Here is a 72,089-nt window from a genome sequence, read left to right on the forward strand (position 1 = left end):
CATGAAATGTATGTTTAATTGTAAAATTGAACATGAAATTTTGTGCAGGGAGATGCCAGCAGCATTTGTACAATAAAGTCAAACATTAGTTAGAATAAAATGAGAAATAAAATAATAATAAAATAAATATTCACCAATAAAAAAATAAATCCCTACTATATTACAGCTCACCATTTTCAGTGGAAAATAAATGAAAATACACTCTGGATTCTTTTACACTAAGAACTAAGTAAGACTTACCAACTTCAAGTAGTTTTTAAAAAACAAATCAAGTGTAGGGAGCTGCCTGCAGCATTTTTTAAAAAGTAAAATCAAACATAAAGTAGGCTATCACTCCCTATTATGTAACAACATAACAAGTAACCATCTACATTCTAATGCTTTTAATGCCCAAGCCTAATATTCCCAATTTAGGAGGATTATATTGTAGTGAAGGAAGCATTACATGTAGTTTCAGCGAGACTAGTTGGTTGTAGGCTAATTCAAGTGCTTCCTTCCATAAGCTAAGTTTGCCTGGCTACACAGATGCAAATGGACAATTTTAACGAGTAGTAGATGAAGAATGTAAACATATAATGATGTTGTGCTTTTGCAACTTGTGTGTTTGTGACTTATTGCGGCAAAAGCAGCATGTCCTTACCGTGAAGTGGGATCTGCTTCTGCCCGAGTGCCCATACGGCCGCCTTGAAACAGTTCACAGTGGTTAGCTACGCGTGTTGATTGGCTGTATCCCTTGTGCCGCTTCTGCCCGAGTGCCCGTACAGCCGCCTTGAAACAGTTCATAGCGTTTAGCTACGCGTGTTGATTGGCTGTATCCCTTGTGCCGCTTCTGCCAGAGTGCCCGTACGGCCGCCTTGAAACAGTTCACAGCGTTTAGCTACACATGTCGATTGGCTATATCTCTTGTGCCAAACAAATCAGATGTTGTGGTGGGCGGGACCGTGTTCTTGAACTCAGAGAGGCAAGTGCAGGAAAGGACGTGCAGTGACAGTCGCGTTAGGAACAAAATGGCTGCAAAAAGGCATGTTATCGGCATATCGGTGGAAATTATGGCCAATACCGATAACCCTAAAAATGCAGAATATCGGCCCGATATATCGGCCAGGCCGATTATCGGTCGACCCCTAATTGCAGTTGCACAATGGTTGGAGCCAGGTAGCCAAGAAAGACGTTCTTCTCTGCTTGGAGGATGTTTAGTGCAAGTGCAAAAGGCCTCATCACATCCACAAACTTGTGTATGAAGTTGCTGCTGTCATTTGTTTTTGCCTCCATGCTTCGCATTTTGATGACGCATGCAGCGGTGCGACTCTGTGGTGGCTGGTGTTGCCAGATTGGGTGTTTTTTCTGCTACAGATTAAGGCCTGTTTACAGTGTGTTTTGGCAAGGGTATGGAAATCTGGCACTCTCTTGAACGAAGTTAAACTGTGAGAGAGCGCCATTTACAAACGCCAGAATGAATGCGTTCACAATAACGTTCATCAAGCGGAAATACAGTACGTTCAGTTCACGTTCGCCCAAAATATGAACGAGTTCATGAACAATCATTCATTGTGCGTTCAGGCACAACACTGCTGTCAGCCACTGGGCTTGAACCCAGAACCTTCTTACTGTGAGGCAACTGTGCTAACCACTACACCACCATGCTGCCCATGGTGAATTACGTGACCAATCAATACTGTTCAGACATGACTGTGAGAATGAAGTGAAAATGGCAAATAACATGAGAATTTTTTTCCATTTTATTTATTTATTACTTTATTCATTTATTTATTATATGGCACACTGTTACTGGATCCTAGCCGTGTTGTGTGACCCCCCACCATTTTATATATATATATATATATATACACACACACTGTATATATCCATTCATTGTCTGTAGCCGCTTATCCTGTCCTATAGGGTCGCAAGCAAGCTGGAACCTATCCCAGTTGACTATCACCAGATCATCGCAGGGCTGAAACACAAAGACAAACAACCATTCACACTCACGGTCAATTTAGAGCCACCAATTAGCCTAACCTGCATGTCTTTGGACTGTGGGGGAAACCGGAGCAGCCCTACGCGGACACGGGAAGAACATGCAAACTCCGCACAGAAAGGCCCTCGTCAGCTGCTGGGCTCGAACCCAGGACCTTCTTGCTGTGAGGCGACAGTGCTAACCACTACACCACCGTGCCACCCCATATATAGATATATATGATTTTAATACTTTTTTTCATGTGTTTATTTATTGTATCTGAGGTGGAAGCTTAATAAAATAAAAAATAAAAATAAATAAAATAATCCTGTTTCAACAACTGTCCTAAACAGAAAGGAAGTACTGTACAGTCTTTGTGTTGGTATAATAATAAATCAATAAATAAATATAGAGAGAAAGGAAGGAAGCGAGGGCGGCACGGTGGTGTAGTGGTTAGCGCTGTCGCCTCACAGCAAGAAGGTCCTGGGTTCGAGCCCCGGGGCCGGCGAGGGCCCTTCTGTGCGGAGTTTGCATGTTCTCCTCGTGTCCGCGTGGGTTTCCTCCGGGTGCTCCGGTTTCCCCCACAGTCCAAAGACATGCAGGTTAGGTTAACTGGTGACTCTAAATTGACCGTAGATGTGAGTGTGAATGGGTGTCTATGTGTCAGCCCTGTGATGACCTGGCGACTTGTCCAGGGTGTACCCTGCCTTTCGCCTGTAGTCAGCTGGGATAGGCTCTAGCTTGCCTGCGACCCTGTAGAACAGGATAAAGCGGCTAGAGATAATAAGATGAGATGAGATTTGTCTAGTTGGGATTATTATCCCTTTTTGATTCTAATATTCAAAATTTAATACTTCTCTATGTATATTTTGTACTATCACGTGATATCTTGAACACGTGACCATCTATTTGGGCTGAACGTGTATGATGTCTTGTAAATGTGTGCGGGGAATTTTGAACCAATCAAATCGGGCCTGTATACTCGTAACCGATCGCCCGACACACGAAGCCCCGGTGAACTCGGGAAGGTGTGCACTGGGCTTTAGGTTAATATGGGACGGCCTTGGGCTGAGGTGCCCTTGAACGAGGCACCTAACTCCCAACTGCTCCCCAGGGGCTGTAGCATAGCTGCCCACTGCTCTGGGTATGGGTGTGTGCTCATATGTGTGTGTTCACTGGGTTAAATGCAGAGAGGAATTTCACACATTTCGACGGTTTAACACACAAACCAAATACACACGGTGAGAGTGGTAAGATGGCGGCCAGATGGGGTCACTCTGACGAGCCAATTTGCTCTTCAGATTTTGTACCCAGCTCAGAGGTCAAACCATCATGGCGGCGTCCTGTACCTTGTCATGAAGTCACGTTTTTTTTTTTTTTGCTTCCGGAAAAGATTTTTATTTCACAAGTGTGTGATGAATAAAGTTGTGCTTTCTTATCTTTCGACAGTTTAACACGCAAACCAAATACACACGGTGAGAGTGGTAAGATGGCGGCCAGAGGGCGTCACTCTGACGAACCAATGAGCTCTTCAGATTTTGTACACAGCTCAGTCAAACCATCATGGCGGCGTCCTGTACCTTGTCATGAAGTCACGTCTTTTGCTTCCAGAAGAGATTTTTATTTCACAAGTGTGTGATGAATAAAGTTGTGCTTTCTTAGCTTTCGACGGTTGAGAGTGGTAAGATGGCGGCCAGATGGCGTCACTCTGACGAGCCAATAAGCGCTTCAGATTTTGTATCCAGCTCAGTGGTCAAACCATCATGGCGGCGTCCTGTACCTTGTCATGAAGTCACGTTTTTTTTCTTTTGCTTCCAGAAGAGATTTTTATTTCACAAGTGCGTGATGAATAAAGTTGTGCTTTCTTATCTTTCGACGGTTTAACACACAAACCAAATACACACGGTGAGAGTGGTAAGATGGCGGCCAGATGGCGTCACTCTGACGAGCCAATGAGCTCTTCAGATTTTATAAACAGCTCAGAGGTCAAACCATCATGGCGGCGTCCTGTACCTTGTCCCGAAGTCACGTTTTTTGCTTTCAGAAGAGATTTTTATTTCACAAGTGTCTGATGAATAAAGTTGTGCTTTCTTATCTTTCGACAAACACACGAACCAAATACACACGGTGAGAGTGGTAAGATGGCGGCCAGATGGCGTCACTCAGACGAGCCAATGAGCTCTTCAGATTTTGTACACAGCTCAGAGGTCAAACCATCATGGCGGCGTCCTGTACCTTGTCATATAGTCAATTTTTTTTTGCTTCCAGAAGAGATTTTTATTTCACAAGTGTGTGATGAATAAAGTTGTGCTTTCTTAGCTTTCGACGGTTGAGAGTGGTAAGATGGCGGCCAGATGGCGTCACTCTGACGAGCCAATGAACTCTTCAGATTTTATAAACAGCTCAGTGATCAAACCATCATGGCGGCGTCCTGTACCTCATGAAGTCACGTTTTTTGCTTCCAGAAGAGATTTTTATTTCACAAGTGTGTGATGAATAAAGTTGTGCTTTTTTTTTAAAAAAAAATTATCTTTCGACGGTTTAACACACAAACCAAATACACACGGTGAGAGTGGTAAGATGGCGGCCAGATGGCGTCACTCTGACGAGCCAATGAGCTCTTCAGATTTTGTACACAGCTCAGAGGTCAAACCATCATGGCGGCGTCCTGTACCTTGTCATGAAGTCACGTTTTTTTTTGCTTTCAGAAGAGATTTTTTATTTTTGAATGTGAGGCAGGTGTAAGTGTGTGAATAATGCCTCGTTACGAGTTGTCTGTGGTGCTGAAGGCCATGCAGAGGCCGGAGACCGTGGCCGTGTTGAGGCGCACGGTGGAGACCTTGCTGGAGCGCGGTGCTGTGGTCAGAGATGTGGAGAACCTCGGCCACAGAAGGCTCCCGTACAAGATCAGCAAACACAGCCAGCGGCACACGCACGCGTCTTACTTCCTCATCGACTTTCACGCCTCGCCGTCGATTCTGACTCCTCTCCTGAACCACCTGGAGAGAGATGTGGACGTGGTGCGGCAGACGGTGTTAAAGAAAGACACCGAGCTCCTGAAAGCCCCCTGCTGCGGTTCCTCACCTTCTCAGACAAACAGCATGACTTCTCCATGAACCTCAGGGTAAATGGAACAAACGTAGATCTTGAAAGCCAGAAATCAGGAGAAAAGAGTGTCGTTGAGTTGTTGATGAGTTTTCTATAAGAGCAGACCTGACAGTAGTTTCAGCTCCTCAGACTTGTCAACTTTTCAAAATTCTCCTGGGGGAGAAAAGTGCGTGAAGGACATTTTCAATTGGACGAGGGTATGATGCTCGGTTGAAACGATAAAAACGGTGGATCCCAATTAATTGCAAACCATTTGAAATTTATACAACCCCAATACCAAAAAAGTTGGGATGCTGTGTAAACTGTAAATAAAAACAGATTGTGATCATCTGCAAATCTCAGAAACCCTATATTTCATTGACAATAGTACAAAGACAACATATCAAATGTTGAAACTGAGATACTTTATTGTTCTTTGAAAATATATGCTTATTACCTCCGCCAAGGAGGTTATGTTTTCGGTAGCGTTGGTTGGTTGGTTGGTTTGTCTGTTAGCAACATTACGGAAAAGTTGTGAACGGATTGCTCTGAAATTTTTCCCGGAGGTGTGAGTGGGCACAAGTAACAATCCATTAAATTTTGGCGGCGATCCGGATCACCTCCTGGATCCCAGATTTTTTTAAAGGATTCTTGGCGGAGGTCTGCGCTCTCCGAGTGCTTTTCTAGTTTTGAATTTGATGTCAGTAACATGTTTCAAAAAAGTTGGGACAGGGGCATGTTTACCACTGTGTTGCATCACCTCTACTATTAACAACACTCTGTGTAAACGTCTGTGAACTGAGGAGACCAATTGCTGTAGTTTGGAAAGAGAAATGTCCCATTCTTGCCTGATATGCAATTTCAATTGCTCAACAGTTCGGGGTCTCCTTTGCTGTATTTTGCGCTTCATAATGCGCCAAATGTTTTAAATGGGAGACAGGTCTGGACTGCAAGCAGGCCAGTTTAGCACCTGGACTCTTTTATTACAGCGCCATGCAGTTTTAATACGTGCAGAAAGCGGTTTGGCATTGTTTTGCTGAAAGAAGGAAGGCCTTCCCTGAAAAATATTTTGTCTGGATGGCAACATATTGCTCTGAAACGTGTATATATCATTCAGCATTAATGATGCCTTCCCAGATGTACAAGCTACCCATGTCATGTGCACTAATGCGCACACATACCATCACAGATGCTGGCTTTTGAACTGTGCACTGATAACAAGTCAGATGGTTCCTCTCCTCTTTAGCCTGGAGGAGGTGATGTCCATGATTTCTAAAAATAATTTCTACTTTTGATTCATCAGACCTCGGGGACAATTTTCCACTTCACCTCAGTCCATCGTAAAAGAGCTCAGGCCCAGGGAAGGTGGCGGTGTTTCTGGATGTTGTTTATATCTGGTTTTAACTTGCATTTGTGGATGCAGAATGAATTGTTTTCACAGACGATGGTTTTCTGAAGTGTTTTCTGAATCTTTTAATGATATTATGTGCCATAGATGATGTGATCCCCAAATTCTTTGCAGTTTTACATTGAGGAATGTTATTCTTAAATTGTTGCACTGTTTGTCCACGCAGTCCAGGGGCTTCAAAGTTTGGGAGAATAGCAGGGTACAAATAATTTACAGCAGGGTGCAAAATTGTAAAATGTCTGCCAGCGGAGACATAATGCACGCAAAGCGTGCAGGGGGGGTTTCAAAGGGGGTGTGCCCCCCTTTGGGCACGGAAAATTTTATGAAATGCACTGAGAAATGGGTCATTCCATGTCAATTCACACAAATGCCCAAAACCTCCCCAGTGACACCTCTTCAATTTGCCTTATTTTAATTTTCTTAGTGCCTTATGATGTCAAATGAAAGAATCCAAAATTTTAGCTTCCTAGCTCGAACGTTTTTTGAGTTATGGCCCTTCAAAGTTTGGGTGCCACGCCCACTTTTGGGGTCCGGGAATTGTACACTTAATTTGCAAGCATTTTTGGAGGCCCATATCTTTTGTTCTAAGGGGAATATAGACCTGTAAATTGCTATATCTGTGTATTCTGGCCCTGTCTATCTGATTCTGCACCTAAAAATAGCACAAGTTTACTAACTTTAGAGAGATTAACCCCTTAAAAGTGGATTTTTTTAATGACAATTTTTTTTTTTGACATTTCAGGGGTCCATATCTTGGAAAGTTTTTGTGTTGATAGGGTTTAAACTGATTTATCATCATATTTGGGAACTCTACTGTGTACTTAGAGAGTTTCAGGGCACTCAGAGGTTTGGTGGGGGTACAGGAGGGCCCCAAATATGGCTTCGGGACAAAATTACCATTTGGTACGTCCTACTTCAGGCCATTAGTTGGCCATGTGGGCACATGATGACTGGAATGAGCCTTTAACCCTATCAACAGACACCTTTTATCAAACTTTTAAGCCAATAAAACTTTGATTATCCAACTCCTTCAATATAAACTAAGCATTTGTATATGGTACTATTTTTGCATATTTTCTGAAAAATCCTAAGTCGGGAAAGTAGGTCAACTGTTGTTTTGACTGCCTGTTCATGTTTAAGGTAGTAAAAGCACACCCATATAGTGATTTTAATCTATGGGAAGATTATTTATACCCAATACCCCATTAGTTATATTGACAATTACAAGGGATAAACCCTTTCCCGGCTGTTTCACGATGCCGTTTTTTTTTTTACATTTGACACCTTTCCCTGTATCCAACCAAACTCTGGCCACTATACACTTAATAGTTAAATGCATCTTTCAAACAGGAAAGGGAAAGATGCAAACAAGGGGATGATCCCAAGAAAAACATCCTGGTTGCTTTACTACATTTGTTCTGACATCCGATCTGGAAGTTAAACCTAGACTCATCAGGTTTTTTTTTTTTTTTCAAGAAAAGGGGAAGGGGCCCCTAGCCACTCATGTGGGGAAAATTAGCATATCAATTAGTAAAAAAGGGAAATACTAATTGATATGCTAATGTTCCCCACATGAGTGGCTAGGGGCCCCTTCCCCTTTTCTTGGAAAAAAAAAAAAAACCTGATGAGTCTAGGTTTAACTTCCAGATCGGATGTCAGAACAAATGTAGTAAAGCAACCAGGATGTTTTTCTTGGGATCATCCCCTTGTTTGCATCTTTCCCTTTCCTGTTTGAAAGATGCATTTAACTATTAAGTGTATAGTGGTCAGAGTTTGGTTGGATACAGGGAAAGGTGTCAAATGTAAAAAAAAACAGCATCGTGAAACAGCCAGGAAAGGGTTTATCCCTTGTAATTGTCAATATAACTAATGGGGTATTGGGTATAAATAATCTTCCCATAGATTAAAATCACTATATGGGTGTGCTTTTACTACCTTAAACATGAACAGGCAGTCAAAACAACAGTTGACCTACTTTCCCGACTTAGGATTTTTCAGAAAATATGCAAAAATAGTACCATATATAAATGCTTATTTTATATTGAAGGAGTTGGATAATCAAAGTTTTTATTGGCTTAAAAGTTTGATAAAAGGTGTCTGTTGATAGGGTTAAAGGCTCATTCCAGTCATCATGTGCCCACATGGCCAACTAATGGCCTGAAGTAGGACGCACCAAACGGTAATTTTGTCCCGAAGCCATATTTGGGGCCCTCCTGTACCCCCACCAAACCTCTGAGTGCCCTGAAACTCTCTAAGTACACAGTAGAGTTCCCAAATATGATGATAAATCAGTTTAAACCCTATCAACACAAAAACTTTCCAAGATATGGACCCCTGAAATGTCAAAAAAAAAATTGTCATTAAAAAAATCCACTTTTAAGGGGTTAATATCTCTAAAGTTAGTAAACTTGTGCTATTTTTAGGTGCAGAATCAGATAGACAGGGCCAGAATACACAGATATAGCAATTTACAGGTCTATATTCCCCTTAGAACAAAAGATATGGGCCTCCAAAAATGCTTGCAAATTAAGTGTACAATTCCCGGACCCCAAAAGTGGGCGTGGCACCCAAACTTTGAAGGGCCATAACTCAAAAAACGTTCGAGCTAGGAAGCTAAAATTTTGGATTCTTTCTTTTGACATCATAAGACACTAATAAAATAAATATCAGGCAAATTGAAGAGGTATCACTGGGGAGGGTGTGTGAATTGACATGGAATGACCCAAATGGTGGCCTCTGGTAACTTTTAACAGTGAAAATAAAGGGTAATCAATACTATTTGGAAACTTGAAATATGAAACCATACCTGTCATTTTATCAAATTTCAGAAATATTTGCAAACAAACACATAAAAAGTAGTCCGATTGAAATCCACATATGGATGATATAATAATTTTGTGCACTTTGACTAAGCTAAGGTGACAAGTTTCTCCAGATTCTAATACTATTGAAGAATATGGTGAAATCTTGAATACAGATGAAGAACAAAACAACTTCAATTATAATCAAAATGTTTATTTTTTGGCAGTCAGTAAACTGTTACATAAAATGCAGCTACATGTACTTCATCAGCTGACTTCATTGTTATTAAAAAACAGCAGCTAGCAGCACTCATTGACAGTCTCAGCATTTCTATTGAAAATCACTTTTATCCAAATCTCATCAACCTAATCATGTAGGGGCCTACTGCATAGAAATTATATAAATCTAGTTATTTAGTGCGGGTTAGGCACAACAAATATTATATATATATCTCACACACACACATCACATTATCTCTAGCCGCTTTATCCTGTTCTACAGGGTCGCAGGCAAGCTGGAGCCTATCCCAGCTGACTACGGGCGAAAGGCGGGGTACACCCTGGACAAGTCGCCAGGTCATCACAGGGCTGACACATAGACACAGACAACCATTCACACTCACATTCACACCTACGGTCAATTTAGAGTCACCAGTTAACCTAACCTGCATGTCTTTGGACTGTGGGGGAAACCGGAGCACCCGGAGGAAACCCACGCGGACACGGGGAGAACATGCAAACTCCGCACAGAAAGGCCCTCGCCGGCCACGGGGCTCGAACCCGGACCTTCTTGCTGTGAGGCGACAGCGCTAACCACTACACCATCGTGCCGCCCTTTCACCTAAAACTTTCAAACAAATTCAAAACAGCACTGAGACACGACCACACTATTCAAATACACTCACCAAACACATTCTCTGTCATGCAAAATTTCACGAAACACTTTAGAAGTTGTACAGTTTGTTTCTGAAATGGTATGGAAGACTAGTTTAATTTCACACTCAAATGTCCATTATTTTCTGATTTAAGGTATTTTTACCTTAAAATGTGTAACTGGCTGGTCGAACATTTGCTTATCCATGGAAATTCATTCTCCCATGGAACCTGGTGTTTGGTATTGGGTTTAGTGGCCATGATGAATGACTGCTTGTAAAAAATGTCGGACAGCCTGGGTGAATCCTACATTACGGAAGTGACTGTCGTTCTGTTCGTTGATTGGTTAAAAATCAGTTGACGTCAGCAGTGTTTCTCATACGATTCTGATTGGACATAATCGGGAGTATTTTTAACTTGGCGGTAGCGATTTCCCAAAACCGGGAGATTATCCAGTTTTTAACAAATACGATTGGAAGGCGGGAGACAGAGGCTAAAATTGGGAGCCTCTCGCTGAAATCGGGAGGGTTGGCAAGTATGGCTCCAAGGCAAATCAGAGCTTTACATTCATGCACCTGTCGTGTTGTTTCTATAGTAATGGTTCATTTGTATTCCTCTTATTGCAGACACACATCCATTTAAAATGTCCAGGTGTAGTGGGTCGTCTTACCACCTTGCCGCTTGCATGGGTCAAATAAATGGTTAGAGAAACAGCTTTGGGAACAAAAGGTCGCTGGTTCGATTCCCTTGAGCAAGCAACCTAACCCCCAACTGCTGTGGCGCACCTTGTGTCTGATCATCCATCCATCCGTTATCTGTAGCCGCTTATCCTGTCCTACAGGGTCACAGGCAAGCTGGAACCTATCCCAGCTGACTATGGGTGAGAGGCGGGGTACACCCCGGACAAGTTGCCAGGTCATCACAGGCCTGACACACAGACAACCATTCACACTCACGGTCAATTTAGAGCCACTAATTAGCCTAACCTGCATGCCTTTGGACTGTGGGGTTAACCGGAGCAAACACAGGGAGAACATGCAAACTCTACACAGAAAGGCCCTCGCCGGCTGCTGGGCTCAAACCCAGGACCTTCTTGCTGTGCGGCGACAGTGCTAACCACTACACCACCATGCTGCCCTCTTGTGTCTGATTAGCCAGAGAAAAACTAATGGTGTGATTATCAGTTCAGGCAAGAACCCGGCCATAACTAAAACTAACTTGTGTGGGTTTATGTTGTCCAGTTTCCTCCCACTTAAAAAAAAAAAGCATGTAGATAGATTTACTGCAGTAAATTGCTTGTGTGTGCAAGGTACCCTGTGATGGATTTCTAGGAGAAGGCTTTATTTGTCTTATGCACACTTAAGCACAGTGAAATTCCTCCTCTGCATTTAACCCATCTGAACGCATGCGCGTGTACACACACCCAGATATGCTACAGCGCTCAGGTTAGGTGCCTTATTTTTTCAAGGGCACTTCAGCTATGTTACAGAGGGAGGGGAAAGTGCTGTTCATTCTGGGAATTGAACTGGCAACCATCTGGGCCCAAGGCTGCTTTCACTAGCCTTCAAGCCATGGCTGTGCCCATTCTATTTCCAGTGATTTACTCCCAGTATAAATTGGATTCACTGCATCACACTTGCTTTCTGTCTCTTTAGAGAAAGTCTGCAGATCCTGTAGCTCGATGTTTACCTTTTTTGAAGGTTGAGGCTGTGTTGCTGCATTGTTAAACACTGCTTTACCAATTAAAAGTGAAAATATTTATTGAGGGTGTGAGAAAATGCCAGGTGCCAAGTACTCGGCTCTTCTTAATTGAATTGATCTGGAAATGAATAACATTGTGATGATAAATCATTTGGTTTGGCTGCAAAATTGGTTTGTAGTCAGTTGGGCAGATTTTAAACTGTTGGATTGGATTGAAAAGTTAATTCAGTCTCCCAACCCTGATCTACTTGGACATCTCCTCCGCAAGTGAGTCAGGTTGCTGGGAACCACATGCTCAGTGAAATTGTGTCGTCATGTGTTGCCCACAATTCAAACTGAACAATGACCTATTAATTCTGGGAAGGTCAAAGCCACCCTTGGCCACCTCTTGGCTCCACCACTGAGCATCAGACATGGCAGTGTTATTTGGCATTTTTAAACAGCTCACTATTACTAAGAATAAGAATAGAAATAAAAGATTGATTAAGGGCTTGTTAGCGTATAGTTAAAGACTATAACCTACACTACCGTTCAAAAGTTTGGGGTCACTTTGAAATGTCCTTATTTTTGAAAGAAAAGCACTGTTCTTTTCAATGAAGATCACTTTAAACTAATCAGAAATCCACTCTATACATTGCTAATGTGGTAAACGACTATTCTAGCTGCAAATGTCTGGTTTTTGGTGCAATATCTCCATAGGTGTATAGAGGCCCATTTCCAGCAACTCTCACTCCAGTGTTCTAATGGTACAATGTGTTTGCTCATTGCCTCAGAAGGCTAATGGATGATTAGAAAACCCTTGTACAATCATGTTAGCACAGCTGAAAACAGTTGAGCTCTTTAGAGAAGCTATAAAACTGACCTTCCTTTGAGCAGATTGAGTTTCTGGAGCATCACATTTGTGGGGTCGATTAAACGCTCAAAATGGCCAGAAAAATGTCTTGACTATATTTTCTATTCATTTTACAACTTATGGTGGGAAATAAAAGTGTGACACTTCATGGAAAACACAAAATTGTCTGGGTGACCCCAAACTTTTGAACGGTAGTGTATAAACAGTTTTAATCAACTAACCCTTGATCAGTGCTGGTGAGTAAATGAAGAAGAAAAAAATCAGGTGACTGATTTACGCTTTTGACCCTAAATCTGTACCTTTATCACATTCATGTCTACAAACTAGATATGCTAAATGACTGACAAAGCAATATCAGTGATTCTCTGCTGTCTCAGGGATTGAGTTACCCATGATACATTCTGAATGTGTGTGTGTGTGTGTGTGTGTGTGTGTGTGTGTGTGTGTGTGTGTGTGTATATGAGAGAGAGAGATATAGATAGATACATACAGTACTGTGCAAAATTCTTAAGCACATGTAAAGGAATGCTGTAAACCAAAAATGGCTGAAAAATAATGAATTGTTTCAACATTTAAAAAATACTATAAACAGCAGTAAGTCATAATAAATGAAACAAAGTCAATTTGGTGTAAGACGACCCTTTGCTTTAAAAAGAAATAGTAGTCTCCGGTACAATGAGTGCAGCTTTATAAGGAAATGAGCTGTAGGTTTTACTGAGCGTCTTACAGAAGCAGCCACAGTTCTTCTGGACACTTTGTCACACTCGCTTCTTCATTTTGCACCAAAACCCAGCAGCCTTCATTATGTTTTCTTTTTTAATCTGAAAAGTGCTCTCTTATGGAATATGCTGCTCAGGCACAAATTTTTTTTTTTCCTGTAGCGTTTAATTTTGTGCTGGAAAACGAACATTGGGAACTCTAAAATGGTTTTGTACTGACTCGATAATGTAGAAGGCATAAAATAGAAATCTATAACGAAGTTTGTATGAAAAAATAGGGTGCCTAAGACTTTTGTGATACAGTGGTGCTTGAAAGTTTGTGAACCCTTTAGAATTTTCTATATTTCTGCATAAATATGACCTAAAACATCATCAGATTTTCACACAAGTCCTAAAAGTAGATAAAGAGAACCCAGTTAAATAAATGAGACAAAAATATTATACTTGGTCATTTATTTATTGAGGAAAATGATCCAATGTTACATATCTGTGAGTGTCAAAAGTATGTGAACCTCTAGGATTAGCAGTTAATTTGAAGGTGAAATGTGACCACCCCTTGTGCAACAATAACTGCAACTAAACATTTCCTGTAACTGTTGATTAGTCCTGCACACCAGCTTGGAGGTATTTTAGCCCGTTCCTCTGTACAGCACAGCTTCAACTCTGGGATGTTGGTGGGTTTCCTCACATGAACTACTCGCTTCAGGTCCTTCCACAATATTTCGATTGGATTAAGGTCAGGACTTTGATTTGGCCATTCCAAAACATTCACTTTATTCTTCTTTAACCATTCTTTGGTAGAATGACTTGTGTGCTTAGGGTCGTTGTCTTGCTGCATGACCCACCTTCTCTTGAGATTCAGTTCATGGACAGATGTCCTGACATTTTCCTTTAGAATTTGCTGGTATAATTCAGAATTAATTGTTCCATCAATGATGGCAAGCTGTCCTGACCCAGATGCAGCAAAACAGGCCCAAACCATGAAATTACCACCACCACTTTTCACGGATGGGATAAGGTTCTTATGCTGGAATGCAGTGTTTTCCTTTCTCCAAACATAATGCTTCTCATTTAAACCAAAATATTCTATTTTGGTCTCATCCATCCACAAAACATTTTTCCAATAGCCTTCTGGTTTGTCCACATGATCTTTAGCAAACTGCAGACGAGCAGCAATGTTCTTTTTGGAGAGCAGTGGCTTCCTCCTTGCAACCCTGCCATGCACACCGTTGTTGTTCAGTGTTCTGATAGTGGACTCATGAACATTAACATTAGCCAATGTGAGAGAGGCCTTCAGTTGCTTAGAAGTTACCCTGGGGTCCTTTGTGACCTCGCCGACTATTACAAGCTTTGCTCTTGGAGTGATCTTTGTTGGTCGACCACTCCTGGGGAGGGTAACAATGGTCTTCAATTTCCCCCATTTGTACACAATCTGTCTGACTGTGGATTGGTGGAGTCCAAACTCTTTAGAGATGGTTTTGTAACCTTTTCCAGCCTGATGAGCATCAACAACACTTTTTCTGAGGTCCTCAGAAATCTCCTTTGTTCATGCCATGATACACTTCCACAAAAATGTGTTGTGAAGGTCAGACTTTGATAGATCCCTGTTCTTTAAATAAAACAGGGTGCCCACTCACACCTGATTGTCATCCCATTGATTGAAAATACATGACTCTAATTTCACCTTCAAATTAACCGCTAATCCTAGAGGTTCACATACTTTTGCCACTGTCAGAAATGTAACATTGGATCATTTTCCTCAATAAATAAATGACCAAGTATAATATTTTTGTCTCATTTGTTTAACTGTGTTCTCTTTATCTACTTTTAGGACTTGTGTGAAAATCTGATGATGTTTTAGGTCATATTTATGCAGAAATATATAAAAAAATTCTAAAGGGTTCACAAACTTTCAAGCACCACTGTATATGAGGGAGATAGATAGTTTCTTTTCTAGTGGCTCTTTATTATGATGACGTGTCTTTGGTCCCAAGCAAGAAGTTATCTGAAGTCTTGACTGGATTCTCATAAAAATTACTCTGCAGAGAAAATGCCAAGTGTGCTTGCTCAGCTGTAGCAGAGGATCAGCAACAAAACTGAATCAGACATGAGACTTTGCACTCAAAAAGCTTTTTTTTTTTTTAAACACATGATCAACTGCTGGTGCTGGCTACATCTACAGAAAGTGTGTGGGGGGGCATGGTTTAAAACAGAGATTTTAAAGTGCTTTGTACTCTAAAATCTCTATTTTAAGTGGCTCAGCATGCAGCATGACATGAGACTAAGTTTTTTCTCCTGAAACTCCATTCATCTGAATGAGGGAAAAATGAATGGAAGTGAAAGGGATGAAAAGGGATCAGCGAAAAGAAAGGAAGAGTGTGGGTAAGAACCAATAACATGTTATGTGTCGAAGGAGTTGGCCTGAGGTATCACATGAAGTTTGGTGGGTCTCCGATGAAGCGTGTCCGAGCAGGATGATTTGATAGCCCCGTTGATTCTTTATGGGGTAAAAAACGACAAGAACTCTGCGAGCGAGCACACTGACTAAGATAAATTCTAGCATTTTGGTATTAGCTTTACAACATTTGGATTATACTGGACAACTCCAGTGGCAACAAATGACTGCTGACTCAACGGGAATAGCGTTAGTGTATTGTTTCCGACCTTGAAAAGTGAGGAAAACTTATTGCTTCTTTCTCTTTTCCTCCTCAGGTCTATAAGGAAGAAGATGCACTGCTGGGTTTTGCTGAATTTCAACTATGTTCTTGTGAGAGTTTATTATAAGAAATGAATAAAATTTTTAAAATAATCTCTTTAAAACATGTTTGTGTATAATTTGTCTGTCAGCACGTTTTTAAACTCATTCCAGCACAATATATACATGCCCCTGACAAATGAATTGGAAATTCTACACAATAAAACTTAAATGATTTAAAGGAATAAAATAAAAGCCTTTAGGCCCAATGATATATGCAGCTATTTAACTATGCTTGTTGTCATAAAAAGATTCGAGGCACTGAGTTTAATGCGAGTTTAGTGAATGTTTACTGACCCCGGAACGCCATCAACTGTAATCACGGATCTGATTAAATAATATATGCATGTGTTGGAACAGATAAGTCTTCTGTGTGATAAAATAAAAGTGTTTGCTATGACTTGGGATTCTTTCGGATGCTGAAAATAAATCGGCTGTTATTTTATATAACAGCAGCTCTGACAGTAGCTACTCTGGTTGTAATTCAGAACACAAGTTTATCTTCATATGGTTGTTATCATTTCTATAGTAACTCATTCAATGAGACTTGTGTGGTGGACATAAGTTGTTTTTTTTTTCTGTCTTCAGGGGAAGGAACTGCTTTTTAGAGCTACAGAAACACAAGTGATAAGAGGAACTAAATTGTTTCATGAATGTTCCACAACATTAAACACAACTAAATGGCTCAAAAGCATTATAAAATCCAAGTCTTTCCCACGCCATGTGGCGGCACCGATCTCCGTAGCCCTTGGCCTTTTGCCTATTACATAGCTAGGGTTACAGTGGGGGGCTAGTTCTCTGGTAACCACGAGAGTTTGACTCCCCACTTGCATCTGTATTGCAGCGTGCCTTGCCAGATGGCAGTAGGTACCATTTTTATGATGGTCTTTGGTATGACCCGACCATGAGTAAAACTCATGATCTCCTGATCAAGAGGCAGACACGCTAGCCACTAGCCAGTATCAAAAGCATTATACTGTAAGTTATTTAATGAATTTAGAAAAAATAAATAACTGGGCCCATTTATCAAGCTGGACATGATCAAATTAATTTATAACTCATTTGTATAAGCATTTACACAAGGCATTTGGTATTCAAATGTTGTTATGCTCATGAATAATGTATATTATTTAAGATTTAATCCAAGCAAAATTGCACAGATAAAGTCAAGGCCTTTTTTGGACTTCAGAGGAGCCAAGACAAGAGACTTGTTTAATCATTGACTGAAATATTATTAACTAAATTATAACCTCTTCATCAATTAAAAACATTAATAATAAAACCTCTTAAACTATCAGGGTGCTTTCACAGTCAACACGATCAAACAAACCTTATCTGTGAAACCAATCTGTCTTGATGAAGTTGACTTTGCCGGATGTCCTTGATGACTGTTCTGTGAAACTTGCTGAGACTTGCAGAGGAACATCATTACTCAAATAATACATTCTCGGGGTGCTTTCACACTCAATAAACTGAATGTGATTCAATTAAATCAGTTTGTTCATGAGTGGTACTGTGGGAAACATGCCTAGCTGAAGTTCAGGCTTTTTTTCTAGACCTCAGAGGAGCCAGCAAAGGAGACACCGAGTGGAACATCAGTAACTAAATAAACTCTTTTTTTTTTTTTTTTTTTTGTCTTTGTCCTTATTTGATGACTGCTCTGTGAAACTATCTTGATTAATATTTGTACCACAGAGGAAACACATCCATCCATTATCCGTAACTGCTTATCCTGTGCAGGGTTGCGGGCAAGCTGGAGCCTATCCCAGCTGACTGTGGACGAGAGGCGGGGTACACCCTGGACAAGTCGCCAGGTCATCGCAGGGCTGAGACGTAGAGACAAACAACCATTCACACTCATGGTCAATTTTGAGCCACCAGTTAGCCTAACCTGCATGTCTTTGGACTGTGGGGGAAAATGGAGCACCTGGAGGAAACCCACATAGACATAGGGAAAACATGCAAATTCCACACAGAAAGGCCCTTGTCGGCCACTGGGCTCAAACCCAGAATCTTCCTGCTGTGGGGCGACAGTGCTAACCACTACACCACCGTGCCACCTATAATAAGTTAATCATTCCAAAAGATACTGTATGTTTGGCTCAAAAAAGCACTCCACCAAAGGAACACCATACCCAGGATGAAGCATGGTGGTGGTAGCATCATGCTTTCGGGCTGCTTTTCTTCAGTCAAAATTAGGGCTTTTATCAAGGTGGAGAGAATTCTGGAAAGTTACAAATTCCAGTCAATTTTATAGTGCAAAACAAAAGAATCTCATCTTTCAGCATAACAGTGACCTAAATCATACATTCAAATGAACAAAGGAATTGCTTAAATAAAAGATCATTGTTTTTGCACGGCCTAGCCAGAGCCCAGACCTCAGTCCAACTAAAATCTGTGGTGTGACCTGAGATAGGCTGTGCCTAGGAGTAGCCCTCACAATGTGATGGCTCTAGAATGTTTTTTTTGTTTTTTGGAAGAAAGAGTGGGAAATTATTGCCAAGTGAAGATGTGACCTGCTGATAGATTATTGTCCAAAAAGACTGAGTAGTGTAATATCAAAAGGTGCTTTAATAAAGTATTAGTTTAGTTTAACCACTACACCACCATGCCACCCTCAGAGGAAACACAACAGACATGTTAAACATCCCTGGACAAGTCGCCAGGTTATCGCTGACACAGACACACCTTCGGTCAATTTAGAGACACCAATTAGCCTAACCTGCATGTCTGGACTGAATGGAAACCAGAGCACTCAGAGGAAACCCACACAGGCACAGGGAGAATATACAAACTACACCACCTCATGTTAAACATCCATCCATTAACAGCCACCAATTAACCTAACCTAACCCGGAGAAAACCCACGCAGACAAGGGGAGAGCATGCAAACTCCACACAGAAAGGCCCTTGTCAGCCGCTGGGCTTGAACCGTGAGGCGACAGTACTAACCACTACACCACCGTGCCACCCTCATGTTAAACATCCATCCATCCATCATCTGTAGCCGCTTATCCTGTCCTACAGGTTCGCAGGCAAGCTGGAGCCTATCCCAGCTGACTATGGGCGAGAGGCGGGGTACACCCTGGACAAGTCGTCAGGTCATTGCAGGGCTGACACATAGACACAAACAACCATTCACACTTACAGTCAATTTAGAGCCACCAATTAGCCTAACCTGCATGCCTTTGGACTGTGGGGGAAACGCACGCGGACAGAGCATGCAAACGGAGGGCTCGAACCCAAGACCTTCTTGCTGTGAGGCGACAGTGCTAACCACTACACCACCGTGTCGCCCTCATGTTAAACATCCATCCGTCCATTATCTGTAGCCACTTATCCTGTCGTACAGGTTCGCAGGCAAGCAAGAGAGGCAGGGTACAACCTGGACAAGTCACCAGGTCATCGCAGGGCTGACACAGAGACACAAACAACACTTACAGTCAATTTAGAGCCACAAATTAGCCTAACCTGCATGCCTTTGGACTGTGGGGGAAACCGGAGCACCTGGGGGAATCCATGCGGACACGGGGAGAGCATGCAAACTCCACACAGAAAGGCCCTTGTCGGCCGCTGGGCTTGAACTGTGAGGCGACAGTGCTAACCACTACACCACCATGCTGCCCTCATGTTAAACATCCATCCATCATCTGTAGCCGCTTATCCTGTCCTACAGGTTAGCAGGCAAGCTGGAGCCTATCCCAGCTGACTATGGGCGAGAGGCGGGGTACACCCTGGACAAGTCGCCAGGTCATCACAGGGCTGACACATAGACACAGACAACCATTCACACTCACATTCACACCTACGGTCAATTTAGAGTCACCAGTTAACCTAACCTGTATGCTCTCCCACAGTCCAAAGACATGCAGGTTAGCTTAACTGGTGACTCTAAATTGACCGTAGGTGTGAGTGTGAATGGTTGTCTGTGTCTATGTGTCAGCCCTGTGATGACCTGGCGACTTGTCCAGGGTGTACCCCGCCTTTCGCCCGTAGTCAGCTGGGATAGGCTCCAGCTTGCCTGTGACCCTGTAGAACAGGATAAAGCGGCTACAGATAATGAGATGAGATGAGATGTTTAATATGAGGGCGGCATGGTGGTGTAGTGGTTAGCACTGTCGCCTCACAGCAAGAAGGTCCAGCGTTTGTATGCTCTCCCACAGTCCAAAGACATGCAGGTTAGGTTAACTGGTGACTCTAAATTGACCGTAGGTGTGAATGTGAGTGTGAATGGTTGTCTGAGTCTATGTGTCAGCCCTGTGATGACCTGGCGACTTGTCCAGCCAGGGTGTACCCCACCTTTCGCCCGTAGTCAGCTGGGATAGGCTCCAGCTTGCCTGCGACCCTGTAGAACAGGATAAAGCGGCTACAGATAATGAGATGAGATGTTTAATATGAGGGCGGTACGGTGGTGTAGTGGTTAGCACTGTCGCCTCACAGCAAGAAGGTGCAGCGTTTGCATGTCTTTGGACTGTGGGAGAGCATACAAACGCTGCACCTTCTTGCTGTGAGGCGACAGTGCTAACCACTACACCACCATGCCGCCCTCATATTAAACATCTCATCTCATCTCATCTCATTATCTGTAGCAGCTTTATCCTGTTCTACAGGGTCACAGGCAAGCTGGAGCCTATCCCAGCTGACTACGGGCGAAAGGTGGGGTACACCCTGGACAAGTCGCCAGGTCATCACAGGGCTGACACATAGACACAGACAACCATTCACACTCACACCTACGGTCAATTTAGAGTCACCAGTTAACCTAACCTGCATGTCTTTGGCAGGGCTGCCAACTTTTCGAAATTCCTTGGAGTGAGATTTTTTTTTGGGGGGGGGGTCGATGGCAAAATTTTTCCGCACACCATGCAGTAAGTGGGAATTTTGTATTCAGTTTGATATTCACTTGTCCCCCTGCATTCTGGTGTTTTGTTTGTGGGTCGTCCGGCTGGAGATGGACAATGGGGTGGGGTGGGGGGGTGTTGAGATTTTGGATTTAGTAGATATTCCTGCATTCTGGTGGATTTTTGGAGTGGCCTGCTGTGCCATACCTACATTCTTACACACCCTGACTTGCCAGGCCTTCAGCTTGTGGCCAACAAAAGCACCAAGTTTTGGCTTAAAAGCCCCCACACTAGAAAACTACAGATGACTGCCAATGTTGCTGTAGCCCTATAGACCTGTGTTTCAGATTTAAAGGCAAGTTCATGTTTGAAAATATTTCATCAGCTAAGCCTAAACACCTTCTGAATTGAAACTAAATGTTAAGTTTTTAATAACTGTTACAAAAAATAAGATTGCCCCTCACTGACTATTCATTATGCATTTAAGGGCTTTCCCCACCACTGGGTTCAGCAGAAGATTGGCATGGAGAAAAATATCAACAGCAAAAGAACAAATAAAATGCTTAAACAGTAAGCAAAATGTGCATGTGCTACAAGAAACATTAAAATGATTAAGTTTGAACAGTATTGAAACACAAAAAGCTGAACCTTGGCCATAAGTTGGCTTAAAAATTTTGGTCATACTTAAATAAGCTATATTAATATATTTCTTATTAATTTATTTCTTATCTATGTTTCTTATTAGTAATAGAGCATTCGTCAGGGCCTGTTATCTGACAAATATTCTCTACCCGTCTTGCCCTCTTTGAAACCCTGTTTCCTCAGTATATTGTTCTCTGTCTTTTTTTTTTTTAAATTATTCACAAGTTCAAGTTCTTTGATATTACAGGTGACCATGCTTTATTTACTTTAACTGAGCAATTACATACATCATAAATAATTAAAAATAAATACCCTGTAAATAAACAATAGGTATGGTGGATAATGGCTCTTCTTGCATTTGTAATATTATCTCTTACTTGCTTTATTTTACAACATTTCCTGTATGGCTTCAAATAAAGTCATAAAGTATGATAACATACAGTAAACAAACTAAAAATGTGCCTTAATAAACGTGTGCTAAGGAGGTGCTCTCCCGTGCTGCTTGTTGGGGAAGATAGAGGCTGTGGCATGGCAGTAGGCCTACACTGCAAAAACCCGGCTTACAAAAACAAGAAAAAAAAAAGTAATAAAATTAGGAATATTTTACTTAAAATAAGCAAAATTATCTGCCAACAGAACAAGAAAATTTGACTTGGCAAGATTTTTAAAAACAAGTAAATATATCTAGCTTTAGAAACCCCACAGATGTCTTAAAACTAGTGTATTTATACTAAAAACAAGTAAAGTTGTACTACTCATTTTAACATGCTAGATACTTTGTCCCCCAACCAACAGTTTGACTATTTCATCTGGGCATATTGGTGTGCTCTGTTTAAGTAAGTGTTTATACCAACTGAGACCGCCAAATAAATCAAAATCAAAACAACAAACCAATCCATTTTGTAGCCTATTTTTGTTGCCAGATTGACAATACAATTCATTTAATTTAGTTATCTGTTTTGTGTTAAGAGATTAAAAGAAAGGATAAGATGCTTGAAATAAGAAACTCTGACTTTGACAAACTTGTCATGGTTAATATAACACCGATGAAATTATGGTAATTCTCATTTTAAGACAGAACTTACTCATAACCAGTAATAAAATCTCAATAACAAGTTATAATACCTTATTAAGATAATTGAGGGGGAAAATGCTTAAAGTAAGTGAAATACTCTTACACAAAACCTGCCTGGAAAGGAGAATTATCTTGGCAGACAAATAACAAGCATATTTTGTCTTGATTTAAGATATTTAATCTTGGTTAGATTTTACTTTTTGCAGTGAATGATTTAGCATGCCTAGTACACAGCTCTCGATATGGCATTAAATATTCTCACAACACTTATAGGCTAAAACGATTAAGAAACTTTATATAAGTTCATAATTACGCCAGTAACACCACACATTGGCGTGCATATGTACAAACCTGTCTGAGACACCCATCTTCAACTCAGATACTTTCTTCTCTCTCCTCTTCCTCTAAATTGACGGTAGGCAATTATCCAACTTCCGGCGAGTGCAGCATCATTAGATGCGCCACCTACCATAGGGGAGTGTGTACAGAAGGGAACACCCATAGATATACATAGAAGACTAGATGCCTCGTCCCCGTTGCCCGTCAACGAAGTCGAACGTCCGCACATGGCGGCCATCTTACCTCAGACAGCTGGCTTACCCATTACATTGTGTTGGTAGCAATATGTACTTTTTAGATGACCGTAACTTCCTCAAATTTCAATCGATATTCAAATGGTTTGGTTTGTTATATAAAAAAAAAACGGAAGTATGTATTTATGATATTAATGATGAATAATCATTTTATGTTTAAAAAAAATACATGCTGAAATTCCTATGCTGTGAGAAGCCTAACACTGCATACTTATGGATAACTGCGGCCTTAGGACAAATAACCATACAATTTATTTCCAATTTTTAGTGAAAATATTTTTACATGTGATAGGGCCGTAGGGGAAGCTAAAGTTAAATAAACAGCTTACTCACTTCTGAAACTTCAGAAATACTTCATCCACCTCAAAAACCTAATGCACTCACATCATAGCATAATAACAAATGTAAACTCACATCATCGCATAATAACAAATGCACTGCCCGAGTAAGTATACACTCTCAGAAAATAAAGTACATTACTGTACCTTTAGGAGTATAATGGCTTGTCACTGGGTCAGTACCCTCTAAGGTACTTATTTGTACTCTTTATATACTGCTTGGGAACATATATGTACCTTTTTGGCCCTTTTTGGTTACCTTGAGGTCCAATAATGAGCCCTAGGGGGTACATTAGTATAGACTGTACCTTGAGGGGCAGAAATGGACTCCTATTGTACCTCTGTTTCTGACAGTGAGTATAAAACAGTGACAGCGACTCACGGTAGTTTGTGACAAAAAAAGCCCGGCTGCTCATATCAGGAACTGTATTGGACATTATTTCACTGAGTAAATAAAGCTACCAATTAACCTTAAAAAAATGATGTATTATCTTACTGGTGAAAGGTGATCCCGCGTGCCCTACTTTCCAGACATCGCCGGTTCGAGCAACCGAAAGCCACGCAGAAGTCTGGCATCTCGTCACAGTCAGTAATTTAATTTCCTCTAGAAATCATAATGTAAGTTGTTTTAAATTAACCAACCCGAAAATGAAAACCATGTGCAAGTGCAACTTCAGTTATTGAAAATATTATCTCATGACCTTCCATGTAAAATTACTTGGTGCTACGAGCTAGCCTAGCATGAAACACAACTTTGACAACGCTGCAGTAAGTCGTTTTTGAAGAGAAAAGGTACGATTTTAGCATGTTCAAGCACCCAGAATTACAACCACATTAATAATGTTTTAAGAAATCAAACCATTTGTATATACGTCAAAATTTCAGCGAGATAAGAGTATAAACATTTAAGCATCTCAATGGTCTTACCTCAGTGTACCGCAAATTCTGTGGAAAAGCTTGCCTGTGGTAAGATGGCCGCCCTGTGCGGACGTTCTGGAATACGCGGTGAGGCATCTAGTCTTCTATGTATATCTATGGGAACACCTCTCTGCCTGTTTAGCCGTGCGTAAGGCGTAATTGATCGATCGCGAGTGGTTGGCGCGACGCAATGGGTAGCCTAGATTAGATAGATAAACTAGATTGTTTTCTAGCACGAGAAATTGGAGGTATGGCGTGTGAGCGTGTGAAGACAGTCAAATGCGTGTGTCTCACGCTCATTGCGTGAAAGTTGGCAGCCAGACTAGGTCGATTTTCAGATAATGTGACACCCCCAGGCATTTTTGAGTAAAAGTTGGCAAACAAACTTTTCTAAAAGTATTTTTTGTGCTGAATCCATTTTTGCTGTTTGCCAAGCTGTATCTCTTATGTGGAAGTCTGTAGAGCACAAAATCTAAGACAACCTCTAAAATTTCAGTAAATTCCGTTTTTTTTATTTTACATCATGTACAACAATAATGATCAAGTCTAGGAGGTTTATTTGTAGTGAGAATTATGGTACTTGTATGTGACAAGGACAATTGCACTTTCATTTCTTTAAAGATATTTTTTTTGGCTTTTTTATTGGATAGGACAGTGTAGAGACAGGAAACGAGCGGGAGAGAGAGATCGGGAGGGATCGGGAAATGACCCCGGGCCGGAACCGAACCCGGGTCCCCGGATCCATGGCACGGCGCCCCATCCACCCGAGCCACGACGCGCCCGCACTTTCATTTCTTATTGTTGTCCTGAATATGTCTTCTTTTATCCCTATATTTCAAGCAGACAAATAGAAAATCTTACATTCCTGAGTCATTTCATTGAGGATGCAAGGAAACTGTTGCCATCACATCAGAGTTTGTAAATTAACTTCAAACTTATCCACAAGAACTTCAATTCAAAATAAAATCACTTTTTGCCATCATTTCTATTTCCATACAGTGTTTAAATATTGCTAATCATAGGGCTGGGCAATATATTGATATTTAAGATGTATCGAGATGGACAAGTATCTCGATATGGATTTTGAGATGTCGAATTAATCGAGAAAAAAAATTACTTTTTGGAATTACAGAGGTTTGGTCACCCTATCACTCTGTAACACCTCAAAACACTGTTAGTTGAAAGATAAGTAGCATTTAATATTGTGCAGTAGCATTTACTTGATTGCGTTTTCACATATTTCCACTGCATGTCTTCGGTTGGCTACTCCAGCGACTTCACTCAGACTGCCTGTGCTTCGATTGCCCATGCTGCAGTAGCTTCAAAGAACATCATCACCTCCTCACAGGCATAGGTCGAGGCGAACTGGATGACCAAACTGCAAAAGATGCTGAATTATTTGTGTGTAAGGTGTATCGGGCTCACAATGTAACCAGCGTGAACAAGGCAAGGGAACTCCTATTTGTACAGTCCCAAGCTCCAGAGAGTCTTCCACCAACCAGTGATGCACTGTCATTTCATATCCGTCGGGCACATTACCAATCTGCTTTGTGGCGCCAAGCAAACAAGCCATATCCTGTCCTTCCTCCTCCAGAGAAAATGGGATGGAGACTGGAAGGTTCTACACTAGTGCCCATCTTGATGTCACTTCCTCCAGTCCCAGACTACTGTTTGGAACTGATCAGCTGCAGCTGCACCTCAAGATGTATGAGTGCACGATGTATGTGCAAAAAGTCCCATTTACGTTGCTCTGCTGCATGTAAGTGTAAAACAAGTGATGCAGAATGTAGCAATTGCTGAACTTTAGTTTAGTTAACTTCATTTTAAGATCATTGGCCAGGCATGATATCACAGTCTGTGGTATTTTTGCTGTTTTGTGAAAATTAGTCATATTGGAGAATCTTGTCATGCTGTTGTTTATAGTTTTATGTTAATATATGTTTATATGTTAAACCATCACCCTAGTTACATTACATAGTTACAGATCATTTATGTACATATGAGTTTGATGTTCCTATATGGATGCATTCAAGTAAAAAAAAAAAATCAAAGTTCTGGAGGCGCCGTGGCTTGGTTGGCTGGGATGCCGTAACATAAATCCGGGGACCCAGGTTTGAGTCTGACCCAAGGTCATTTCCCGATCCTTCCCCATCTCTCTCTCCCAATCGTTTCCTCTCGCCCTCTAAATCTCATCTCATTATCTCTAGCCGCTTTATCCTTCTACAGGGTCGCAGGCAAGCTGGAGCCTATCCCAGCTGACTACGGGCGAAAGGCGGGGTACACCCTGGACAAGTCGCCAGGTCATCACAGGGCTGACACATAGACACAGACAACCATTCACACTCACATTCACACCTACGCTCAATTTAGAGTCACCAGTTAACCTAACCTGCATGTCTTTGGACTGTGGGGGAAACCGGAGCACCCGGAGGAAACCCACGCGGACACGGGGAGAACATGCAAACTCCACACAGAAAGGCCCTCGCCGGCCCCGGGGCTCGAACCCAGGACCTTCTTGCTGTGAGGCGACAGCGCTAACCACTACACCACCGTGCCGCCTCGCCCTCTAAATGTCCTACATAAAGGCAAAAAAGACCAAAAAATATATATATATATATTTAAAAAATGGATAAAAAGTTCAGTGTTCACCAAAAATATTCTGAGATAAATATTATGTATTTTAAATATTAGCCTATGTTTGTTTTCTGTACCCAATAAATCTTCTGTCGCAATTTAAGATTTTATTTTTGAGCCAGAGCTGAGAAATTTGTTTATTTTTTTAGCCTATGAGACTGCCACTCTACTGAGTTACAAATAAAAAGACTGCCTAAATGGATTCAGCAGAAAGAATTACCCTTTATATAGTCTATTATATAGTCTATAAACTCAAGACCACGAATTTTATAATTTAACATGGTAATTTGGACCACACACACTACCTAAAGTCTGTTTTTGAGAGTTCCTTTCACCCAATTGAAGCCAAATTTGGTACTTATTTAGCCAAGAGGTATATGCAACTTTCTGCTATTTTACTTTTTTCATACTGTACAACATTGAAGAGTTTTATATTGAAATACTCGAAATATGCAAATTATATGCAAATGTGCCCTCTACTGGGCTCCACGTATGAGATACAGCTTGGCAAACAGCAAAAATGGATTCAGCGCAAAAAATACCTTTAGAAAAGTTTGTTTGCCAACTTTTACTCACAAATGCCTGCAACTCCTTATTTAAGCCCCTTTTTGCAATTCTGACCTAGTCTATTTGGACTGTGGGAGAGCAAAGAAACGCTGGACCTTCTTGCCGTGAGGCGACGGTGCTAACCGCTACACCACCGTGCCGCCCTCATATTAAACATGTTCCAGTTAAAATGTTGTTCCAGTTACTGAGTCAACAGTTTACTCACTGACTGGAACAACATTAATAAAATAATAAACAATTAATAAGGAAAAAAACCCTCTGTTAGTGCTTTGACATTAAACTTTATCAAAACAAATCTATTTGTTCAGCCAATTTGAGCGACTTTTTGTTTTGTCCTTTGTTGCTACTGAGTCAAGCTAGCCATGAGCTCACTGCCTGAGTCTGGGTCACGTGGTTAGGTGAGTCAGCGTCACCTGACTGACTGGTCATATTTTAAGCTGGAGCTGGTCTCAGTGTACCGCAGTGCAGTACCAACACGGATTCGGAGCGAGTTAACCCGTCCTGCGGCCTTGTAAAAACACACAACAGCAGCTCTGCAGTGACTCGAGATGTTTCTGACGCTTCTTTTGATTTCCACTGGTTAGTATTTACGCTGAGTATTTTTTAGATATTTCGCGGAATGGTTGTGTAAACGCAGCTGGTTAGCTGCATGCTAATATGATGGCGGTTCTGAGTGTAAACAGCCTGAGTGACGCCAGAGCCGGTTTCTGTTGTGTAACACTTTTGGGCGGTGGTAGTAGTGAATGTCTTCTTGGATAACGGAGTTCAGTTTAACTTTGTGACGCAGTGTTGGTTCGGCTAGCTTGGCTAGGCCTGTCTAGGCTGTAATGAGCTCTATAAACCCGTCTCTCTTGTTCTAATAAAGCTGAGGGTTGGAGCGGTTCAGCTCGGCGGCCATCTTTATTTATGTGTATATGTGCTTTTAATGTTTTTATTTTTCCAGTATCGGGTTGTGAACCTGAACTCTCCTGTGACTCATATTGTCTCCTGACTGGTCAGCAGGTGTTTGATTTTTAGTTTTTTATATCGCTATTTCTAAGAGTAGTTCCAGCTCGAACTACTCAAATCACTGGCTTGGATCAGTATACCGATTCAGACGTGATATCGTTTCTATAGTAACGCTGCTTGTATAGTGGGCGCCTCTATTATTCCAGTCCAGCAGAAATATTTTTGTAAAATGCGTTTCAGCAATGAATATCATGAATCTGTCTAACACTTTTTTTTTTTTTTTTTGTGAGTTTTCAGGAAGGAGTTCATACTAAACTGTGGTAAGGAATCAGATTCGGAATCAGACCCGGACTTGAGTTTAAGTCTGTTTTCTCACAGGAATTTGCGTTGGTGCTTGAGCAGTTATGCTAGAAGGATTAAATACAAATGTGGTTATATAAATAGAATGAATAAAAAGGGATCTAAAATGTACGCAAATGGTGGTATGGTGATGACTGTAGCACTGTCTCCTCTCCTCACAGCAAGGAGGTTCTGGGTTTGAGCCCAGTGGGCCTTCTGTGTGGTGTCTGCATGTCCCCCTCCTACCACCATGGTTCAGAGACATGCAGATAAAGTAAAAATACCCAGCCACTGGGGTTGCACAAGCCAGTGCATACTTGGTGCTGGTCCCAAAGTTGGGGAGGCCAGAAAAACCGGTTCCAGGCTAGCACCAACTCTCTGCTGGGCCAGAGGAAAGAACCGCTTGTGTCGTGGGGGGGGGCAGAGTTGTTAAGACCAATAACAAGACTCTGAAAGATTGCCATTTTTAAGCGACCAGAAGCAGCAGCTGTACAAACGTGAAGTCACTTGTTGTTGCTGCTTCTTCCCCGTTTTTGCTTCGACATTCGTGCCAAGGTTTATGCAAACGTAGCGACGTAACTGATGTATACAGTGTTGTAATGACGTGGCTTCCCTTAGCATCGCGAGCTATGGAAAAGCAAACTGGTTCTCAGCTGGCTCGCAAGTTGAACGAGTTGTGAGCCAGCACTGGCCCCGAACCAGCTCTAGAACTGATTTGGTGGAAAAGGGGTATCTCTCTCTCGCTCCCCCCCCCCCCCCCCCCCCCCCCAAAAAAAAAAAAAAATCTGTCCCTCTGAGTTACATGTCAGTCCTGGGATCAAGATGCTGACCTCTTCTGCTCCTCGGACCTGCCTGATCCATCCTGGTGCCCTGCGTCTGGTTGGAGTCTCATCGCATCGCTCCTGTGAAGGATGGCCCCACATGGACAGTTGGGGGTCGTGCCTGGAGGACGCTCTGGACTCTTGCAGTGGTGCTTTTGTGGCTGTGGACTGCAGTTGACTTGCTGACTTTGGGACTACGGTTGTAGCAAATGGTTTTGTACTCGGTTTCTGTTGGTGGGGGGTTATAGCATCAATGAAGCTGACTTTGTTAGGACTGTTCATGTTACTCATGTTGTCTGTTGTTGCCCAGATGGGGATGGGTTCCTTTGAGTCTGGTTCCTCTCAAGGTTTCTTCCTCGTCGTCTGAGGGAGTTTTTCCTTGCCACTATCGCCACAGGCATGCTCATTGGGGATAGATTAGGGATAAAATTGGCTCACATTTTAAGTCATTCAAATTCTGTAAAGCTGCTTTGTGCCAACGTTTAAGTGCTATACAAATAAACTTGACATATTTAAGGGGTGTGTGCATGGCTTGTTTTGGAGTTCAAGCTGTACAGTATGTCTTGTAATATGCAAAAATGGGTCACCAGATGAAGCATCATGACATGAATGTGCCATGTGTAATGGGCTAAAGAAATAGCCGAGCTGTTCACAGAATGAAGCTGTATGACATGACCATGAAATGTGCAAAATTGCAGTTCAGAGACAAGGTACATTAATGTCACAGGAAGGCGGAAAAAGAAGTGATTGAGGGTACAACCTCAAACTTTAAGTGCTAATACACCATCTTGTCTCCTGACCATGTTCCACAAGGTTAAATTTAAACTATAAAACGTTAGAGTACAATGTCTCATTAGTCCTACCCCATTATTGATTTTTCATATAATGGGTTATCTTCCTGATTTGGTTTATTTAAAAAGTCGTTAAAAACGGTACAACAACATGGTCGGTCTGTACATAGTCATGTCCATGTTTGGTTTATGGAGGTAAATCTTGAAGTGAGTCGACTTTTTGATTTCATAATCGGTGAAATTTAGTTCCTTCTGAAACTTGGTTTTGTGACCTTGTTTATTTCTGTAATGTATCAGGCCATTCTGTGGCTGGGAAGTTATTTAATTTGAGGGGATTCCCTAGCAAATGATGTCCATGAAATCCCCCACTTTGTGCAGTCAAGCAGGCAGAGTAAGTGTGCGCATGTGCAGGTCTCCTTTGGCCATGCATTGACCATTTTGTCGCTAAACGAATAGCTGATCGCACCAAGATGTTCACTGACTGCCGATATTGATGTTTGGTCCTGCATTTCCTTTCCTTCGCAACATTAATGTTTTCTTCTCACTTTGTTACTGTAGTTGGTCTACCATGTTTCTTTTACACAATGGTGTCTTGCATTTTGTGCTTCAGTTTCAAATTTCTATCCCACAATGCTTTGTGGAAAAAGCCTACCATGTGATGCATGATGGTTTTTTTAAGTGGGTCATGTCGAAGCAGACAGGAATGGCAGAGAATTTAGAGGCACATGCCCTGTTTCATTAATTGTTAAAAGTAATACAGTTGGAGGTATGAGTCAGGTTTAATAGCTTTTGGTCCACTAAACAAAAATAGCTGGGTGTCAAAGGAAAGAGTCTTATGACCTACACTTGAGAAATCTGAAAGGCAGTCTTTAATAGTTTTTGATTTTGGTTTTACAGAACATGAATGGTTCCTCATCCTCTTTTCTGTTCCCTGTTTGTTGTCTACACTCCACCCACAATTTTCACTTCAGCTTTTGGTCATGGGGTTAACTTCACTAGTTGATGGGGGGGAATCATCAGTAACAGCTTTTCTGCCTTGTGACCTATAAAATTGGAAATGTGTAAAAGGCTATCGGTGGCTAATGCATAACCACTGCATGCAGACATTTATTTGCCCTCATTTTTAACTTGACAAACAGGTTTATATTATTTTTTTTGGGGGGGGGGGCTTGTCTTGAAATGTGGTGTATGTGAGAACAGGTTTTCTCTTCCTGTAGTTACAATATGTAGCAGAGCATGACCGACCAGGGTGTGTGGGTCTTTTTTTTTTTTTTTTAATTTAAATGGTCCTGCATGACCTGTTAAAATGGCTCACTTCTTGTTTATTGTAGTTGGGTCTCTTAACCGGGGGAAGAGAAGAATCCCTGACTTCAGGTTTCATGTGTTGGATCAGCTTTTTGTATAAGCTGGTCAATGACAAACGAGTTTTATTGTGCTGTTTGTTCAAGGTCCACAAGGGATTGCTGACAAGCTGGTCATGGATTGTGTGATTGCCCCCCCCCCCCCCCCCCCCCCAATCTTTCTTGATAAACTCCTTTGTCTCATGATTTTGAATTCTACAGCCTTAAAGATTGCTGTAGGGTGTTCTGGTGCAGTCAAAGGCTCTTGCAAGTGATTACGGTCTTCATGGAGTCACTGTCTCTTGCATAAATTTTCATAACTTGCAGTTGTACTGTTCTTGATCTATTGGTGTTCAATAATTTCACAAGTGGTAGAGTGCCTGGGTGAAGTTGGAGGGACGTGCTTGATTACATTGGGCAGAAGGAAAAACATGCCCTAGATGTTCCAATCAGGCAGTAAAGTTGTGGTGGGCAAGTAGGAGGGGAACCAAATATGGCTGATAAATCCCCTTATACAAGTCTTTTTATTATTTAAAAAAAAATCAAATATTGGAATCTATCTGGAGACCTTGATCACTAATGGTCAATCATCAGTAGTTTGAACTTTGACAACTGTTGTCCGAGCAGGGTTGGTGTCTGATCCTGTGCTCATGACTTTAAAATATGTTTGTCAGTTGGCAGTTCAAAAAATGGGGCTTGTTGCAGCCTTGAGTTCTTGGCTTGATTAGTGGCCTACAGCACAAAGCTTTGCTTCTGTTATGAAGCAACAAAGCTTTAGTTGACTGGGAGTACTGCAGCAGGGAGCTAGCATGTGGTTTTTGTGGCTTCCCACCCTGCTGGAGAGACTCAAGAAGTGATGGTCAGTAGATTAGAAGGAAGGTTATTTCAAAATGTTAGTTTGCTATTGCACATCCATCCTGTGTAAGACCCTTGGTCATGCTGTTTGATTTTGCACATGGTGTGACCAGAGTAACTGACCAATGTGATGGTCACTTCAAACTCCGTCAGGTAGTATTTTCAGATGTCTTGAAACTTCCTTAACTGCTCCCTTTTCTGGCGTTTGATTAGGTGAAGTGCTGAGCTGAAAGTCTCAAATAAAATGACTTGTCTGGAAATAACCGGTTGCTTAAAAAGCCCCCTCTTTTTTTTTCCCCTCCTGTTAACCCTATCATGTCGTGTGATGTCCTTAGTCTGCTGATTGTGGCACTGTGGTTTTATTCCTGGATAACTATGCTTGTGGCTTTAAGGAAATTTTAATTGTTGAGTGGTTAAGACTGATTGGCCCTTCATTTGAGCCTTGTATTACTAGGTTGAGTGGGATTTTGAGGTTGTGGTTGCTGCTTTATTCCTTAGAACAGGGGTCACCAAACTCCTCCCCCCCCCCCCCCCCCCCCCCCTCTGGGGGCCACATTGTCATTCCTGACTGTGATGGGGGCCAGGGTCGGGTCAGCTATATCTCACAGAATTGTACCCAGACAAATATGACCACCAGCAGGCCTCATTGTGTAGTAGAGATTACTAGCCTGGCACGGCCATCCCCACTACTATATCCATACTACTATATCAACACTTGATTCCTGGCACATATTTGTTTATCTTTACTAGTGGTTTGCAAAAGTAGTAATCAAGTCTTCACACTTTGTTTTAATTTGAAATACCACTGATATTCCATTTATTTTCTAATAAAAATATCAAAGCTGTCAAGGTAAGAAACATCTGCCTATTTGAGGTGATTGACACTGGCAAAGGTGAGTGGAAAATTATAAATTGTAGGTAGGCCTGTTGATATTAATATAAATAATTGTATGCAGCACTTAAGGTCAAATAGGCCTATAAAATAAATACATTTTTAAAAACAGTGAAATTATAATATGAGCAATAGATCACAGCAGTTGTGCTGTGTCCTGCACGTCATTGCTCTCATCCATGACCAAAGCAAAAAACTCAAATTCTGACGCTTTCTCATTCAGCTGGTCATACATGTCCCCCAAATCTTCGGTTCGCCTGGTCATAGCAGGTGCGGAGAGACTCACTGCATTGAGCGCATCCTTCTTGTCGGGACACACCTCCTCGGCCACAGCAAGCATGCATACTTTAACAAAGTCCCCATCAGTAAACGGCTTTCCATGGGTAGCTAGTAGGTGAGCTACCTTATAGCTAGCTCGGACAGCAGCCTGGTTGATCTGGGTTTGGTGAAGGAATACATTCTGTTGTGCAGCCAGTCCGCATTCCATCCTCCGAATCCTGTCTTCTCTTGTTTGCCCTCGCAAACTAGCATACTCTTTTTGTGGCGGGTTTCGTAGTGACGACACAGATTATATTCTTTGAAAACCGGCACACTTTCTTTACATACAAGACAAACTGCACGGTCCTTACACCGAACGAAAAATAATCGGTGGTCCACTGTTCTTTAAAAACTCTGCACTCTGTCAGCTTTTCGCTTACCGCTAGCCATTTTGCTGTCCTGAACACTGACAGTTCTCTGCGCATGCGCTGCCTGTCACTGCTTGATCGCGAGCATATGACAAACTCGGAAAATATGAATAGTTCATTTTATAACTAAATATCAATTTTAATTGATAAAATCAACAAAATACAAGATGCCGACATGTTGTTATTTGCCAAAAAGCAATTTAAAAAAATAGGCCATGACTACTTTTGGGGATTGCCTCATAGGGCCGGTTCAAGTGGTGGGGGGCAGAGGGGTGGGGTGGCGGGCCGGATCTGGCCCGTGGGCCGTAGTTTGGTGACCCCTGCCTTAGAAGTTCCCACACCCCTTATTGAATGAATCCTTGAAACACAAACTCTGCCTTGTGACAGGATCATCTCTCTGCTTTCAGAAAGACGTACTAAAATTTTGCTCAATCAGAAGTGTTTGCTCAAAGCCATAAGTGCTGGGACAAGGAAGTGGAAGGGTTTGGCATGTGAGCCACTCGATGACTGCTTAGTGTCAGATAACATGACTTCAGGCACTTTTTTTTTTTTCTCTTTCAGCTGTGGCCAGCCCTCTGCTGGGAACTGAGCAGTGTGCTCGTGGACCCCCATACTGGTGCCAAAATGCCAAGACTGCTACCCTTTGTGGTGCGGTCTCCCACTGCCGACAAAACGTCTGGAACCAGCCTCATGTGGTGGGTTTGTAGTGTGGGGTGCCTTAAATTATTATAGGATATAACTTTTTTTTTTTTTAAATGAAGCACCTGACTCTCAATACCTCATCCCCCAGAAATCTGTGCCATGTGACTTATGCAAAGAGCTGTTGACTGTAGTGGACCAACTGCTGAAAAACAACTCAACAGAGGTGAGTTTTGTGTATTGATGAAAGAAGACATGATGGTTTCACTTGGGTGATACTAATGATTTTGTATTTGGACAGTTATTAGCTTGGATACAGTCTGTTTATTTTGACTGTCCACCCTGATAATGCTGTGGTTTAAAAAAAAATAATAATTCAGAGGCCAGCTAACAAATGGCACACAATGGCCATTGCAATGAACCAACATAGTGAAAATGGGTATATTTATAATGGCTTTTTCCCCTCCTTTCTCTGTTCCTATTTTGTGTGTGCAGGCTGAGGTCCTGGACTACCTTGAGAAATTATGCCAGTTGATTCCTGATGAAGGCCTGGCTGCTGAATGCAAGGAAGTTGTGGACGATTACTTCCCGGTCCTTGTTGACATCATTAAAGGAGAGCTGGTAAGTTGGACTAAATGACTGCAAATCCATCAGGGTTTAACTAAATTCCTAGTCTATTCAGCACTTGAGTTGCCATATTGCTTGAACTGCAGGTCTGACTGTGACAGTGTTGTCATTAATATTAATACCAGGTCTTGTGGGTTTGAGATTAAATCCTGCAAGTTACTGTGCTTCCCATCTGTGTGCGTTTCACCTGAGCTGCTTTTAGTTTTGGAGACATCAAAGCTCTTGGATAGGAGGTAGCTATGTGAAAGCGAGGGGAAGAAGCAGCTCCTTGTTGTTCTGATGTAATCAGCCAGTGTGCAGCTTCTGTTCTGTGTGCACTGAATGTCAAATTTGCATTGGAAGTTTTTCAATCCTTTTCTGTGTTTTGTGTTTCAGGATGACCCAGAGGTCCTATGTAGTGCTCTTGGCCTGTGCGTAACCCAACAGGAGGCTCTTGCCAAAGCTCAGCTCATGTCCAATGAGATCCCGAAGATGGATCTGACCCAAAGGGTTAATCCCTTACTCCTGAACATCCCTCAGCTCCTTTACCCTAAGGAGAATGCCAAAAAGGAGGAGACCGCAACAGGGGTGGGTACACTCGGTTTAGCCTGTTGTATGAAGGTGTTGGGTCTTGTATGGCTTACTACAGCTAATCGGGGTGTGTTTCTGCAGGAGAGTGATACTGTGTGCGATGACTGTGTGAAGTTCCTCACTGACGCTCAGGACGAGGCTAGGAAAAATGCCAGCTTTATCAATGCCCTGATTGAGCAGATTGAGACTCAGTGTGACCTGCTGGGTCCTGGCCTTTCTGATCTCGTAAGACTTTTTAACTAATGTAGCAGACTTCACTTACTGCTCATAATTAAGCCTCCATTTTCAAAAGAATCAAGAGTACAATTTAAGCTTGTAGATCCACTGAAAAATGTGTTACTCATCATTTCACAGACAAAATTCCCTTTTGTTTCAATCACGGGTGTCGGAATGGCTCAGTCCAATAGCAGTATCGCTACCATGCTTGTTCAAACTAATCATAACATGCTCCAGTACCCATGTCTGGTACCACCTGACGCTAGATGACCAGATGGTTGATTTCAATCTGGATGTATTTTGCAAGTTATCACGGTAATTGAAGCAAAGCAGACTAAACTGTGCACTCTGAAAATAAAAATGGAGCAACTACACAATCTTCCATCAAGACAATGGTATCTAAACTGATCCTTTAAGAGTGCACAGTAGAGCTGGGTGATTGATTTTATCGATTAATTCGAATTTACAGTTAAGGACGATATGTTAATGAAAATCGGTTTTCTCTCAGTTTAACTTCCGCTACCGACGCTCCCCTCTGTGCATGTGCAGAACGGATTGGGCACTGACACTATAGCCCTCCTCCTGCGCGCTTGCCATAGACGCACCCAAACAACATGGCAGTAATTGAGGGAAAGCCGCAACTTGTGCCCAGGAAAGGAGTAACTTCCTCCGTGATGTGGAATTGGTTTGGTTTTGTGGCGTCGGACGCAGACCAAACAAGTCCTCGTTGTAAGGCGTTTTTGAAAGTGGTTGCTTCCAAAGGAAGCAGCATGACCAATTTATTCCGACACCTTAAACACAAGCATGCAGCAGAGCGGGGAGAAGTGCTGCTCCCAGCGGAATGAAAACAGCTGCAGCACGAACGCACCATCCAAAGTAAAGCAAGCAACCGTGCCTGACGCATTTTCGAAATGTGTGCCTTATAAGAATGGGGCACGGTGGAAGGCAATCACAGATGCTATCGCGATGTTATCTCCTCTACAAACTTGTTTTTTGGCTTGTTTCTGGTTGCACTTTAACCCCAAAGGGCAAATTTAAGTGAAAACACAAAGGTAAAATTTGTTTTGAACCATTTGTCATCTGTAGTTTGATTTTTAGTAGGGGGGGAAAAAATTGATTAAAATCTTTTTTTTTTTTTTTTGTGAAAAAAGCGAAGATTTGGGGTGTTTTTTTTTTTTTTTTTTTTTAAAAGGCCATATTGCCCAGCTCTAGTGCACAGTTACTGAGCAATGCATACAGAGCGTTATTAGTGACCATGGTCATTAAAAAGGAGTGTGGTGCAGAGACTGAGCACACAAGGGTCTGAGTGTGAAGCAGAGAAACTCTTGAGCACTGAGATGGCACCTTGTGCTCACTTGTAATGCCCACGCTTGATGTGCACTTTTTGGTAGTAATATAACCTGCAGCTTAAATGCCCGTTAGCCACACTGTACTGTTTCACTGAAGTCTAAGCCAGTGTTTGTAGATTTGTTAATCTAAATGCTTGTTTTGTAGAAGGTGCATTACAGGCTGCATTTGAACCTGGTTATTTGCATCCAACTGTTGTATCTGTTCCCTAGTGCAAGCAGTACGTCAGCCAGTACGCACCTCTTGTTATTCAGCAGCTCATGTCTATGGTGAGTACCATCTAGTTCATTTTGCCTTTGACATGACCTTTAGGATATCCTTGTTTTCAGTGGGGGATGGATGGATTTGGTCCGGTTTATGTAGAATTTGAGCTGTACACTAAGCCATACTGGCATTGAATCTTTACTCTAAGCCCATGTCCAGTCTTATAGCCACTCAGCCTGTCTGGTCTCATTTTACATTTTTCTAATCACTTTCCTCTATTTTATTTCTCATTCATTTGCCTTCCTTCCTTCTCTCACCCTGTTCTGTTTGCGTTCTTTGATCTACAGGAAAAGGTAGGTCTCTGCATTTCTGCTAGTTTCACATGAGAATTTGTGGCGTTACTGGCCTGTGGCTTAACTTCCTAACCTGTACTGTTTGTAGATGGATTACTTGCAATATGAACTAACTGGATTTTTGTAGTCCCTTTTGACTGGTGCAGTCTTGTTTCAGAAGATATTTAACATGCCACTAAACTGTTTGCATGCATCGGTTGGTCTTAATGGGTGCTTTTTTTTTTTTTTTTTTTTAAACAAACAGGTAGCTCAACTCAAGTTTTGGTTGGTTTGTGGGTGGGTTTCCCCCTTTCCCTCTCTCCAGATTTGGGGTTTTGTGCCAAATGAGACTTACAAAATTGACATTTTGGCAGCAGTATGCCACTTTAGTGTTTTTAAAATTCCCCAAGCATGAATGCTAATATTGAAGGCAATTAACTGTGGCTCTGAGACTGGAGTTGGGCTTCCTTTATTTATTTTTCCCCATCCCATTACATATCTTCCACATAACTTATTAGAAATGTTAGCTTGGCGGCTGTAAACAATGCTGCATGAGCTAGCTTAGAATGTGCATGACTGCATCCGAACTTTTTTTTTTTTTTTTTTTTAAAAAGCAGGTTGGAAATGGGTCTTGATGCAATTGTAACAGGGCTAAGCTACTTATGGTGGTTGTGTATGCACAAAGGCATTGACATATCTGGTGAACCATTTGAGGTTGCAGTATTCAGATATGTAGCTTATGTCTGTGTGTTTTATCAGTTCATTACATGCTTCAGTTGGAGTGACTGTTTTTAAGGAAATATAAAAAGCTCATCCATGCTCTCTGCTTCTCTTGTAGCAACCCAAAGACATCTGTTGCCGTGCTGGGTTCTGTGACTCCATCCCTAAATCTGTCCCCATGCTGAATCTGGTTCCTGCTAAATCTATTGCTGCAGTAAAAACCATCCCTGCCATTAAATTGGTGAAGGCGTCCTCCGTCAAACCTACCAAGGTAATATCGTCTGTCTTCCATGACGGCTGGTCCAAAAGTGAAATAATGTTAGGCCTTTGGAATGTGACGTCCCTGTAATGTTTAACTGGTAGGGCATGTTAAAGCAACAGGCCAACCTGCAGGGTATAGCAACATCCAGAAAGAAGCTACGTTTCTAGATGATATTGAAAGGTCAGAGTTTGCTTCCCCGATCTTTGATCTTTAAACCTTTTTAATCACACAGGTTTTGCCTGCTCACCGTTTTTCTGAAGGCTGCCCCCTGCACATTTAAGAAGTATTGATCTGTTAAAATGCAAGCGAAATGCATAGCGGCTCAATCTTGCAATGCAGTTCCTGTGCGGAGTTTCCCAAAAGCATTGTGGCACAAAGATCATTGGTAAATGGTAGAGGGAGTAGCATGATGAACTCTCTCTCCTAGTTAAGATGCTCTTAATGTTAAAAGGCTTTTGGGGAAACCCACCACTGTTGGGTTAGTTTTAAAGGAGGGCTTTTTTTTTTTTTTCCCCTCCCCTGCTCACTAATTGACACTTGTCTTTGTGGTGCTTTGGTCAAAATGCCACAAGGCATAATTTAAATTTATATAGCGCCTTTCAAGAAACCCAAGGACGCTTTACAATTATAGACAAGGAAAAAAGTTAATTAAAAAAATAAGTAAAAAGTCCACCAAGTAGGGGTCAGGATGTAATTCCAGTGGTGTAGCAGCCACAGTCCCACCAAAAGGTGCACGAAAACGAGTCCCACATCTCCAGCAGTGACGCCGTCAGCAACATCGCTCAAACACCACGCCATGGATCCACAAAGCGAGCAGAGAAGCTCCGCCATGCAAAGCACTGGTATGCAGGGGTGATAGCGTTCCGGCACCGCGCCGGATTTCCGGCGTACCGCGGCGCCGGGGGGGGGAAAAAAAAAAACCTCTAGTTCGCCCATTATCCTGTGTCATTCTGAGATGCGCAGATAGACAGTAAAGGGAATTCCCTTTACTGTTTATCTGCGCATCTCAGAATGACACAGGATAATGGGCGAACTAGAGTTTTTTTTTTTTTTTTTTTCCCCCCCCAGCGCCGCAGTATGCCGGAATCCGGCGCGGCGCCGGAACGCTATCACCCCTGGGTATGTCCAAACCGCCTGCACAGCCGCCGCGACACCACCGAGCAACATTGCTTGGCGTGATGTTCTGAGCATTAAAGCACAGAGCGCTGGACAACCACGATGTAAAATGAGCAACGAGCTCACTGCAGTCCACAGCTGGGAGCACAGGCATCACCCACAGTGAACCAAGGCCTGGAGGGAACTGATGCCCAAAACTGGGTCTGGAGCTACACCACCACTGGTGGACAAAACACTCAAACATCAAACTACACAAACGCACAGAAAAAATAAATAAAATGAAAATAGAAAAAAAAATAAAGCTCTGCTGAGAAGCAGCAGCCAGAATGCGCACGACGTACTCTCAACCGGAAACGGGGGGGGGACTCTTTAAAGCCCCACAGCTCTAGCCTGGCTAATGTGACTTCAAAGCTCTCCGAGCTATTGGTCTGGCCAAGATATTAAGCCCAACCATTTCCCAGAGCCTGTGGTTGACCCGCCTCCCTGAAATGCCTGTTTGCTACTGGTCGAAGCCAGAAAAGGCTGTGATGAAGCTTAAACCAATCACATCACTCTTTCCTCTGATGTATGTGACGCGACGGGGCTAACTGGTAGATTAAACTCTTACTGAAGCCGGTCGGGAGCAAGGCGAAAACATCCTTCCTTTCAATAAATACCTCCAGGGCTGCTCTTTGCTCTGTTTTCAATGAGAACTTCCCGTTGAATGCTTTCAATACAGCATCTATGCGTAATAGATGCAGAAGCGTGAATGAAGCGCTTCCGGCATTGTTTACAGAATCTATCTATGGCTTCCGGTCGCAGTTCTACTACGTCGGTGCCTTGAACACGCCTCTACCCAGGGCCGTTGGAGATGCTCAAAGTTGATTGGTTCCCTTTTATCTATTTATTTATTTTTTTGGGAGCTTGGAAGAGCTGTAGATGGCTTGCCTGGCCAGACTAAGCTCGCAACAGGCCCTCGTGTTGCGTCACACTTGGGATGGGCGGGCCCAGGCTACCACAGCTCCCTTCTCATCCTGTCAAAACTACTGATTTGAGTCCCTGTTCCTTTAAATGAGCCACTGCTCATCTGGGCCCCTCTTCCAATCAGGTAGCATTTGAGGCAATCCAAGTCTGGAGTGGAGATGTAGATTTGTGGGGGGGGCAGTCAAAGTCTAATTAGATCCCCTGTGACATAAAGGGGAGCCAAATCTGAAGGACTTGAAGCATATGTTTTCTGATATGGGCAGCCCAAAAGAAACTGTCATATTTCAAAGTTTATGGGTTGGCTGGTGCTCCAGATGCCCAAATGTATGCGTATAAGCACTGAAAGTGAGTTCATACCATGTCCCCTTTTAAGTTGTAGGTTATCCAAAGTGTAATTTGTTTATTAAGCTTGTTTGTGTGGCTGTGCAGAAGATGGTGCGTGCCCGTGACTCCCCTGAGTGTACCATCTGTGTGTTTGTGATGAAGGAGATTGAAAATATGATCCAGGGCCAGACCACGGAGGTATGGGATTCTGCTCAGTAATGAAAAGGCTGTACCAATTCTCATTTTATGACTGTATTAGCATAAGTTATTTGGCTTAATGGATTTTAATGTACCCTTCATTACTTTTTTCAGGGTTAATTTGCTGTCCATGCTACCAGGTTAACTTCCTGTTAAATGTTCTGCTGCTTTGCTGTGGTCTTCCAGGAAGAAGTGATACATGCTGTGGAGAAAGTGTGCAGCATCCTGCCCCCCTCTGTTTCTGCTCAGTGCAGGGATCTGATTGAGACTTATGGCCAGGCGATCATTGAACTGCTGATACAGGAAGTTGATCCCGGCACTGTCTGCAACCTTCTGGGCTTGTGCAGGGATGCGAGTCGTGCCTTCATTCGTGAGTTGCTATTTAAATATGCAAAATGACTCCAATTTGACGTTCTACAACACAGAACATTTAGTTGGGTTCACCCTTTAATGACCGGTCCTGTATGCCTTCTCTCTCTAGCTGTAATGGAGAAAGCGGAGTTTAAGGCTGGTGGGTTCTGTGATGTGTGCAAGATGGCCGTGCGCTACATTGATGGTATCCTGGAACAGAATGCCACAGAGGCTGAGATTGAGGATGCTGTGAAAAAAGTCTGCAACTTCCTGCCTGATGAATATAAAACTCAGGTGGGTGCATCTGTGGCACAGGGATGATGCTTTTTTGAAAGAACGTTCGTGCTAGATTTCCAATCAAATGTATACTTGATTATTTCACAAAATCAAGTCATACATGAGCTGATAAGCCATGTATGATTGAGTGGAATAATTATATCCATGTTCACTGCATTTTGAGAAATGGAACATTTTTTTATTCTTTACAAATTTGACACAATTATACAAAAACATCTGGCAATTTCTCCTTAACAAACCAGCAAAATGATGGTAGCAATTTGTGAAAGGCTGTAGTTCTTAAAGGATGTTTTTTGTGGTTAGTTTCAGGTAGCATTCTTATTTTGTCTTCAGTTTCAGCAGAATGCTCTGCCATTTTGTATCTCAACTTGCAGTATGAGGCGATAACCTAATAGAGTAGCCGGTGTGTAAATGAGGATGATATAAAGATGAGTATAATGCATAAACTGTTGCACTAAAGGTCCTGGGATGAGGCAGATGACTTATTCAAGCTAATCTTGTAAGGGTCGGTCCCCCCCCCCCCCCATAAAAATTACAAGTTCAGAGGTTCAGTGTTGTACAGCATGATATACCTTTAACAAGTACCAGCTTGAAAGTCTGAGATGCATAAAGTGACTGACTGGGAGTGTCATCCTGTGTGCAGTGTGAGCAGCTCATTGACCAGTATGAGCCTCTGATTGTCCAGCTGCTGCTCCAGGCCCTTGACCCAGACTTTGTCTGCACGGTAAGATATTCTGTACAGGTTTAAAGTTGTGGAGTTTGTGTGAAGGGATTCTTGTACCTGTTGGAGAGTAAAATCGAGGGCTTGCTTTAAGTGTGTTCTGTATGATGTGCTGATACAGAAGTTGGGCGCATGCCCTGGGGCACTGCGAATGCTGCTGGGTGTTGAGCAGTGCAGCTGGGGCCCAGCATTCTGGTGCAAGAACATGGAGACCGCCACCCGCTGTAATGTGAGTACATCTTGCGTTTGCGCACGTTCTGCTGTACATTAACCAAGTCGTACCAGGGTTCCCCCTACAGGGAGTGCAGAATTATTAGGCAAGTTGTATTTTTGAGGATTAGTTTTATTATTGAAAAACAACTATGTTCTTGATGAACCCAAAAGACTCATAAATATCAAAGCTGAGTATTTTTGGAAGTTGGAGTAGGGCTTTCTTAGTTTTAGCTATCTTAGGAGGATATGTGTGTGCAGGTGACTATAACTGTGCATAATTATTAGGCAACTTAACAAAAAACAAACATATACCCATTTCACTCATTTATTTTCACCAGGGAAACCAATATAACTCAACATTCACTAATATACATTGCTGGCATTCAAAAAAAAAACAAATCAGTGACTAATATAGCCGCCTTTCTTTACAAGGACACTCAAAAGCCTGCCATCCATGGATTCGGTCAGTGTTTTGATCTGTTTGCGATCAACATTGCGTGCAGCAGCAACCACAGCCTCCCAGACACTGTTCAGAGATGTGTACTGTTTCCCCTCCTTGTAGATATCACATTTGATGAGGGACCACAGGTTTTCTATGGGGTTCAGATCAGGTGAACAAGGAGGCCACGTCATTAATCTTTCTTCCTTTAGACCCTTTCTGGCCAGCCATGCTGTGGAGTACTTGGATGTGTGTGATGGAGCATTGTCCTGCATGAAAATCATGTTTTTCTTGAAGGATGCTGACTTCTTCCTGTACCACTGCTTGAAGAAGGTGTCTTCCAAAAACTGACAATAGGACTGGGAGTTGAGCTTGACGCCATCCTCAACCCGAAAAGGTCCCACAAGCTCATCTTTGATGATACCAGCCCATACCAGTACCCCACCTCCACCTTGCTGGCGTCTGAGTCGGACTGGAGCTCTCTGCCCTTTGCTGATCCAGCCACGAGCCCATCCATCTGGCCCATCAAGACTCACTCTCATTTCATCCGTCCATAAGACCTTAGAAAAATCAGTCTTGTGATACTTCTTGGCCCAGTCTTGACGTTTCATCTTGTGTGTCTTGTTCAGTGGTGGTCGTTTTTCAGCCTTTGTTACCTTGGCCGTGTCCCTGAGTATTGCACACCTTGTGCTTTTTGACACTCCAGTGATGTTGCAGCTCTGAAATATGGCAAAACTGGTGGCGAGTGGCATCTTGGCAGCTTCACGCTTGACTTTCCTCAGTTCACGGGCAGTTAGTTTGCGCCTTTTTTTTTTTTTTTTTTTTTTCAACGCGCTTCTTGCGACCCTGTTGACTATTTTGAATGAAGCGCTTGATTGTTCGATGGTCACGCTTCAAAAGCTGGGCAATTTTAAGAGTGCTCCATCCCTTTGCAATATATGTCACTATTTTTGACTTTTCTGAGTCCGTCAAATCCCTCTTCTGACCCATTTTGCCAAAGAAAAGGAAGTTGCCTAATTTTGCACACCTGATATAGGGTGTTGATGTCATTAGACCACACCCCTTTTCATTACAGAGATGCACATCACCTGGTATGCTTAATTGGTAGGAGGCTTTCAAGCCTATGCAGCTTGGAGTAGGCCAACATGCATAGAGAGGGTAATGTGGTCAACATACTCATTTGCCTAATAATTCTGCACTCCCTGTAGACATTTTTCATTGGAGAGTCAACATGACTCCCAAGTTTTTGTGTCTGGGAATACATACAGAGCAAGAGACCGTTTGCACTTGCATCATGAATCTCACATGATGCTCTCTGATTTTGCGTCCGCCATCTTTGCGGTATAGCATCCATGGTGAATGAGGCGAGTACGTTGGCAAACTTTTTTTGCAAATGGATCACGAATTGAGTAATGGCGACAAGGTCGGGTACAGGGAAAGGATAAAAGCATGTTCAGGGTGGATCCGTACAGCAACGTTGTAGAGTATGGAGACAATTACCCAGATGTCATGAATTACCTGGTGTTAACTACTGGCTTTGTTGCTGGGAAGCAGATAAAGGCAAACAAAAGTTTAGTGCAAGTTTACTGTAAGGATTTAGTAGGTTCCTGATGTGGGCAAATGTTACACACACAAAAACAAAACCTTAATAGGCCATTTGCAGGAATTGATCACATCAATTTTCCCCCATAGTAACAAGCCTGTGGTGGGCGAGCTAACTTGACATTCTTTGACAGCCATAAGAGTTTGACTGGCGATGCAAAGCAATCCATTTCTATTGAGGTTTTTCACCTGACGTCACAGGGTCACGTGATGCCCCGGTGTCCGCCATTTTGAAGGTCAAGCTAGCTAATGTCAAGAACAGTAGCTAGTATGTTACTGTAGCAATGTTTTTACGTTCAGTCATTTGGATGACTGTTAAAACCTTTCAGTCTCAAGTTTTTCCTTTACTGTATTTACTAGTTTACTGTAATTATGATCTAGCAGCTATTTACACCGGATCCGGTGTAAATAGCTGTCGGAGTGCGCTCCGGCTTGCTCCCCCTCAAATTAAGCAGCGCGCTCCGGCCGAGGTTCCGGAGCGCGCTCCGGCAGCTATTTACACTGGATCCGGTGTAAATAGCTGCCGGATCATAATTGCAGTAAACTAGTAAATACAGTAAAGGAAACTTGAGACTGAAAGGTTTTAAGTCATCCAAATGACTGAACATAAACATTGCTACAGTAACATACTAGCTACTAGGTTGTTGACATTAGCTAGTGCTAACAGCTAGCTGCTAGTACACTGCTACAACACAGACACCGACCCTAATAATACAGTTCTTGGTGATTGCCTGGTAACAGCAAATTTATAACGGGCCATGTCTCAACAGACTAAGGTTATTTCAATGACATTTAATAACATTTTGTTTATCCTGAGGACCGAAAGTAAATGAAAATGTGAACAAGCCTTAGCTGTAATAAGATGGCCACCACCGGCTCCAGGGACGACCCGCTGATGTAGGCATGTTACCCAGCCTGACACAAAATATTTGTAGGCATCCAAACTCTTATACGCTTTCAGATCAATACCTGTGTATGGCGATGGGTTTTTAACGACATGGTATACAGATCATGTGGGCCGAAGTCAGGTAAAGACGAGGGATTCGTGTACTTCCGTACGTCAGTGAACAATCCTGGTGGAAGCAGGTAAATGTCGTTCTCTAAGCCTGCTAACCTCAATTTTTGCAAATACCTCTCCCTCTGCTCGCCCTGTAAATGCCCTACGTCGCTGGATAGTGAAGGCGTTTTCTGCATCTCGCTCCTTTTTCTTTTGTTTGTCGCCTTCCTCACATTCAAACTGATTCGAGCCGTGACGTCCAAAATGGCAGCCTAACGATGCATCACATGACTTGGTCACGTGGGTGAAAAACCTCAATAATAGCTGTCTTTACCTTTTCTACTGTCTTTGACCCGAATTTTTATGTGTACTTGGAAAAAGTTTGTGGTTTTAACTTGTGACAGTTCAAGTGACTCATTGGCCGTAAGAGTTTGTTGGACTCAAGTTGGTTGCCACCCAAAGAAATTCACGTGTGAAATGGTTGATTTCTCAAGTATGTTTAACTTGGTTCTCCTTTTCTACCTTTTAAGCAAATGTGTGAAGATTCTTTTGGCAGTGACCAACTTGAGTCCAAAAAAAAACCTCTTACAGCCAATGATTCGCCTTTACTTATGATAAGTTAAAACCACAAACTCTTTCCAAGTACACACATTCAGGTCAAAAAAGACGGTAGAAAAGGTAACAGCTATTATAGAAATGGATTGCTTTGCATCGCCAGTCAAACTCTTATGGTTGTCAAGGAATGTCAAGTTAGCTTGCCCACCACGGGCTTGTCAATTTTCCCCATAGCAACGTGACCAGTTCCTGCAAGTTATTATTATTTTTTTTTAATTATTATTAACAACATCTAAGGCAACATCTCAGAGCTCAACAACTTAGATTTTACTGGGGCTTTTGTGCTATGCATTTGTAATTGCAATATAAATTGGAGTAGAACTTGCATGTATGTTGCATCTTTATTTTGTCTGGTTCACAAATGGTAGAAATATAAAATCACCTTTTACAAAATGATCTGTACACATTTGTAGCTGGTCTCTTTTGTTCAATCTGTTCAGATTTGCAAGCCACTGTCTGTCGTCTAAAGGTTAGATCTTCCATTTGGGGTCTTTGTTGCATTTTAACAGTGGGTAAACTGAACAATCTGACTCCAGCCTTAGGATTGTTTGAGCAGCCGAGAACTGCGCAAATTTGCGGCATTTCGTATGAAGGTACTTGTTGCTATGCATGTTATTCCACAAAGATAGTGGACACAACTAAATCAGAGGGTCATAGCACCTGTGATGTCGTGCAAACGGTCTATGCAGGCTGTCATAAATGCAGCTTATTTCTAAACTAAAATTTTTAAAGCTCAATGATTTTCACTTATTCTGTTGCAGGCGGTGACTCACTGCACACGTCATGTTTGGAGTTAGAGGAACTGAGTGCACAAACCAACCTGAGGAGCTAAAGGAGAATCTCTGTAGCTTTTTTTTTTTTTTTTTAATTACAAAAATCAGCCCTTTTTTGTTTTATTTTAGGCTGTGAAATGGAGTTTAAAATGGTCTTAAAACTAATCAAGCAACTTTGCCACCTGGGGAAGATTAATGTTCTCACACAAGGGAGGGGATAAGTACTATGCAGGACTTTGAGGAGGCACCAGAGGGGAGTGAATTTTATTAAGCTTGAACTGAGTCTTCAACTGCTGACAGTTTGGGTGGTTAGAGTTGGTTGGGGTTTTTTGTCCCCTGAGCTACTTGGATTTTCTTCAGAGTGATTTGTGTGGATGTATGTTCAAGATGAGGATGTCTGAGACCTTGGACTGAAGACTGCTTTAACTCCTTTTGGGGGGGGAAAGAGAACCTGCAACTGCTTTAGCTGCAGGGATGGTGATTAGGAGCTCTTGTTTTTACTGACAATATTTCATCCTAATTGGAGTTTATTTTCAGGGTTTTATCAGCATTTTTTCATACCAGTATGATTTTCATGTGACTTTTTTTTTTTTTTTCAGTGGCTGCTTTCTTTTAATTGACTTGTCTTGGTCAAATGGTCCTGAGCTTCAGTGTGCTTCATGCTTAATGCTGAACGATTTGTTGGAATCTGTAAAATTTTAATGGAAATTAAACATTTTAAAGAGGTGCTGTGACTTGGCTTTCTTAAAACCTAATTTCAACTCTGCATGTCATGATGCCTGCTGGTCGAAATAGGAGTGAGCACCTATCAATCTCTCCTGCTGTTAAACACTGCAATTTGTTTGTTTTTCTTAAAAGTGCATTTTAAAAATCTTCAGAAATGTTCCCCTGTGAACATCTTCAGCCCCAGAAGACCTTGGTAACTTGTCTGACTATACAATTACAGACCACACTGTACTAAATCTGCTACTCCTTTATCCCAGAGTCAGTCAATAGGTTATAATTATTCGCAAATTTATACAGGTAAGGTTTATTCATTCAACTTCATTAAAGGCTTTGCCCTTTTGATTTGAAACCTGAGTAAGTTTCACATACTTGGCCTAGTTAAGAAATGTACTAGATGAGCCACAATCCTTCACACGACTTAGAAAAAGGGCAATACAAGGATGCAGAAAAAGTACATTGGTATGGTGAAAGACCATGGTGCGTTACACAGGGGTGTTTTATAATTGGGGCCCGAGAACCGTTTGGTGCAGAGACCCTATTGTTTTTTTTGGAGGATGATTCTTATTATTCTGTTGCATTTGGCCTTATTTGAGGCGTTTCCCATGCATGAAAACTCGTGGAATTTGATACATCAGTCATTGTCACCACTACTCAGCCACAGACGTGTGGCCCAGGGACTTCATAGTGCCCCTTTTTCCATTTCCCATTGAAATGAATGGGTAGAACTTTGGAATGATGTCATGAGGCCATCTGGAGTGAAATTACACATGGTCGTTTCTAACATACTCCTCCTAGACGGTTCATCAAATTCATGTCAAACTTGGCAAACATGATGCCAAGATATTGCTGCAGTTGAATTGCGAAGGGATTTTTGATATGTTGTATATCCAGAACCCTTAGATCAGTACAAAAATGACATGAATCATGACACAAGAATAGTGACCTGCCGTCATTGTGCATTTTGTTGCAGACATAAAGTCTGCATGTACACACTGCAGACACAGGAAAGCTAAGATGACTTAAAGGAACAGTCCACTGTACTTCCATAATGAAATATGCTCTTATTTGAATTGAGATGAGCTGCTCCGTACCTCTCCGAGCTTTGCGCGACCTCCCAGTCAGTCAGACGCGCTGTCACTCCTGTTAGCAATGTAGCTAGGCTCAGTATGGCCAACGGTATTTTTTGGGGCTGTAGTTAGATGCGACCAAACTCTTCCGCGTTTTTCCTGTTTACATAGGTTTATATGACCAGTGATATGAAACAAGTTCAGTTACACAAATTGAAACGTAGCGATTTTCTATGCTATGGAAAGTCCGCACTATAGTGACAGGCGTACTAACACCTTCTGCGCGCTTCGACAGCGCATTGATATCTGAGCTCCAAAAAATACCATTGGCCATGCTGAGCCTAGCTACATTGCTAACAGGAGTGACAGCGCGTCTGACTGACTGGGAGGTCGCGCAAAGCTCGGAGAGGTACGGAGCAGCTCGTCTCAATTCAGATAAGAGCATATTTCATTATGGAAGTACGGTGGACTGTTCCTTTAAGATTACAGCGTGCGAGAGAGATGAGGAGGCACATATAGTTTTGAAACAGGAAATGTGTCATAAAGTCATAATGCATTTAATGATTTGGCTGACACCTTTTCAGGTTATTAGAGAATGTGATTTATTATGACCTCTAGACGCCCAATATGTCTGTCTGGTATAGCGCCACCAACTGGCCAAGGAAAGAATAGGGTTTTGAATATGACACATGATGAATTTTAATATACTCCTAGACAGTTCATGAGATTCATGTGAAATTTTACGTGATGCCAATGTCGCTGATATCAAAAATCCCTTCGCAATTTAATATCTTGTAATATGTTGAAATGGCCTTATGATTTTAATATCTTGCCACATAAACAGGAAACGTGTCAAAGCCGCAGTGCATTGACTGTATGGTCGGACAGTTTACAAAATATTATGTATTATGATTGATATTCACAAGTGTGATTCAGATGCCTAGCACAGCGCCACCATCTGGCCAAGCAGGAAATGGGGAAAAAATGTTCAATTCATTGATGGATTGATCTGAAACTTTACAACATATTGGATATCGTGAGTCTGATGATATAACATACAATTCTGTGCACACTCGTACATTTTCTCTCCCTCTGACAGACACAATAATAGCGGAGCACCATACCTAAGAAAAGTATAGTCATACGCAGCGCCTAGTGGCCAGTGTTAGTAATTACCAGTCATACACACCGCCAAGTAGCCAGTGTTAGTAATTACCAGTCATACACACCGCCTAGTGGCCAGTGTTAGTAATTACCAGTCATACACACCGCCTAGTGGCCAGTGTTAGTAATTACCAGTCATACACACCGCCTAGTGGCCAGTGTTAGTAATTACCAGTCATACACACCGCCTAGTGGCCAGTGTTAGTAATTACCAGTCATACACACCGCCTAGTGGCCAGTGTTAGTAATTACCAGTCATACACACCGCCTAGTGGCCAGTGTTAGTAATTACCAGTCATACACACCGCCTAGTGGCCAGTGTTAGTAATTACCAGTCATACACACCGCCTAGTGGTCAGTGTTAGTAATTACCAGTCATACACACCGCCTAGTGCCCAGTGTTAGTAATTACCAGTCATACACACCGCCTAGTGGCCAGTGTTAGTAATTACCAGTCATACACACCGCCTAGTGCCCAGTGTTAGTAATTACCAGTCATACACACCGCCTAGTGGCCAGTGTTAGTAATTACCAGTCATACACACCGCCTAGTGGCCAGTGTTAGTAATTACCAGTCATACACACCGCCTAGTGGCCAGTGTTAGTAATTACCAGTCATACACACCGCCTAGTGGCCAGTGTTAGTAATTACCAGTCATACACACCGCCTAGTGGCCAGTGCGAGCCAGTAAAGAAATAAAACAAAAGAGACTGGCTAGGATATAAGAAAATTCTACAACCCAGAAACAGATGGGAGCTCCGCTTTTAGGCAGTGCCTAAATCTATATATTAGTGCCCTGCCATCATTGTGCATTTTGTTGCAGACATATGAAAACTCTGCATGTACACACACTGCAGACACAGGAAAGCTAAGATGACTTAAGATTCCAGCGTGAGATAGAGATAAGGAGGAGACACGTATAGTTTTGTACATATATAAATGTACATTTTCACACCACAGAAACACACACAGTCTTTGTCTGTCTATCTCTCATCCGTCAAGCAGTCGTGGCATTTGCAACATGCACATCACCCTTGAACATTTGATGAATATATGACGTGACTGTTTTGTTGGGTGGCGGGATGTCCTGGGTTGCGGAACCACACGTGCGAGGGCCTGTCAAGGCTGCTAGCGGCTTTAACTATTATTATTTTTCTGTCGCGCTTGGCTTTTTTTGAGGCATTTCCCATGCACGAAAACTCATGAAATTTGATACACACATCAGTCATTGTAACCGCTTCTCAGCCACAGACGTTTGGCCCCAAGCATGGCCCAGGGACTTCATAGCGCCCCCTAATGTCATGGAGTCCTTGGATTGGCATATAGTTTCAGCTACGCATACCAAATTCGGTACGTATGTAGTTCGTCCCAAGACGAACAACTTTCGTATATACATTGCATTAGCCACGCCCAACAGGAAGTGAGGTAATTGGGCTTGTATGCGTTTGGACACATGGTCATTTTTAACGTACTCCTCCTAAACGGTTCATCAGATTCATGTCAAACTTGGCAAACATGATGCCAAGATATTGCTGATGTTGAATTGCGAAGGGATTTTTGATATGTTGTAATGGCAATATTATGAATTTTAATACTCACCACATAAACAGGAAATTATTCGTCACATGCACACTTCAAGCACAGTGAAATTCATTCTCTGCATTTAACCCATCTGAAGCAATGAACACACGCGCACACCCAGAGCAGTGGGCAGCCCAGAGCGCCCGGGGAGCAGTCAGGGGTTCGGTACCTTGCTCAAGGGCACCTCAGCCCAAGGCCGCCCCACGTCAACCTAACTGCATATCTTTGGATTGGGGGGGGAACCGGAGCACCCGGAGGAAACCCACACAGACACGGGGAGAACATGCAAACTCCACACAGAAAGGCCCTCGCCGGCCGCTGGGTTCAAACTCGGAACCTTGCTGTGAGGCGACCGTGCTAACCACTACACCACCGTGCCGCCCACCACCGTGCCACCCAATGTGTCATGAAGTCATAATACATTTAATGATTTGGCTGAAACCTTTCAGGTTATTAGAAAATGTAATTATTATGACATCTAGACGCCCAATATGCCTGTCTGGTATAGTGCCACCAACTGGCCAAGGAAAGAATAGGGTTTTGAATATGTGTGTTTTGACACATGATGAATTTTAACATACTCCTCCTAGACTGTTCATGAGATTCATGTGAACTTTGTTTTACGTGGTGCCAAGATGTTGCTGATATTAAATTGCGAAGGGATTTTTGATACCTTGTAATATGTTGAAATGGCCTTATGATTTTAATATCTTGCCACATTAACAGGAAACGTGTCAGAAAGTCACAGTGTTGACTGTATGGTCGGACACTTCTTACTTCAATAGATATTATGATTATTATGATAACCTGACGCCCAATGGGCCTGCCTGTTATAGTACCACCACCTGGCCAAGCAGGAAATGTGCCAGAAATTGGCAATGCCTTAACTGATTGATCTGACACTTTACAAAATATTGTGTATTATGCTTGTGTTGATATTCACATGTGTAATTCAGATGCCTAGCACAGTGCCACCATCTGGCCAAGCAGGAAATTTGCCAGAAATTGGCAATGCCTTAACTGATTGATCTAACACTTTACAAAATATAGTGTATTATGATTGTGATGATATTCATTTGTGTAATTCAGATGCCTAGCACAGCGCCACCATCTGGCCAAGCAGGAAATGGGGGAAAATGTTCAATTCATTGATTTGAAACTTTACAAAATATTGGATATCATGATTCTGATGATATTGACATGTCTAAATCACATGCCTAGCACAGTATCACCATCTGGCCAAGCAGGAAATGTGCCAAAAATTTTCAATGCTTTGACGGATTGATCTATGACATGCCTGACATAGCGCCACCATCACACTCATATACATGTAGCACACACACACACACATACAGTTGCAATCATATACACACACATGAATACTCACGAGAATGGGTGACATACAATTCTGTGCACACACATTCACAGTCATATGCATATTTATGCATACACTCTCAAGTATGCACACGCAACATCTATGAGCGCACACTCTCTTTCACACTCTCTCTCTCTCTCTCCCTCCCTCTGACAAACACACACACACACACACACAATAATAGTGGCCTGCCATCATTGTGCATTTTGCTGCAGACATATGAATGTACGAGCAGAGTTTTCATATGTCTGCAGCAAAATGCACAATGATGGCAGGTCACTACTATTGTGTGTGTGTGTGTGTACATGCAGAGTTCACACACACACACACACACACACACACACGGTGCAGACACAGGAAAGCTAAGATGACTTAAGATTCCAGCGTGAGATAGAGATAAAGAGGAGACACATGTATAGTTTTGTACATATATAAATGTACATTTTCACACCACAGAAACACACACACAGACACACACTTAGTCTGTCTATCTCTCATCCATCAAGCAGTCATGGCATTTGCAACATGCAAATCATCTTTGAACATTTGATGAATATATGATGTGACTGTTTTGTTGGGTGGCGGAATGTCCTGGGTTGCGGAACCACGTGTGAGGGCCCGTCAAGGCCGCTAGCGGCTTTAATTTGAGCTTGTAATTTGCTGCCTACAATCAACTTGATATTTCAACTCAACTTGGGCTAGTCTGCCAGCATCTTGGTGTCTTGGGAGTAATGTCGAATCAACATGACCATTGACGCGAAAAGTACTACCTTTAGTTTATAACAGTATTGACTTAAAATCAGTTAACGTTGACGATACCAATCCCAGTTTTGAGAAACTAATCAATGTTCGTCATCACTGTTTACTGGTTTTCTGCTGTTTGTTGCAGTACTGCAGTTTCAGTGTTGAATGAATGAAGTAGAGCAATCACTAATGAGGTGTGTCAGGGTAAAAGTGCAGGTAAATTTAGCTTTTCAGGAGCTTTGTATTCTGGCAGAGTAAACAAAAGGGTTCCTTTTTGGAGAGGCTGCTTTTTTATTAATTTTTTTCTTTCTCTCTCCCCCTCCTCACTTCAGGAGGTGGGAATTGACATTACAGCATACTACGAACTCCTCTAAAATAAATAAATGTATGGTATAGGAGCATAGCCAGCAAATGCTCAGACCTCCATTTATGGAATGCCATTTAAATAAAATGCTATGAGATCATGAAGGTTTGAGGTCACTCAAGTTGTCCCACTCCAACCTTTTAGTACACCGTAGTACCTCTTGGATGCAGTGAAGGGAATTGTAATGCTGCAGCCTACAGTCTTCCTACAGCTGAATGAGACGACAGATCAGAATTTCAGCTTCTGTTTCCTGACCAGTTACGTTTTATTGTATTAAATAACTTAGAACATGGCACTTTTGTCTTATGCCAATTTTTAGGTGAGCAAAAGTAAATGGCACATAATATTTGGTGGCATATTCCTTGCTGGGCGGCACGGTGGTGTAGTGGTTAGCGCTGTCGCCTCACAGCAAGAAGGTCCTGGGTTCAAGCCCCGGGGCCGGCGAGGGCCTTTCTGTGTGGAGTTTGCATGTTCTCCCCGTGTCCGCGTGGGTTTCCTCCGGGTGCTCCGGTTTCCCCCACAGTCCAAAGACATGCAGGTTAGGTTAACTGGTGACTTTAAATTGACCGTAGGTATGAATGTGAGTGTGAATGGTTGTCTGTGTCTATGTGTTAGCCCTGTGATGACCTGGCGACTTGTCCAGGGTGTACCCCGCCTTTCGCCCGTAGTCAGCTGGGCTAGGCTCCAGCTTGCCTGCGACCCTGTAGAAGGATAAAGCGGCTAGAGATAATGAGATGAGATGAGATATTCCTTGCTTGCAATCGGTGCATCAAGCTGGTGACCCACTGACCTCACCAAACTGTTGGATTCTTCTTTAGTGATACTTTCCTGGACTTGTACTGCTGCTTCTTGCTGTGAAGAGGGGGTGGTTCAAGTCTGGTGATTGACCTGGCCGGTCTAAAACCTTCCACTTTTTTTCTCCTGAGGAAGTCCTTTGTTGTGTTGGTGTATTTTGGGTCATTGTCTTGAAGCATGACGATCTCATCTCTCTCATCTCATTATCTGTAGCCGCTTTATCCTGTTCTACAGGGTCGCAGGCAATCTGGAGCTTATCCCAGCTGACTACGGGCGAGAGGCGGGGTACACCCTGGACAAGTTGCCAGGTCATCACAGGGCTGACACATAGACACAGACAACCATTCACACTCACATTTAGCCTAGTAAACTAGACCCACCCGCCTAGCGGCCAAAAATATTTTTGCCTACGAGTGGGTCTAGCCTCGCACCATATCAACAAAACACCCCGGGCATCAAATCGTGCCTGCCAATCACAACGCAAGGTTTTTGTTTGGATTCTTTGGGCGGGCTTTTGCAGGAGTGACGACAAAGCTGCGCGACGCTGGAGAAAGCACAACAGGAAAGATGGCTATGGCTAGTGAACAGCGCTAGTTTGACTCCGCTTTGGAATCAGTTTTAGAAGAATTAGACTTGGAGTTTTCGTTGAAACATGAGCAGGAAGAGGCTCTCCACTCATTCCTTTTCAAGAAGGACGTTTTCGCTGTTTTGCCGACTGGCTATGGCAAAAGTCTGATCTACCAGCTGGCTCCGCTGGTAGCCAAAAGGATGGGGCTAGTTTGTGTAGTATGAAGAATTAATAAACAGCTTTGAAACATTACTTTTTGATTGTTTCTTATTTTCCTGTTATTTTAAATTTAAGGGAAATTATTTCACCAAACACCACTAAATAAAAACTCAAAAACAGTTTAAGCAAACCCTTGAAAAACACTTGAAAAAAAATGAGTGTATGTTAAGTATGTGGTACAGACTCCAAACTTGTGGTCATTATCTCCAAACTTCTTAATATCTAGAACCTGTTTATTAATTAATATGCATTTTGAAAAATTATTTATTTCAAGGCCTCCCCCACTGCTTTCTGTCGCTCTGACTACGTCACAGTCACTGTTGCGCTGATTGGTCAGAGCGTTGGCCTATACGCACAGAGACAGTTTGAAAGACAACGGGTTGTTCCTACCCACACCCTTCGGAAATGTCTATGACCGAGACCAGACTAAATATTCACATTTAGTCTGGCTTGCCAGGCTAACTCACATTCACACTCACGGTCAATTTAGAGTCACCAGTTAACCTAACCTGCATGTCTTTGGACTATGGGGGGAACCGGGAGCACCCGGAGGAAACCCACGCGGACACGGGGAGAACATGCAAACTCCGCACAGAAAGGCCCTCGCCGGCCACGGGGCTCGAACCCGGACCTTCTTGCTGTGAGGCGACAGCGCTAACCACTACACCACCGCGCCGCCCTAAGCATGACGATGTTTCACCCAATTAGATTCCACATTTCTCTATGAACTGGCAAACAAAGTTTCTTCAGACTTCTGGATTTATTTTGCAGTTACCATCATAGCACTATCTGCTTGATGGATGAGCTCGTATGTTTTGGACCATGGGCGGATCCTTTCTTTTTCCACATTTTGGCCCTTCCAACACCTTGATAGAGGTTGGTATTGGTTCCAGAAGTTTTGTGGCTCATCTCTGTAATTATTTGCAAATTCCAATCTGGCCACCTGACTCTTACTGCTGATGAATGGTTTACATCTTATGGTATGGCCTTGATATTTCTGCTCTTGAAATCTTCGAATGGAGGATTGTGATATCTTTACCCCTCCCTGTGGAGGTTGTTTATCACTGGTGTTTGGGGGATTTTTATTTTTTTCCCTCCACAGCTCTCGCACTGTTTTTGTCATCAACTGCTGGTGTTTCCTGTTTCCTTATTGACCTGTTTGATATCTGGTTGTTAGTACACCAGTGGTTGGTTTCCTTACCAGGACGTTCCCAATGGTTGTATTGGCTATGCCTAATGGCTCTGCTCATTTTCCCTTTTTTTCTCTTCTCTTTTCCTTCCCTCTCAGCTTCAGAATGGTTTGCTTGCTCTATTAAGATTACTGACCTATTGTCTACTAAATCCGGCTGAATAAACAGTTAGAATAAAATATGCAAACCAAAAAGAAGACAAAATAAATTTCATTTATTATAACATTTAGTTCACCTCAAAACCAGCAGATGTCGCTGTGGGCTTTAGCAGTGATTGAACATGATTTTGTGCATTAGATTTAAGAAATAAATAGTATATTTCTAATGACACAAATGGCTTAGAGGCAGTTGCTATAATTGTGAAAGACTAAACAATGAAACAAGTCCTATTCTAGTTGTAGCCTATATTGGCGTTTCTGTCACATGATCTTTGTGGTGGATGATTTGAGAATGGGGCGGCACGGTGGTGTAGTGGTTAGCGCTGTCGCCTCACAGCAAGAAGGTCCTGGGTTCGAGCCCCAGGGCCGGCGAGGGCCCTTCTGTGTGGAGTTTGCATGTTCTCCCCGTGTCCGCGTGGGTTTCCTCCGGGTGCTCCGGTTTCCCCCACAGTCCAAAGACATGCAGGTTAGGTTAACTGGTGACTCTAAATTGACCGTAGGTGTGAATGTGAGTGTGAATGGTTGTCTGTGTCTATGTGTCAGCCCTGTGATGACCTGGCGACTTGTCCAGGGTGTACCCCGCCTTCCGCCCATAGTCAGCTGGGATAGGCTCCAGCTTGCCTGCGACCCTGTAGAAGGATAAAGCGGCTAGAGATAATGAGATGAGATGAGATTTAAGAAATAAATAGTATATTTCTAATGACACAAATGGCTTAGAGGCAGTTGCTATAATTGTGAAAGACTAAACAATGAAACAAGTCCTATTCTAGTTGTAGCCTATATTGGCGTTTCTGTCACATGATCTTTGTGGTGGATGATTTGAGAATGGGGCGGCACGGTGGTGTAGTAGTTAGCGCTGTCGCCTCACAGCAAGAAGGTCTGGGTTCGAGCCCCAGGGCCGGCGAGGGCCCTTCTGTGTGGAGTTTGCATGTTCTCCCCGTGTCCGCGTGGGTTTCCTCCGGGTGCTCCGGTTTCCCCCACAGTCCAAAGACATGCAGGTTAGGTTAACTGGTGACTCTAAATTGACCGTAGGTGTGAATGTGAGTGTGAATGGTTGTCTGTGTCTATGTGTCAGCCCTGTGATGACCTGGCGACTTGTCCAGGGTGTACCCTGCCTTCCGCCCATAGTCAGCTGGGATAGGCTCCAGCTTGCCTGCGACCCTGTAGAAGGATAAAGCGGCTAGAGATAATGAGATGAGATTTGAGAATGAATTTCTAGACAATGGGGAAAGTTAAAATTGGCAAAATTATTAACCTTATTTTGGAAGAATGTTCAAACAAAATTAATAAGTGGTGAGGATTATGTACTCCTGAACTACTACCCCACCTAATCTGGCAGACTGCTTCCTTGGTTATGGCGTCACTGGGACACAAACAGTACTAGTTCAATGTTTAGACACACCTTTTAATATTTATGCGTGCGTAGTGCTGCAAACTGTATTTGTGGTTTTCAGTTTATCAATTTCTTTCAAACACTTTCAGTACATTTTAACAATACCGCGATAATACTGATAACCGTGATAATTTTGGTCACTATAATCGTGATGTTACATTTTCATTCAGTTTCATCTTCACACCAAAATGATGTCAGGAAATTCTTATTCCTACAGTTCTACTTTATTTGGGGTTTATGGCGACTGTCACTTCAACTGACGCCAGGTGTATACTAATTAGTATTTAACATGCATCTGTCAACTTTATAGGGCTGTGTAATGGAAACTTCTAATAAACACTTCAGAACGCTTAGCAGTTGTCTTTTCAGTTATTTATTGAAACAGACATATAAAACAGGAAAGGAAAGAAGACACCACCTCAGGTAATGCCGAGAGTGCGCACTCTGAGTTGTCTCAGTGGCTGTTATCTATTATACTCTAAAGGCATTCGCTTACTGCTCACGTCTGCATGTGATTGGCTCGAGGCTTTCCATGAAGCTTTGTTAGAGCATGCACCTGGTGTGCTCTGAGATGTGCAGCAGATGCGTGGTTAGTAGAGCTGTAACGATATGCGTATCGAAATCGCGATACGCGGAGGGAAGATGGCGGCGTGAGTGGTCGCAGGGTTAGTCAGTTCCCCCCAGTCGGAAGGAAAAAGACATAAATATACAACTCGATGGCATAAAGGCAAACTATGAGTAAAGGAATCTCAACAAGAAGTTGCAAGAGTAAAAATCACAAGGAGAAGAAACGTGAAACAACCTCTAAAGAAGCCAAAGCGGACTACCTCGAGGACATTAAAATGGCGAATCTCACAGAGGAGCTAAGAGATGGGCTCGCAGACATCAAAAAAGAAATAAAGGAGCTAAAAAGTGAGTTCCACAAAGACCTAACCTCGTTCAAAAGCGAGATAAAGAATGAGATTAGAACCATACGGGAAGAAATGGACCGCAAGCACTCTGAAAACCGACAGGAACTACAAACACAGGGCGCTAGCATTGAAGATGCGCAGGCCCGTATCGCTGAACTTGAAGAGTGGCAGGCGGACTCGTGTGCTCTTATGAGGGAGATGTCCCAACAGACACACCATCTACAAGAGAAGTTAACCGATTTAGAAGGCAGATCACGGAGGAATAATCTGCGTATTTATGGAGTACCGGAAGACGCAGAAAGAGACTTTGAATCGGTAAACAAATATGTGGAGCACCTGCTAATCACTGAACTCGGTCTACCAGAAAGAACGGAGCTCCACATCCAACGCTGCCACCGAGCCCTCGCGAAAAAACCTGGCCCAGACGCGACGCCCCGGTCTATTGTCGTCAATTTCTTGCAATTCGAGGCTAAGGAAATGATCCTGCAAAAGGTATGGGGCAAAGAAAAGAAAACAATAATTATAGGAAACAAAAAAGTTTTCTTTGACCATGATTACGCGACTGAAGTTGTGCAGAAACGGAAAACTTATGCGAGCCTCAAAAAAAGACTGAAACAAGAAGGAATCAGATTTCAAACTCCGCTCGCAAAAATGAGAATATTCTGGGATGATGGCGTGAAAACATACGAAGATGCGAAAGAGGCAGCGCAAGCGATGAGGGCAAAGGGCTACGTGGTAGAAGAACCAGACGAGGAGAGGGACCCGACGGCTGCAGGGGAGAGCAGCGGTGCATCAGCTCCGGAGCGGGGCAGAACTCGGGACCGAGGTGAAGTGGATACAGCGGGATGGCAACGAGCTGGTGACAGGAGGACTCGACAAAAGGCAGCACAACGCTTTAAGGAGAGGTTACAAGAATTTAAGAGAATGTGAAACTTATTTCATTTGCAATAGTGAAATCAATGATAGCATTTAAAATCTCTTGGAATAGCCTTTACAACGATGTCCGATGGGGGGCGGGGGGGTGACGATGTGAATGGAGTTGGACATGTCTAGACTAAATAGCCATAGTGGTACTAAGTCTAGGGAGAGGCCCTCTAACCAGAGGACTTCCTCTCCACCCAGTAACAGGGGCACTGGGATAAAGAGAAAACCGCCCCGCAGGTTGAAACCCTCTTTGTTTTTGGGTTTTATTTTTGTTAGTGCGTTATATGTACATAGTTACCTAGTTCATATTTGTTGGGGTACACTTGAGAATACAACTGTGACGGTAATATGACTAACATCAAGATAATGTCGATGAATGTAAACGGTTTGAGTACGCCAGCAAAAAAAGGGAGGGTTATGACAAAACTAAGAAAGGAAAAGCCAGAAATTGTGTTCTTGCAAGAGACCCATTTATCACAGTTAGAGCATGAAAAACTCAGAACATTTGGCTACAAAACCCTATATTACAGTACATACAGGCAAGGGCGTAAAAGAGGGGTGATAATACTGCTGGCGAACTCAATCCAACTGGAATGTGAAAGAGAATACAAAGATAAAGAGGGGAGATTTGTTATTGTAAGGGGAAAGCTAATGAATGAACCAATAACATTGATTAATGTGTATGCACCTCCAGAAAGCAATAAGCATTTTTTTAAGTATCTATTCGATACCATCGCCGTGGAATCAAAAGGTATTATAATCTGTGGGGGTGACATAAATGTAGCATTATGCCATAAAAACGATACAACAAGTCTTAAAAGAAGCAAAAAGCGAATATCAAAATTTGTTAATATGTCATTGGAGGAGATGGGCCTGATCGATGTGTGGAGAATCTTACATCCACTAGGGAGAGAATATACACACTACTCGGCTACCCATAATGTGCATTCGAGGACAGACTACTTTTTTATGAGTGTTGGGGACTGTCATCTAGTGGAGGAATGCAGTATCGGAGGGGCAGCTGTGTCGGACCACAATCCACTTTATTTAAAAATTGGTTTAAATAAAAGAAAACGACAAACAGTATGGAGACTGAACACAGGTTTGCTGAATAATAAACAGAGGCAGGAAAGGATTAAAGGAGAAATCAAAACATATGTTGAGGAAAATAACAATGGTGAAGTGGACCCAACAATACTCTGGGATGCCATGAAAGCTGTCATTAGGGGGAAATTAATAGCGGAAGCTGCACTAATCAAAAAGACTAGAACAGAAACATACAAAAAGAGCATGAAGAAATTAAGGGAATTAGAAATAGACTTCCAAAAAACCAAAAAACAAAATATATACCAAGAAATCAAGAACTTAAAGGCTAAAATAAATGACGTGTTAATGGACGAGGTCAAGAAAAAGCAACAGTATTTGAAACAGAGTTACTATGAAACCGGACCACGAGCTACAAAATTATTGGCAAAGCGCATAAGAAAACAGCAAACAATTAATAATATATACAAAATAAGAGATCCCCACACTCAGATGCAAGTAAGTTCACCAGAGGCTATAGAGAAGGTCTTTCAGCGATATTATAGTGAATTATATGCACAACCAACATCAGCAAGTGAGGAAGAGATGGAGGTGGTCTTGAGTTCCCTGGATCTACCCTCAATTGGCCTTGAACAGAACAAAATACTGACGGCTGAAATAACAATGGAGGAAGTGTTGGATACAATTAATAAGCTAAAAAATAAAAAGAGCCCGGGCAGTGACGGCTATCCTGCTGAGTGGTATAAGGTATTTAAGGATGAATTGGCACCACTGCTTCTGGCATCCTTTAACTGGACCCTGAAGGAAAATAAAATTCCACCCTCTTGGGATGAAGCAATAATTACTATACTTCCAAAACCTGGCAAGGATAAAGAATAATGTGGAAATTATAGACCAATTTCATTATTAAATGTAGACTATAAGATTTATACATCTATTATTTCGAATAGATTGAACACATTTTTAGAAGACATAATAGACGAGGATCAAACAGGATTCATTAAAAACCAGCAAACGCAAGATAACATCAGGAGAACTTTGCATATAGTAGATAAAGCTCAAAGAGACAAACAGGACACTCTACTAATAAGTGTCGATGCAGAGAAAGCATTTGATTCGGTTAATTGGAGATTCCTATATAAAGTTTTAGAAAGATTTGGGTTCGATAGTGAATCAGTGCAATGTATAAAGACACTCTATCACCAACCTAATGCCAGAATCAAAGTTAATGGTAGCCTGACAAATAAAATAGACCTTCAAAGATCAACTAGACAAGGCTGCTGCTTGTCGCCAGCACTATTCGCCCTATTTATTGAGCCGTTGGCCCAAACAGTCTGACAGAATGACAAAATTAAAGGCATAATGATGAACGACACAGAACACAAGATAGGGCTTTTTGCAGATGACATCATAGCCTACCTCACACGGCCAGATGAATCGCTCCCTAAGTTGATAAAAGTGTTTGAAGCATATGGGTATCTCTCAGGATATAAGATAAACATATCAAAAACACAAATACTAACATTGCATTATACCCCTTCAAGACAGATACAAGAAGCATTTAATTTTAATTGGAAACAAAAAAAAAAAAATCAAATATTTGGGGGTCCAAATCACTAAAAAATTGACTAAATTATCTCATCTCATCTCATCTCATTATCTCTAGCCGCTTTATCCTTCTACAGGGTCGCAGGCAAGCTGGAGCCTATCCCAGCTGACTACGGGCGAAAGGCGGGGTACACCCTGGACAAGTCGCCAGGTCATCACAGGGCTGACACATAGACACAGACAACCATTCACACTCACATTCACACCTACGGTCAATTTAGAGTCACCAGTTAACCTAACCTGCATGTCTTTGGACTGTGGGGGAAACCGGAGCACCCGGAGGAAACCCACGCGGACACGGGGAGAACATGCAAACTCCACACAGAAAGGCCCTCGCCGGCCCCGGGGCTCGAACCCAGGACCTTCTTGCTGTGAGGCGACAGCGCTAACCACTACACCACCGTGCCGCCTGACTAAATTATATAAGGCAAATTATAATAATATGACTCAGGACATCCAAAAAGATATTGAAAGGTGGTCCACACTACCATTAGACTTAAGTTCACGTGTTGAGACTATCAGAATGAATATACTACCCAGGCTCTTGTACTTGTTCCAGGCCCTACCTGTAGATATCCCCCGGGCTCAGTTTGTGCACTGGGACAGAATAATTTCAAGATACATCTGGGGGGGTAAAAGGCCTAGGGTGAGATATGAAACTCTCCAGCTACCAAAAGATAGGGGCGGATTGGGCCTTCCAAAACTGAAGGAGTATTACCATGCAGCCCAATTTAGATATATTGTTTGCTGGTGTAAACCAGACTATATAGCAAAATGGAAAACCATGGAAAGAGAATTCAATGGATACCCAACCCTGAGTATCATTGGAGATAAAGAAATTTACAAGAAAATTCAGGACAAAATAGATCCAATTACTGCTTTCACTTTGGAATTATGGTTCAAAGTAGTAAAAACACATAAAATAATTAATATAAGACAATTAAAGTGGGTGGCATTTGATGAAAATTTCAAACCAAATGCATATGATAAAGGGTTTAAGTCATGGATAGATAGGGGAATAACAGCATGGTGCACCTTGGAAGTGAAAGGGGAGCTGGAGAGTTTTCAAAACATGATGAACAGGTATGGCCTGGAGAAACGTGATTTTCATAGATATTTACAACTAAGGGACTATTATAAGAAGGAAATTAAAAGAGACCCCTACATAGAAGTGAGTGGTGTAATTCAAATTTTAAACAAATCATACTCAGGAAAACCAATCAGAAGTGTGTCTGTAATATATCAAGCATTGACAACAAATACAAATTCAACTGATTATGTAAAAGAGAAATGGAAATCAGAACTTGGCATAGAAATCACAGATGAAGATTGGCAAAATATGTGGATTACACACCAAACATCCACCAACTCACGGACATGGAGGGAGTTCTCTTGGAAAAACTTGATAAGATACTTCATCACTCCCATGATAAAGAACAAATACTCCAACACAAATTGCACATGTTGGAGAGAATGTGGTGAATTACAAGCAAACCATGCTCATATCTTTTGGAATTGTCATAAGATATCTGTGTTCTGGGGAATGGTTCATAATACTCTACAAACAATACTAGGATATGATGTTCCTATGAACAGTAAGACACTTTACTTGTGTAATCTAATGGAGGGAAATATCCAAAACGAAGATAAGTATTTAGTTAAAGTTCTGCTAACAGCTAGTAAAAAAGCTATAACCAAAAACTGGTGTAAAGTGGACCCACCTACCCAAAATCAATGGCTGGCGATTGTAGAGGAAATCTACATAATGGAAAAGATGACATTTCGTATAAGACTACAAGAGGAGCAAGGAGAACAAAAATGGACAAAATGGACTCTATATAAGGACTCAAACATAGATGGTCATAATGACTTTGGAGAGGAAGACTGAAAATACAATGTGATTCCCCAAGTTTCAGGTTTTTTTTTTGTTTTTTTTTCTTTTTGTCTTTGTGTATTTTTTTTCTTTTGGTGTGTGATTGTTATTTCTCACTGTTGAATGAAAACATCAATAAAAATTAAAGTTAAAAAAAAAAAGAAATCGCGATACGCAGAGCCACGATCCGTATCGCGATACAAGAAGGCAGAATCGCGGTACACCCTTTCAAACTTCTCCTCAGCCCAAAAACAGAGGCGCTTCCAAACTTCAATTTATGAATACTTTACTTTTTATTTAAATTACATTTTAAACTTACTTAAATTACTTTTATTTTTTTTATATCTATTAGTAAGTCGTTTTTTCGCCGACCTGCGACAATCTTCTGCGAGTCACGCAACGTCCACACTCGCCACTAGCAGAGCATTCATTTCTTTTAAGCGGTCGCCATTCTGGTTGCGACGCGGGGAGCGATTCTGTAAACAAGCAGCTCATTGGCTGGCTAGGTGTGCCACAAGCCAATCACAATCACTTGACCGGAAAGGCATGCAGTGTTGCCAGATTGGGCAGGTTTAGGTGCTTTTTGGCTGGTTTTGAACATATTTTGGGGTGGAAAACGTTAGCAATATCTGGCAACACTGAAGGCATGTCTGCTTGGGCGGAAGCCTTCTGCGGCAGTTACATTTTGACACGCGAGCAATGTTTCACCATAAAAATTCTGTAATTTCCATCTGTTTTCGCGATCACAGAAAATCATCGGCCCTATGAGAGTGAGACAGTAAGAGAGCCACCCCCCCAAAAAAAATCTTAACGGATTTACACGATTTGGAAAAATGACTTTTTCAGAACCGAAAAAAACAGAGCTTCCGGCTCAACAGTATTATTTTGAGAAATAAAACAATCTTTGGATATACATTTGTTCATTTTTGCATACATATTACTCATTCTCTGCAGTGGTCTGAATTATTTGTTATTAAATAGTTAATGTAAGTAAGTAAATGTTAATAAGTCAAATTTACTACTTTAAAAAAACATTTTAAAAAAAATCGTGGGCGTATCGAATCGTGGGTCAAAAATCGCGATACGAATCGAATCGTGAGTTGGGTGTATCGTTACAGCCCTAGTGGTTAGGCATAACAGAACTCAGGCAGCCTGCTTATCACCAGCCGAAGTCGCCAAGGACACAAAGGCGATTACAGCTTGTGGGAAAACAACTTTTCTCAGTACACTAGGCCACTTGAGCTCAACACACAGAAACACAGAGAATAGGAATGTTCATTCACTAAATTTCCTTCACATTTCTCCCTTTTTATCCTACAGGATAATAATTGGTAAAGGAAAGAAATGTACACAATTTCAGTGGTAAGAGTTCCCGGAGAGATTCAACTTAACACGTCATTGAGTGTACAAGGATAATGTTAAGGCTGTTTTGTAACACATAGACGTCTTAAGTTAATGCTAGCAAGCTATATACATAGATCAGGAAGCAATAGAACAGAAGACAACCACAAATAAGAGTGTTTTAAATTGGGGCTAATTTCATATCAGCTGTGCTGACGTCGTCAAACGGTGGGTTATAGTCTTCATGTGAGTTTGGAGGCCAGTCAGGCAAGTCGTCTGGGTCTATTTTCACCATCTGGTAACCAATATTTGTTAGCTGCCTCTGAAACACAGACATACAACATTGACAGAAAACAGGGAGCAAACATAGCCTCACAATCACGAAGCCCAGGACTGGTATGGTGGATGGAATCAGAGTCTTCCATCCACTGAACCAACGCCACCAACTGTCTTCGAGTCTATGTCAGCCTGGGTTCCCTGTATCGACCACCACACGAATCCTCCCGTGAGCCCCAGCAGGATCAGGATGCTCAGGCCCACGACTAGACCTAGCTTATAATTTACCCCCTTCATCTTAGGTTAACTATTGCCGCTTTTCCACTACAAACGCGGCTGAGCCGTGCCGTGCCGAGTCGAGCTGAGTCGGGCTGAGCGGGGCTGTTGGAGTTGCATTTCGACTACAACCGCGCTGAACCGTGCTGGCTGGAAGTGGGTGGACACATTGGGTGGAGTTAGCGAAAGTGGGTGGACGTCATGTGATGTCGATAAGCAGCGCAAACAGTGACATCAGTGACAGTGGCGGAACAAGTCAGAGCCGGGCCGGGGGCGGGGCAAATGACCGGGCCCTTTATTAAAGCTTATCATAACATCATTTTAGGCTACAAAATGTCCGCAACTGCGGTGTTTACCAATTTCAACACTACCGGGTGCAACTATGTTATTTAGTACATCAAGTCCTTCAAACGAACATGTAACTCAGAAACAAAAAACATTAGGATACTGTACATGGCTCATAATAAAACACAATAGCCTATACTGCGCACATTATTTGAAGGGCATACGAATGAGCGCTCAGAGGTTGCAACGCTGACAGGAAGAGTCAGAAATAAAAGGAGGGCGGTGCAAACCTCACTGAATGCACTGTGTTTACCAATTTCAACACTCCGGGGTGCAACTATGTTATTTTGTACATTAAGTCCTTCAAACGAACATGTAACTCAGAAACAAAAAAAACATTCGGCGACATACTGTACATGGCTCATAATAAAACATCAATAGCCTACTGCGCGCATTATTTGAAGGGCATACGACGAGCCTTGCGCTCCGCGAACTCGTCCACGATGCTCTGTATGTCACTGATTCAGTGATCTTTTCAGCGGTAGTCTCACGACCCGAATAGTAAACAATAAACATGGAGGACATGGAGTCGTTAGTGTTGCTGGTCTTGGTGCTGTGGCTTGTTGTCACCGACAACGCGGACAGATACTGGCAAGAGCGTATAGATGAGGCGAGGCGCATAAGGCTTCAGAAATTCTTGTAATTCATAATTATTCTCCTTCCGGGTTTGCGGTGTTTACAGATCCCAGCGCGCTCGCGGGGCGTGTGTGGGCATGTGAGGACACTCCTCCTCACCAATCAGTGCACAGGGGAGTGTCTGCTCACGCCCCCAACCTCAGTCGGCACGGTTTGGCTCGCTTCAGCCCCACTCCAAAACGGTGCGAGTTTTAGGGGCTAAGCAGGGCTGAAACGAGCCGAGTCGTGCTGGTTTTTGGTAGTCGAAACGCGAGCCGTGTCGGGCTGAAGTGAGCTGAAGCGAGCTGAAGTGAGCTGAAAAAGGGTAGTGGAAAAGGGCCATAAGTCTCCGAGTCAACCCTTGCCCTTCTTGACGTGTATTGGTGCTCAGAGGGAGGGCACGCCCTATCAGCCGTCATCCCACCTCACCGGGGCGTGGAGAAACTCGGGACTTCTGAAACCAGTTTACTGACTAGATACTGAAATACTCTTCTCTACTGAGGGTGCAACAGCATAACTGTGGTGCCGCGCTTAGTTCCGCGGGGCTTGCTCGCCACGTGGTTTGGATCAAAGTGGGAAAGCGGATGTGTGGAGTACCTTGTCATCTCTCATCTCATCATCTGTAGCCGCTTTATCCTGTTCTACAGGGTCGCAGGCAAGCTGGAGCCTATCCCAGCTGACTACGGGCGAAAGGCGGGGTACACCCTGGACAAGTCGCCAGGTCATCACAGGGCTGACACATAGACACAGACAACCATTCACACTCACATTCACACCTACGGTCAATTTAGAGTCACCAGTTAACCTAACCTGCATGTCTTTGGACTGTGGGGGAAACCGGAGCACCCGGAGGAAACCCACGCAGACACAAGAAGAACATGCAAACTCCGCACAGAAAGGCCCTCGCCGGCCACGGGGCTCGAACCCGGACCTTCTTGCTGTGAGGCGACAGTGCTAACCACTACACCACCGTGCCGCCCTGTGGAGTACCTTCTAAATGATAATCGCTTACCTCTCCTCCTGAGTCTGGGGTTACCGCTTGTCTCACCTGATGGTTGGGGTTCTGTGCTAAGATGTACTCAATTAATACTTCTTTCTCCTCGTTTGTGTTGTGCAGATTTATCCGCTGGGGTTGTCCTCCCGGCGCTGTTGCCCTGACCTCTTCGTCCTTGATAAGGAGCCACAGCCCTTCTCCTAATGGGTTACACCTTCCAGTGTTCACTAATACTCGGGTGCGTGCGTGATTGATGTGATACTCGCACTGTTCCATGCAGTGATGCCTTTCTTCCTCACGCGCTTCATTTAGCGCCCGGATCCTTCAGGCCTTCCTCTTTCTCCTGCTCAGTCGGTTCAGGAACCCTCCTGCAGTGGCTAGCGTGGATCCACGTCACTCTGCCTGTGACCTTCGCTGTCGTTGGGGTCGTGAGCAGGACCTAGAATGGGCCATTTCACCGTGGCTTGTTCCACTTGGTTCGTCGGAAGTCCTTCACCACTATCCGATCCCCTGGTTGTAGATCGTGCAGAGGTCCCTCAGCGGGCTTGGGAAGCACTTCTTTTACCTGTTTGTGGATAGATTTCAAAGCAGAGGACAGCGTTGCACAGTAATTCAACATTGCATCATCACACAGTGTGGTGTCCGGCAGTGTTCCTTGGGCTGGCCCTATCCCCGTGTTGTGTACTCGTCCAAACAGAATTTCAAATGGGCTTAACCCATGTTTAGGCCTAGTTTGCATCCTCATTTGTGTGAGTACTACAGGGAGGACCTTTTGTCCATCCTAGCCCTGTTTCTGCACAAGCTTTGCTGAATTTATTTTTAAAGGACCCGTTTTCCCTCTCCACTGCTCCCGCACTGGCAGGATGGTAGGCACAATGTTGTTTCAGGTGTATACCTAGGAATGCTCTTATTTTCTTTAGGGCTGCATTAACAAAGGGCGTTCCATTGTCACTTGAGATTTTGCTAGGTATACCCCACCTTGGAATTATGTCTCTCAGGAGTGCTTTGACTACCGCCTCTGAGTCTTGTTTAGCTGTGGGGAATACTTCAACCCATTTTGAAAACGTCAACTATTATCAGGCAGTACCTTTATCCACTCACTAGGTGTCAGTTCAATGAAGTCCATTTGGAGATGATCAAACGGTTTGTCTGGTATTGGGTGTGCTGCTTGAGTTAGTTTGATACCTTGACCTGCATTATGTTGTGCACATATCAAGCATTACTTACAAAATTTCGCAGCATAGTTTGAAAACCCCTTTGTGAACCATCTCTTTGTTACTTCTGCTACCATCCCCCCTTTTGACATATGGGTGAGCCCATGTGCCAATTTTGCATAGAAAGGGAACATGTGTTTTGGTAGACAGGGATGGCCCGAGGGACAAACCCAGACAGAGTTTGCAAAGATACAGCCGGCCTGTTTCCAAACTCGTCTCTCGTCCTGGGTGGCAGTGCTCTGAAGGTCCACTAGCTGTAAACAGGGGGTGGAAACCTGAGGAAAAGCAAGGTTAGAGGGTGAACTGGAAGCTGAGGCTGCACACTTAGCTGCTGCGTCCGCCTTGGCATTTCCTTGAGACACAAGATCAGTATTGTTCGTATGGGCAGCACACTTACACACAGCAATGGCTCTAGGGAGTAGAACAGCATCCAACAACTCGGAGACTAGTTTATGATGCGCAATGGGAGATCCTGTGCTAGTGAGAATTTCTGTTTCCAAATGGTGCCAAAATTGTGCACAACGCCAAATGCGTACCTGCTGTCCGTAAAAATATTGACAGATTACCCTGCAGCCAATTTGCATGCCTCGATAAGGACACAGAGCTCTGCGGCTTGCGCCAACAGGTTTGAGGGCAGACACGACGCCTTAAGGACCTCGTGATCTGAGACTACGGCAAAACCTACTTTGTTCTTTCCCGTCTCTGGAGGCTGAACCATCCACATAGAGGACCATGTCTGGATTTTCCAAAGGGTCGCTCTTTAAGGCTGCCCTGGGGGAACAAAAATCGTTAGTGAGAGCGACACAGTCATGTGGTTCTCCATCGTCCTCTGTAAGGAGAAAAGAGACAGGATTCAGAACAGCACAACGTTTCACAATGATGTCAGGCATATCAGGTATGACAGTATTATACTTTAACCATCTCTGTGTTGACAAATGTGATGTCTTTTTCTCCAACAGAAGTAGGGAGACAGCATGTGGGACCAAAAGGGTGAGGTTAGAATATGCCACAATATTTCTGGAAGCAGTTACAGCCTTTTCAGCTGCAGCAACTACACGCAGGCAAACAGGAAGTCCAGCCGCCACTGGGTCCAATTTGCTGGAGAAGTAGGCTACAGGTCTTAATCTATCCCCGTGCTTCTGCAAAAGAACAGAGGTCATGAAACCCTTCTTTTCATCTACAGTTTGAACAAATGGTTTATTGGGTTCAGGCAATCCCAGAGTGGGTGTGGTCTGCAGAGCGCTCTTTAGGGAAGTCAGGCACGCGCGGAACAACCGCAGCATTGACTGCTTGCAGATCTTGGACAAACCACTCATCGGGCTGGGACGGTTTTCTTGCCTTCTTAACTGGGAAAATAGGA

At 42.7% G+C, this 72,089-nt stretch overlaps 2 protein-coding genes across 2 annotated transcripts; both read left to right on the top strand.

Annotated features, from left to right (window-relative positions):
- The first annotated feature begins 4,577 nt into the window (after positions 1 to 4,577).
- mrps6 (mitochondrial ribosomal protein S6) lies at positions 4,578 to 16,557 on the top strand. Its single transcript, XM_060924633.1, has 2 exons — positions 4,578 to 5,084; positions 16,115 to 16,557. Exon 1 carries the CDS (start codon positions 4,717 to 4,719, stop codon positions 5,074 to 5,076), a length of 360 nt encoding a protein of 119 aa, XP_060780616.1. The 5' UTR covers positions 4,578 to 4,716; the 3' UTR covers positions 5,077 to 5,084; positions 16,115 to 16,557.
- An 11,633-nt stretch (positions 16,558 to 28,190) lies between these two features.
- Positions 28,191 to 48,690, top strand: psap (prosaposin). The gene is made up of 14 exons (XM_060925469.1): positions 28,191 to 28,344; positions 34,999 to 35,132; positions 35,228 to 35,302; positions 35,572 to 35,697; positions 36,079 to 36,270; positions 36,355 to 36,498; positions 38,049 to 38,105; positions 39,211 to 39,363; positions 41,863 to 41,955; positions 42,142 to 42,325; positions 42,437 to 42,600; positions 43,247 to 43,327; positions 43,446 to 43,553; positions 47,952 to 48,690. Exons 1-14 carry the CDS (start codon positions 28,314 to 28,316, stop codon positions 47,985 to 47,987), a joined length of 1,578 nt encoding a protein of 525 aa, XP_060781452.1. The 5' UTR covers positions 28,191 to 28,313; the 3' UTR covers positions 47,988 to 48,690.
- Positions 48,691 to 72,089: the final 23,399 nt, after the last annotated feature.

The sequence above is a fragment of the Neoarius graeffei genome, chromosome 7 (assembly GCF_027579695.1).
Source record: "Neoarius graeffei isolate fNeoGra1 chromosome 7, fNeoGra1.pri, whole genome shotgun sequence".
In the NCBI taxonomy this organism is placed as follows: domain Eukaryota; kingdom Metazoa; phylum Chordata; class Actinopteri; order Siluriformes; family Ariidae; genus Neoarius; species Neoarius graeffei.

Excerpts from the sequence above, each read along its gene's own strand:
- mrps6 (XM_060924633.1), top strand. The coding sequence starts at position 4,717 with ATGCCTCGTTACGAGTTGTCTGTGGTGCTGAAGGCCATGCAGAGGCCG.
- psap (XM_060925469.1), top strand. The coding sequence starts at position 28,314 with ATGTTTCTGACGCTTCTTTTGATTTCCACTG. Across the intron at positions 28,345-34,998 it reads GCTTCTTTTGATTTCCACTG|CTGTGGCCAGCCCTCTGCTG; the intron begins GTTAGTATTTAC and ends TTTCTCTTTCAG. Across the intron at positions 35,698-36,078 it reads ACATCATTAAAGGAGAGCTG|GATGACCCAGAGGTCCTATG; the intron begins GTAAGTTGGACT and ends TTTGTGTTTCAG.